The 72,089-nt window shown below is 37.8% G+C and overlaps 3 protein-coding genes and 1 pseudogene across 3 annotated transcripts in view; 2 read left to right on the forward strand and 2 right to left on the reverse strand.

Moving 5' to 3' along the window:
- Nucleotides 1-11,437: 11,437 nt before the first annotated feature.
- AKR7A2 (aldo-keto reductase family 7 member A2) lies at nt 11,438-26,426 on the reverse strand. The gene is made up of 7 exons (XM_053690294.1): nt 26,104-26,426; nt 22,333-22,520; nt 19,992-20,096; nt 18,373-18,469; nt 16,792-16,891; nt 12,603-12,732; nt 11,438-11,873 (listed from the first exon to the last, which is right to left on the reverse strand). The coding sequence occupies exons 1-7, from the start codon at nt 26,378-26,380 to the stop codon at nt 11,712-11,714; spliced, it is 1,059 nt and encodes a 352-aa protein (XP_053546269.1). The 5' UTR covers nt 26,381-26,426; the 3' UTR covers nt 11,438-11,711.
- Nucleotides 26,427-27,189: 763 nt separating this feature from the next.
- On the forward strand, nt 27,190-52,968 carry SLC66A1 (solute carrier family 66 member 1). Its single transcript, XM_053690295.1, has 8 exons — nt 27,190-27,782; nt 28,382-28,588; nt 43,932-44,061; nt 44,696-44,783; nt 46,119-46,264; nt 49,855-49,947; nt 50,851-51,036; nt 52,647-52,968. Exons 1-8 carry the CDS (start codon nt 27,763-27,765, stop codon nt 52,743-52,745), a joined length of 969 nt encoding a protein of 322 aa, XP_053546270.1. The 5' UTR covers nt 27,190-27,762; the 3' UTR covers nt 52,746-52,968.
- Nucleotides 50,376-50,475, reverse strand: LOC128639297 (uncharacterized; annotated as a pseudogene).
- Nucleotides 52,969-69,701: 16,733 nt separating the features above from the next.
- Nucleotides 69,702-72,089, forward strand: part of LOC128638786 (lysosomal amino acid transporter 1 homolog) — a 24,175-nt gene continuing 21,787 nt past the window's right edge. The window contains exon 1 of the mRNA XM_053690921.1: nt 69,702-69,863. Coding sequence (XP_053546896.1) covers nt 69,702-69,863 — 162 coding nt within the window. The remainder of the gene's footprint in view (nt 69,864-72,089) is intronic.

Consider the following 72,089-nt stretch of genomic DNA (forward strand, 5'->3'; position numbering starts at 1 on the left):
TCCTTCAAGAAAAACATGATTTTCATGCAGGACAATGCTCCATCACACGCGTCCAAGTACTCCACAGCGTGGCTCGCAAGAAAGGGTATAAAAGAAGAAAATCTAATGACATGGCCTCCTTGTTCACCTGATCTGAACCCCATTGAGAACCTGTGGTCCATCATCAAATGTGAGATTTACAAGGAGGGAAAACAGTACACCTCTCTGAACAGTGTCTGGGAGGCTGTGGTTGCTGCTGCACGCAATGTTGATGGTGAACAGATCAAAACACTGACAGAATCCATGGATGGCAGGCTTTTGAGTGTCCTTGCAAAGAAAGGTGGCTATATTGGTCACTGATTTGTTTTTGTTTTGTTTTTGAATGTCAGAAATGTATATTTGTGAATGTTGAGATGTTATATTGGTTTCACTAGTAAAAATAAATAATTGAAATGGGTATATATTTGTTTTTTGTTAAGTTGCCTAATAATTATGCACAGTAATAGTCACCTGCACACACAGATATCCCCCTAAAATAGCTATAACTAAAAACAAACTAAAAACTACTTCCAAAACTATTCAGCTTTGATATTAATGAGTTTTTTGGGTTCATTGAGAACATGGTTGTTGTTCAATAATAAAATTAATCCTCAAAAATACAACTTGCCTAATAATTCTGCACTCCCTGTATATTGCAAAAGAGTTAATATTTCAAATTGGAATGCACCTTTCTATCCCTTTAAGATGCCTGTGCAGTGGAATAAATTGCTAATTTGGCAGGGGGAAAAGATATTCGTTTATTTGGTACATATTTAATTTTAGGGAAAAAAAATTTTTAAATGTGGGGGAGCTTCTACTAAGTAAAAACCCTGTTCTAAATCATATCAACATTTATTTTGGTGCAGACCCAAGAAAAGCAATGATTTCAAATGTTCACTTAAACAGAAAAGATAGGGTAATTCAGTAATCTTTATATTAGTAAATCTATACGGCTACATCATGACGAGAGACTGACTACACGTATACTGCATACAGACCCCACCAGAGCGTGAGTGGGTAATGTCTGTGCGTTATAAATGGGGATCCGTGTCAGCCCTAGGCAACAATCATGTGAAATCAGCAGTAAATCTCAGAAAATAAAGCAGAATTCACAATTAAATCACTGATCATAGAATACTTGGGGCCAGTTCCATGGAACCAGAGACTGCAATTGCGAAATATGCAATTCCCATCAGGCCAGTGCTTCTAAAGGGACACTATACTATGAAATTGTTCCGTCATGTCTTTTTTTTTTTTTATTTGGAATTGCTGTTTTTGCTCATTAATACTATCACCTGTTCTTCTCAAGGTCATGCCCATAAAAACAGCCTGAGTCTGCAGATAAAGCAGACCTGCCAATGTTATGTTATTTCTGTCTAAATATTTAAAGGGGCACTGAACCCACATTTTTTTCTTTCGTGATTCAGATAGAGCATGACATTTTAAGCAACTTTCTAATTTACTCCTATTAAATTTTCTTTATTCTCTTGGTATCTTTTATTTGAAATGTAAGTTTAGATGCCGGCCCATATTTGGTGAACAACCTGGGTTCTTGCTGATTGGTGGATGAATTCAACCACCAATTAAAAAGTGCTGTCCAGGGTACTGAACCAAAAAATAAAGCCTTGATGCCTTCTTTTTCAAATAAAGATAGCAAGAGAACGAAGAAAAATTGATAATAGGAGTAAATTAGAAAGTTGCTTAAAATTGCATGCTCTTTCTGAACCACGAAAGAAAAAATTTGGGTTCAGTGTCCCTTTAAGATACAGAAATCTGTTTCTCTTCTACCCCCACTGGGATATTTAAGGACCGCAATAAGTATTTAAAAAAACAAAAACCTAAGTGCCCGCAATAAGTATAAAAAAAAAAAAACTAACCGCCTGTACGAAGTAAAAAGAAAAAACAAACTACCTAATAAAATGAACCCCTAAATCCACAAACCCCAACATCGAAAGCTACCTAATACATCTATTAACCCCTAAACCAACAACCCCCCAAAGGATTAAACCTAATTTACCTATTAACTCCTACACCGCCAACCCCCACAACGCAAAAACTAATTTAATTACTAAGCCCCCTAACCTAACACCTCCTAAATTAACCCCTTAATTACAATAAAAATAAATTACTACATTACAATAAAAAAATAACATTACATTAATCTAATTACAGAAAATAAAAAAACGCTAACATTGCAAAAATAATAAACACTATCCAAAATAAAAAAATTAAAACTAATCCCCATGAAAATACAAAATCCCCTCAAAATAAAAACACCCCCTAATCTAATGCTAAATTACCAATAGCCCTTCAAAGGGCTTTTTGAAGGGCATTGGCCTAAGTTTATTAGCTCTTTTACATTACAAATAAACCAAGTCCCCACCAACCAAACCCCCCAAAATACAAAATAAAAACTAATAAACCTAAACTACCCATTGCCCCTATAGGGGCATTTGTATGGGCATTGCCCTTAAATGGGCATTCAGCTCTTTTGACATTTGCCCAAACAAAACCTAATCTAAAAAAACTAAACCCCCCAAAATATTTAAAAAAAAATCTAACACTAAAGGCCCAAATAGTTACTCACAATTTCAGAAGTCCGACGGAGTAGGTCTTCCAGGAGGGTCCATCATCTTCAGCAGCAGTGAAGGCGATCCAGAGTGGTCTTCCCAAAAGTGGCGCTCCTCAGCGAAGGTGTGGAGGTTCCTCTTCATGCGATTATCCGCCTCACACTGAAGATTCAATTCAAGACCCCATATGTATTGGGGTACCTTGAATTCCTATTGGCTGAAATTTTTCAAAACAGCCAATAGGATTAGAGCTACTGAAATCCTATTGGCTGTTTTGAAAAATTCAGCAGCCAATAGAATGAGAGCTACTGACATCTTATTGGCTGATTTGAACAACCAATAGGATTTTAGTAGCTCTAATCCTATTGGCGGTTTTGAAAAATTCAGCCAATAGGAATGCAAGGTACCCCAAATTGATTGCGGTACCTTGCATTCAATATTCAGTATACCACGGACATCTGATAAAGAGAAGCCTCCATGTCGCCGATGACCACCGCTGAGGATCGCCACATCTGGGAAGACCGCTCCGAACCACGCCGCCTTTGCTGTGGGGCATTAGTGATTGTTTTTCTCCTATTAAGTGTAGTCAGTCCACGGGTCATCCATTACTTATGGAATATTTCTCTTCCTAACAGGAAACTGCAAGAGAATTACCCAGCAGAGCTTGCTATATAGCTCCTCCCCTCACCTATCATACTCAGTCATTCTCTTGCAGCCTAACTAAAAAGGAAGCTGTGAGAGATCTGTGGTGTTTTTTTAACTTAGTTTATTTCTACAATCAATAGTTTTTTATTTTTTTTAAATGGCACCGGAGTGTGCTGTTTATTCTCAGGCAGCATTAGAAGAAGAATCTGCCTGGGTTTCTTTCTATGGTCTTAGCAGACGTAACTAAGATCCACTGGCTGTTTCTCATCTGAGGGAAAGTGAGGTAACTTCAGAGAAGGGGAATAGCATGCAGGGCCCCCCTGCAACAAATGAGTTATGCGCAGTAATTTATTTTCTGAGGAATGGAATTGACTGAGAAAATACTGCTGATACCATTGTAAAGTAAGTTCAGCCTTAAATGCAGCAATAGCGACTGGTATCAGGCTGATGTGTGTGTGTGTGTGTGTGCACTGAATGTATTTTCTAAGGAATGGAATTGACTCTGAAAATACTGTAAATACTGAAATAATGTATGAGCCTTAACTGCAGTAAAAACGACTGGTAGCAGGCTTGTAAATAATAATACATAACTTTTAAATGTATGTTTAAAACGTTTTACTGGCTTGTTAATCGTTTTTGTGAGGTACTTGGTGATAAAACTTATTAGGGCATGATTTTTACCACATGGCCATTTTTGTTTTCTGCATAGAAACAGTTTCTGAGCTTCCCCACTGTTGTAATATGAGTGGGAGGGGCCTATTTTAGCGCTTTTTTACACAGTAAAAATTCAGTCACAATCTGTCTACTTCATCCTCCATGATCCAGATCGTCTCTACAGAGCTCAGGGGTCTTCAAAATCCATTTTGAGGGAGGTAATCAGTCACAGTAGTACTGTGACAGTGTATTTGACTGTGAAAAAAACGTTAATTATATAATTGTTATCCGTTTTTGGGTACTAAGGGGTTAATCATCCATTTGCTGGTGGGTGCAATCCTTTGCCAACTTAATACATTTACTGTGAAAATTTGGTTGCTATAACTATTTTTGATCATTGTTATTTCAACTGTGTCAGTTTTTCTGTGCTTCTTAAAGGCACAGTAACGTTTTTTATATTGCTTGTAAATTAATTTTGAAAAGTATTTCCAAGTTTGCTAGTCTCATTGCTAGTTTGTTTAAACATGTCTGACTCAGATGAATCTCTTTGTTCACTGTGTTTAAAGGCCAATGTGGAGCCCAATAGAAATTTGTGCACTCAATGTATAGATGTCACTTTAAATAAAAGTCAAACTTTATATGTTAAGAAATTATCACCAGACAACGAGGGGGAAGTTATGCCGACTAACTCTCCTCACGTGTCAGTACCTTCGCCTCCCGCTCAGGAGGTGCGTGATATTGTGGCGCCAAGTACATCAGGGCGGCCCATACAAATCACTTTGCAAGACATGGCTACTGTTATGACAGAAGTACTGTCTAAATTGCCAGAATTAAGAGGTAAGCGCGATCACTCTGGAGTTAGAACAGAGCGCGCTGATAATGGTAGAGCCATGTTTGATACTGCGTCACAATTTGCAGAACATGAGGACGGAGAGCTTCATTCTGTGGGTGACGGGTCTGATCCGGGTAAACTGGATTCAGAGATTTCAAATTTTAAATTTAAGCTTGAGAACCTCCACGTATTGCTAGGGGAGGTATTAGCGGCTCTGAATGATTGTAACACGGTTGCAATTCCAGAGAAAGTATGTAGGCTGGATAAATATTTTGCGGTACCGGTGTGTACTGACGTTTTTCCTATACCTAAAAGGCTTACAGAAATTGTTAACAAGGAGTGGGATAGACCCGGTGTGCCCTTTTCACCACCTCCTATATTTAGAAAAATGTTTCCAATAGATGCCACCACACGGGACTTATGGCAGACGGTCCCTAAGGTGGAGGGAGCAGTTTCTACTTTGGCTAAGCGCACCACTATCCCGGTGGAGGATAGCTGTGCTTTTTCAGATCCAATGGATAAAAAGTTAGAGGGTTACCTTAAGAAAATGTTTGTTCAACAAGGTTTTATATTACAACCCCTTGCATGCATCGCGCCTGTTACTGCTGCGGCGGCATTCTGGTTTGAGTCTCTGGAAGAGACCATTCGCACAGCTCAATTGGATGAAATTATGAACAAGCTTAAAACCCTTAAGCTAGCTAACTCATTTGTTTCTGATGCCGTCGTACACTTAACCAAACTTACGGCTAAGAACTCCGGATTCGCCATTCAAGCTCGCAGAGCGCTGTGGCTTAAATCCTGGTCAGCTGACATGACTTCTAAATCCAAATTGCTTAATATTCCTTTCAAAGGGCAGACCTTATTCGGGCCCGGCTTGAAAGAAATTATTGCTGACATTACGGGAGGTAAGGGCCATGCTCTACCTCAGGACAGTCTAATTTTCGTGCCTTTCGTAACTTCAAGGCAGGAGCAGCATCAACTTCCTCCGCTCCAAAACAGGAAGGAGCTGTTGCTCATTACAGGCAGGGCTGGAAAGTTAACCAGTCCTGGAACAGGGGCAAGCAGGCCAAGAAACCTGCTGCTGCCCCCAAGACAGCATGAAGAGAGGGCCCCCTATCCGGAAACGAATCTAGTGGGGGGCAGACTTTCTCTCTTCCCCCAGGCTTGGGCAAGAGATGTCCAGGATCCCTGGGCGTTGGAGATCATATCTCAGGGATATCTCCTGGACTTCAAAACTTCTCCTCCACAGGGGAGATTTCATCTTTCAAGGTTATCAGCAAACCAAACAAAGAAAGAGGCGTTTCTACGCTGTGTACAAGACCTCTTACTAATGGGGGTAATCCACCCAGTTCCGCGGACGGAACACGGGCAGGGATTCTATTCAAATCTATTTGTGGTTCCCAAAAAAGAGGGAACCTTCAGACCAATCTTGGACTTAAAAATCCTAAACAAATTTCTAAGAGTTCCATCATTCAAAATGGAAACTATTCGAACCATCCTTCCCATGATCCAAGAGGGTCAGTACATGACCACGGTGGACTTAAAGGATGCCTACCTTCACATACCGATTCACCAGGACCATTACCGGTATCTGAGATTTGCCTTCCTAGACAGGCATTACCAGTTTGTAGCTCTTCCCTTCGGATTAGCTACGGCCCCAAGAATCTTTACAAAAATTCTAGGATCACTTCTGGCGGTACTAAGACCGCGAGGCATAGCGGTGACTCCGTACCTAGACGACATTCTGATACAAGCGTCAAGTTTTCAAACTGCCAAGTCTCATACAGTGATAGTTCTGGCATTTCTGAGGTCGCATGGGTGGAAGGTGAACGTGGAAAAGAGTTCTCTATTACCACTTACAAGAGTTCCCTTTCTAGGGACTCTTATAGATTCTGTAGAGATGAAAATTTACCTGACAGAGGCCAGGTTATTAAAACTTCTAAATGCTTGCTGTGTCCTTCACTCCATTCCACACCCGTCAGTAGCTCAGTGCATGGAAGTAATCGGCTTAATGGTAGCGGCAATGGACATAGTACCATTTGCGCGCCTGCATCTCAGACCGCTGCAATTGTGCATGCTAAGTCAGTGGAACGGGGATTACTCAGATTTGTCCCCCCCTACTAAATCTGGATCAAAAGACCAGAGATTCTCTTCTATGGTGGCTCTCTCGGCCACATCTGTCCAAGGGGATGACCTTTCGCAGGCCAGATTGGACGATTGTAACAACAGACGCCAGCCTTCTAGGCTGGGGAGCAGTCTGGAATTCCCTGAAAGCTCAGGGATTATGGACTCAGGAGGAGAAACTCCTCCCAATAAATATTCTGGAGTTAAGAGCAATATTCAATGCTCTCCTAGCTTGGCCTCAGTTAGCAACTCTGAGGTTCATCAGATTTCAGTCGGACAACATCACGACTGTGGCTTACATCAACCATCAAGGGGGAACCAGAAGTTCCCTAGCGATGTTGGAAGTCTCAAAGATAATTCGCTGGGCAGAGTCTCACTCTTGCCACCTGTCAGCGATCTACATCCCAGGCGTGGAGAACTGGGAGGCGGATTTTCTAAGTCGCCAGACCTTTCATCCGGGAGAGTGGGAGCTCCATCCGGAGGTCTTTGCTCAACTGATTCGTCGTTGGGGCAAACCAGATCTGGATCTCATGGCGTCTCGTCAGAACGCCAAGCTTCCTTGTTACGGATCCAGGTCCAGGGACCCGGGAGCGGTGCTGATAGATGCTCTGACAGCCCCTTGGGTCTTCAACATGGCTTATGTGTTTCCACCATTCCCAATGCTTCCTCGTTTGATTGCCAAGATCAAACAGGAGAGAGCTTCGGTGATTCTGATAGCGCCTGCGTGGCCACGCAGGACCTGGTATGCAGACCTAGTGGACATGTCGTCCTGTCCACCGTGGTCTCTGCCTCTAAGACAGGACCTTCTAATTCAGGGTCCTTTCAAACATCCAAATCTAATTTCTCTGAGGCTGACTGCATGGAGATTGAACGCTTGATTCTATCAAAGCGTGGTTTCTCGGAGTCGGTTATTGATACCTTAATACAGGCTAGGAAGCCTGTTACCAGAAAAATTTACCATAAAATATGGCGTAAATATTTACGTTGGTGCGAATCCAAGAGTTACTCATGGAGTAAGGTTAGGATTCCTAGGATATTGTCCTTTCTACAAGAGGGTTTAGAAAAGGGCTTATCTACTAGTTCGTTAAAGGGACAGATTTCTGCTCTGTCTATTCTTCTACACAAACGTCTGGCTGAAGTTCCAGACGTTCAGGCTTTCTGTCAGGCTTTAACTAGGATTAAGCCTGTGTTTAAGTCTGTTGCTCCACCGTGGAGCTTAAACTTAGTTCTTAATGTTCTTCAAGGCGTTCCATTTGAACCCCTTCATTCCATTGATATCAAGTTGTTATCTTGGAAAGTTCTGTTTTTGATGGCTATTTCCTCGGCTCGAAGAGTCTCTGAGTTATCTGCCTTACATTGTGATTCTCCTTATCTGATTTTTCATTCAGACAAGGTAGTCCTGCGTACTAAACCTGGGTTCTTACCTAAGGTAGTTACTAACAGGAATATCAATCAAGAGATTGTTGTTCCATCTCTGTGTCCTAACCCTTCTTCAAAGAAGGAACGACTTTTGCATAATCTGGACGTAGTCCGTGCCCTGAAATTCTATTTGCAGGCAACTAAGGATTTTCGTCAAACTTCTTCCCTGTTTGTCGTTTACTCTGGACAGAGGAGAGGTCAAAAGGCTTCGGCTACCTCTCTCTCTTTTTTGCTTCGTAGCATAATACGCTTAGCCTATGAGACTGCTGGACAGCAGCCTCCTGAAAGGATTACAGCTCATTCTACTAGAGCTGTGGCTTCCACCTGGGCCTTTAAAAATGAGGCCTCTGTTGAACAGATTTGCAAGGCTGCGACTTGGTCTTCGCTTCACACTTTTTCAAAATTTTACAAATTTGACACTTTTGCTTCGTCGGAGGCTATTTTTGGAGAAAGGTACTTCAGGCAGTGGTTCCTTCTGTTTAATGTTCCTGCCTTGTCCCTCCCTTCATCCGTGTACTTTAGCTTTGGTATTGGTATTCCATAAGTAATGGATGACCCGTGGACTGACTACACTTAACAGGAGAAAACATAATTTATGCTTACCTGAAATTCCTTTCTCCTGTAGTGTAGTCAGTCCACGGCCCGCCCTGTTTTTACGGCAGGTCTAAATTTTAATTAAACTCCAGTCACCACTGTACCCTATGGTTCCTCCTTTCTCGTCTGCTTTGGTCGAATGACTGAGTATGATAGGTGAGGGGAGGAGCTATATAGCAAGCTCTGCTGGGTAATTCTCTTGCAGTTTCCTGTTAGGAAGAGAAATATTCCATAAGTAATGGATGACCCGTGGACTGACTACACTACAGGAGAAAGGAATTTATCAGGTAAGCATAAATTATGTTTTTTGGGGTGGGGGTTTGTTTTTTTAGATTAGGGGCTTTTTTGGGCAATTTTCAAAAGAGCTGAATGACCTTTTAAGGGCAGTGATAAAGAGCTGAATGCCCTTTCAAGGGCAATGCCCATACAAATGCCCCTTTAGGGGCAATGGGTAGTTTAGGTTCTTTAGTGTTAGTTTTTTATTTTTATTTTCGGGGGTTTGGTGGGTGGGGGGTTTTACTGTTAACGGGGGACTTTGTTTATTTTTAATGTAAAAGAGCTGTTAAAACATACAAAACATGCCCTACAAAAAGCCCTTTTAAGGGCTAGTGGTAGTTTAGTATTAGATTAGGGTGTGTGTTTATTTTGGGGGGATTTTTTATTTTTATAGGGGTATTAGTTTAGGTTTAATTTTATTGTTTTTGATAGCTTTGTTTAGTATTTTTATTTTTTGTAGCTTGGGGGGTTGTATTTTCAAAACATAGACTGCCCTCTGGGCAGGCTTATCAACTAGTACAGTATAATTACATTTTTACTTTAGTGTGCTATTTATCCTGTTTACATTGCTTTTCTACAGAGAATATTTGTATTCATAATTTCAGTCTTGGTGGTAGTTTCTACAAGCAAAAGCGGCCATTTCAGAGGACAAAATAAAGGTTAAGTAGCGGTTTACAAACATATACCTCCAGCTGGTAAAATGGAACATTTTAAAGTACAAATGTCCCTTATAACTCTTAGGGCAAGATTACAAATGGAGCACTAATTAAAGCTTTCGCTCTAACAGTAAGCTTTTTGTGCGTTGGGTTGCATTCGTATTACAAATTGAAACTAAAAATGTTTTCTTTGTGCGCTACTTTATAACCTATTCCCCCCATAGAAGTTAATGGAGCAAAAAAAAGTGGGTGGGAAAAAAACCCTACTGGTGTGCAAATACACTCACATATTTTCAAGTGCACTAATCCTACATGAAAATATGAATATTTCACATTCCAATGTTCTTCACAATATTTTTTGTAATTTTTATTAGAAGTTATGAGTGAAACTGTACTCTAATGTATTTTTGATGTTTTTGTTTCGTGAAACAGTTAACCACAGCTCTTGAGGTTACGCTAACCTGACATGCGTTAACTTAAATTGCTGTCAAGCTATTGCGTTTACTTTATACTGTTAATACGAGTAAAATGCCTGACTTAAAAGGGACAGTCAAGTCCAAAATAAACTTTCATAATTCAGATTGGGCATGTAATTTAAACAACTTTCCAATTTACTTTTATCACTAATTTTGCTTTGTTCTCTTCGTATTCTTAGTTGAAAGCTAAACCTAGGTAGGCTCATATGTCAATTTCTTAGACCTTGAAGATCGTCTCTAATCTGAATGCATTTTGACAGTTTTTCCACCACTAGAGGGTGTTAGTTCATGTGTGTCATATAGATAACAACATTGAGCACGTGGTGTTACCTAGGAGTCAGCACTGATTGGCTAAAATGCAAGTTTGTCAAAAGAACTAAAATAAGGGGGCAGTTTGCAGAGGCTTAGATACATGGTAATCACAGAGGTAAAAAGTATATTAATATAACAGTGTTGGTTATGCAAAACTGGGGAATGGGTAATAAAAGGATTATCTATCTTTTTAAACAACAAAAATTCTGATGTTGACTGTCCCTTTAAGCAAACAGCTGCAATAAACCCCCTTTTCACTTGCCACAACTGTTTATGCGCCACTTATAATCTAGCCCTTAGTTGGTACAGCAACAACTGGCCTGTGTGAGGAAATTAAAACTGGCATAAGTGCGAAGTGCATACAAGGTGTCCACAATAGGTAAATAAGCCTTACATCTTTAGTTACTGCTAAGTAATTTCTGACACCTTCACAGAGCTGCAAAGCAGGTAACAGTGTCTCATGAGCAGCTGCAAGTGCTACTAACTGCTAGTGTGAGCAGCTATACCACATGACTAGGATCAGCCAACAGCCTATGCGCGTTTCACTCCACACACAGGCATGACCGATTAGGACTTCTGGCAATTTTCATAGAATAAGATAATTATATATTTTATTTAAAAAGTTGTGAATTCCTTTTTTGGAGGAAAGTAATATATATTATTTTGATTTCAGTCTATTATACTTTTACATCATGTCCAAAAAAAATACAGTAGAAAAGTGTGTTGGGGGATACTAAAAAACAAATATCCAACTCAATTAAACTAGAAAAAGCAAAGGTGAAAATGAATCTCGCCATCAGCGTTTGGACTTTTCATTGTGACGTGGGCAATTTTAGCTGCTTAAAAAACAAACAAGACCACTTGATTCATAAGTGCTTTATTTTTCTACAATTTAATTTCACCTGAACTACATTAGTATGTTCAACCTTACAGATGCCTATCTGGCAGACAACTGCTGATTCCTCTAGCATGGCGAATGGATACTGTCACACAGTGCAGACCAGACTTGTTTTATACTTTATATCCTGTCCGGGTTCTCTCGAACATAAAGGTACAATTTGAGTGTGCAAACTTTTACAAATCACTTGTAATTAAGCAAATTAATGATTCATCTGTGGTTCCACCTTTCATACTCTTAACGAAAGTAGTTAGGGCAGTCATGAGCAACAAGTTTCCAGGCCTCATCAAAAGCTGTGACCACTTGGGGCAAGAGGGGACCTTCCTCGGTGCAAGCCAGGTTCTCACGAAGTTGCTCTACGCTAGACATGCCTAAAATTACTCCATCTCCACGGCTGCCCTGTGATGAGGTAGAAGGCAATGTGATGTCATTAGAACAAACTATAAAACCCACATTTAAAAACAAAACAGATAAAATGAATTGGAGAAACTATTAATGGGACAAAAAAGACAAAATTAAACTTTTCAATATACCTCCAATATCAAAATATGCGCATACTTTTATACTGTATGCACACTTTATGAGGCTCCGACTGCTACTGAGCATGTGCAAAAGTGCACAGTATATGCAGTTTGTGATTGGCTGATAGCTGTCACATGAAAATATTCTACTGCTCATTTCAAATTCAAAGTCCTATTCCTTTGTTTTTTTATTGTGTATTTGTCAATTTTCAATTTTAATGTATTTAGTGACCTTTTAATAGCTCAGGAACTGCAATGCTTGCCAATAAAAAAGCTTATATTAGTTAATCAAATAGGATCACCAAATAAATATCGCCTTGTGTTTTTTATTAACACCTGTCCCCTTGTATATAAATTGGAGTTTGGACAAAGTTCCCTGTAAGCTGATCCACCCTTTAACCTAGAAATACAGAAGTACTCTCTGAACCTTATAAGCAAACAGTGGTGGCCAATGAAAAAATAGAAAATCACACAACAATCTTGATTTACTGGTAGGTAAAATATAAACTTTGGGCTAATATGAAATAAAATATTTTTTGGGAGAACAAAGTCTAGAGAGATGCACAGATTTGCACTGTATCTATGAGAAGGCAGAGAGTGACAGTACCTGCAGCTGAGAGTGATGATACATCCAGCGGATAGCAGCTGACGTCAGGCTTGGTTTCTCTGCCCCATAAGCCTCATCCAATGCCCTTTGTACCACATCAATTGCCTGGAAATGGTACTTCTTCCAGTATCTACAAAATAAAATAAGTAATATTATGTTTCCAATCCACAAACAACAACATGAACAGCGGATGTTCAATAATAAACATTTTTCTGATGCGGACTTGGGGTTTCTTCACAATTGACCTCCGTAATCTGACCCTATGGGAGATGTGGTGGGCTACAAACCTCCAATTATAAAAGCCACTATCCACACACTATAAATGTCTCTTGAGCGACTCATTCACCTTTAAAACTAAGCATCTTGAAGCGTGGGAAGTGGAGACGACAGTACAGAGACGCACATCTGACCGAGTCTGCACTACATAGTGACAATGTATAATCTATACTATAAACTGTTGACCAGATGGCACTAAGTTACAAACAAGTTACAGAGAATTTATCTTGCATACCCCCCCTTTGTGCTGGAGGGGATGTGGAGAGATGAGAACCCCCGCCCCTTTCATGTTTGGTGGTCATGTCCTGCCCTTAATTCCAATTGGACTAAAGCTTGACAACTCTGTGCAAGCCTAGACCCTCCTGATGTATCGCACCCAAGCACAGCACTTTTACACTTAGGCATTAGAAAGCTCCCTAAACACAAACAGTATTTACTAGTGTACATTTTTCGATTTCTGTCAAACTTCTGATTGCTAGAAAGTAAACCCGGTTAGATGGCAAGGAGTAGTGGATTGTATTAATTATATTAAAACCATGAAAGAGCAGATCTTTAGGTCCAAGTAATTGATTGACATCTTTTGCTTGGTCTAGGAATCCCTTACTTTTCATAGAGTGCACAAAAAAGTAGAGCCAGCCAGAGGCGTAACTAGAAACCACAGGGCCCAGGTGCAAGAATTTAAGAATCCAGGCAGGGGGCCGTGTTGCCAAGAATTCTGTCCGCCACATGTGAGCTGCGGCGGACGGGGGCGCATATGTATGCCACTGTCGCTTGATAAATCGTGCCCTTTAAAGGGACAGTATACACCAAATTGTATATAGCTGCATGTAATAGACACTACTATAAAGAATAATAAGCACAGATACTGATATAAAAATCCAGTATAAAACGTTTAAAAACTTACCTAGAAGCTTACAGTTTAGCTCTGTTAAAAATGTTAGCAGGAAAACCCAATGAAAGTAAATGTATAGCAAAAAAAAAAACACACACCCCACTCCCACTGCATATGAAAAGACCCTTTACACAAACAGAAGCAAGCTGGAGTAGGAATACATCATTATACTTTAAAACTTTGGGGCTTGGATAGGAGTCTGAAAATCAGCGCAATGTTATTTATAAGAAAAACTATACTTTTTTTTTTTTTTAACTGTATAGGCTAAATAAATGGATCATCTACAAAACATTTATGCAAAGAGAAATCTAGTGTATAATGTCTCTTTAAGGTTAAAAAGGTCAGACTAAGTGCTATTGCATTGCCTTTTTTTTATAATACATTTTTATTTGAAATATACATATCAATAAACAAAAGCTTTTACAGGGTAGACATTAGAGGCACCATAATATTTGCCATGAAGTATAGAATGTCCATATTCTTATATTGTCCGTACAGTTTTATGGCAATGATTCTGAAGTGTTCAATCCCGACTACCCGTAATGAGTAGGTCAGGAAAAGTCTCTACAATAGTACCATAGATTTGCATTGAACAAAAACGAATGATAATAAAACATAAATGAACAAACAAACAACAAATTAACAAGGTTAATGAGAGTGAATACACCAAACATAGTAATAGTGTGTAAGGCTTTATCTGTATTGAATGAGTTAAACCCCAGGCCCCCAAACAGTATTTATATGCTTAGATTAAGTTTAAAGGCGTGACCCTGATTATACAATTGAAACTATGACTTTATGAAAGGGTTTGAGACTCCCACAAAAACATTATTTCGTGGTAAACATTTAGAGTGTTAGATAATAGATAGTGGTATCTCTCTAATTTAAGGTTTTTGTGTATTTCTTGTTTCCATATTTGGATGGTGGGGATAGTGTCCTTTTTCCACATGCGTGGAATCAATTGATTTGCACTATTGATCATGAGCTGGCATAGTTTCTTATGGGCTTTGAACTGGAGCTTTGGATAGAGGTGGAATAAAAATATAAGTGGGTCCAGAGGCATGGGGGTTCCTATTGTTTGTTATATATACTGTGATACTGCCTCCCAAAAGGGTTGTAATTTAGGACAGGACCACCAAACGTGGTATAATGTTCCTTCTTGTGTATATGATCTCCAGCAACGGTTGGATGAGTTCGGGAATATGGATTTCAATCTTTGTGGTCGTTAGATACCATCTGGTCATCAATTTGATATTAGTTTCTAAAAGTTTGGATTAATGGGCTGATTTGTGTACATTTACAAAAATCGTATTCCAGTCTTTAAATCGGTATTAAAACGGGTAGATCTTTATCCCAAGACTTAGTGAAGGAGGGGAGGCTGTCAGCTTTGGGTTTATTTATTAATTTGTATGTCAGTGAGACTATGTGGTGAATTGGGGAGGCTGAACTGCATAGTTTTTCAAATGGGGTCAGAGTTCTGGTAAATCTCGTTTTTGGGGAGGAATGTATAAAATGGTTGAGCTGATGGTAACCAAACCATTTAGTAAAGAATCCGTCTCCTAAGTGTTCAATACTCTGTTTAGGCAGTAGATTATTGTCCTCCAGTAGCATATAGGTCGGAAGTAAAAGGTGTATATCTTTTGGACCTAGTGGTATAGTATTGATGCCGGGCTGAAATTTTTTATTATGGAGGATTGGAGTTAAAGGGGAAGGCACTGAGGAAATGTCAGTTTTTTTAAAGCAATTCTTTCCAAACTTTGAGGGTTTCTATAATGATGGGGTTATTGTTATGTATGAGGGTATCATGAGGACCTTCTAGCCAGCATAGGGAGCAGAGTTGGGGAAAATCACATAAATCATGCTCTAGTTGAACCCATTGTTTATGGTGGTGTTCATTGATGTAGTTGTGCTGTGAATACTTTTAAGGTTTTTCCCTGATTTGTTCAGTTTCCTAGTAGACATTTTTGTTGTCTTCTTTTTTATTTTTCTCTCTGGCAGCAGCTCTCAATGATGGTGTATAGAGGATTTAAGAGAAGTAATGTTTTTCTGCCGGGTTAAGGGCTTTGGCAGGAGCAGCTCAAAAACAGTGGTAAGTGAGAGCTTCTGTACTAAGAAAGTCCTTTAAAAGGAGCTCTGAGTGTGTTTAAAAATGCAGCTATGCATCTGCTATGAAACTGTGCTCCACTACTGTATAATGCCAGCATAAGATTTGCTTGTAGATTGTATAGGTAATCGTATTATTTTATGCTGGGTGATTGAGAGGTGGTGTAGTGTGTGATTTCACTTACTTCATCGCTTCATACTTCAATCTCGCCCACGTGGTAGGCCCAAGTATCTAGCCACATTTCTTGGTAGAAACTGCTGATAATAAAGTCCAAAGTTGGGCTTCCTTTGCTTGTGTAGCTCCCAGAATGAAATCCGGAGGTAGAAGGATGGTTTGAGCAATTTTTGCAGTGTTGCGATGTAGGCCGCAATTGAAGCCGGGGACTAGATTTTTTAGCCGGTCTGGCCGAACCGGAATGGTGTGCAAAGTTGTTTTTCAAGCTCCGGTTTCAGCTCACATCAACATGGGTCCTCTGTAGTGGATGTTTGTGCCTATTTAGGATCAATTTGGGTTCATTTTGAGGCACAATTCCTCCTTTTTTAGGGCATCCAGCAGGAGCCCACTCAAAGTGCAGCCATTCACTTTGATTGCTGGCTCCGCCCCCCATTGCATTGCCTTTTTATCATGCATTTATTGATTATGCAAATCTACTGTATTTACTTGTCCTTTAACTGAGTAGACAACCTGATTATATGATAACAGCGATAACAGCATATAATAGTCATTTTACTGCTCCTTTTGTATTGGTTACCTTAATCACAAGGAATGTTTTGAAAGCTGGTTTTCAATAGTGGAATTAAAATTAGTTTGTATTTTCTGTAAGAGTTAACTCGATGCTTAGCTTCATTCTATTGTTAAATATTACAAAATAAAGAAAAACTTAAGATAAAAAAAAGAACAAAAACACTTTTACTCACCTATTCCTGTATGCTTCAGCCCAATTGTTCCCAAAGAATCTACCAGGGTTTTGTTTTTTATCCTTATCTTCATACTGATATTTACCAGTGAGAAGCCCCCCTGTACAAGATTAAGGTACATCCATTACACTGAGCAGTTACTGGGCATTGTATATAAAATTGTAACTGGGAAATTAAAAGGTAATAATTCCTTTTATACATTTGTAATACACTGTACTATGGGCAAAAATGAAAAAAAAAATGCTCTTCATTGAAACTGATTTAAACTTCTGCTATTACATAAATAAACGTGGGTGTGTTTCCCAAATAGTATAACATGAAAAATAACTCTTAAAGGGACACTGAACCCAATTTTTTTTTCATGATTCAGATAGAGCATGCAATTTTAAGCAACTTTCTAATTTACTCATATGATCAATTTTTCTTCGTTCTCTTGCTATCTTTATTTGAAAAATAAGACATCTAAGCTTTTTTATTAGTTCAGAACTCTGGACAGCACTTTTTTTTATTGGTGGATGAATTTATTCACAAATCAGCAAGCACAACCCAGGTTGTTCACCAAAAATGGGTGGGCATCTAAACTTACATTCTTGCATTTCAAATAAAGATACCAAGAGAATGAAGAGAATTTGATAATAGGAGTAAATTAGAAAGTTGCTTAAAATGTCATGCTCAATCTAAATCACGAAAGAAAAAAATTGGGTTCAGTTTCCCTTTAAATGCATTTTTATAAATTAATAGTATATATTAGTGATTAACCAACACATTGCAAAACATCTACATACAAAATAATAATTTTCAAGCATTTAACTGTTTGTTAGTACAATCTTTAAGGTTTTACAAATTATGCACAGCTCAGGGATACAATCCCATAGAAAAGGCTGGTCCTCAATTTGAAGTAATCATTGGGCTTGTAAAGCTGAACACCTCAAGTCTAAAGAATTGTCTATTCGTCTTCAAGAAGATAAAATAAACAATGTTTGGTTCTAACTCTTAAAGGGACACTTGTGTGAAAATCAAACGTTCATGATTCAGAAAGAGAATACAGCTTTAAGAGACTTTCCAATCAATTTACTTTCATTGTTAAATTTTGCGGTCTTTTTATATACAGCTTCTACTGAGCATGTGCACAAATTTACAATGTATATGTATACTAGTCTGTGATTGGTTGATGGCTGTCACATGAAATAGGGGGCTAGCAAATGGAGATAAAATACATGTCAGGAAAATATCTGCTTTTTTGAAATTCAGAGTTAGTGTTATTGCATTATCTTTTATTGTGTACTTGTTAATTATGCAACTTATGCAATTATTCTACTGGATTTAATGGTAATTTGACTGCTTGGAACACCCCAGCAGCCCAGTATTTTATGGTAAAATTAATAATGTTCAGCTGAGCAAAACGTTACCACGATACAAATGAAACAGCAGCAAATTAATCTGTTAAAATATATTTACATTAACACCTATACTTCCATTGCAACCATGTGTTATTTCAGGACTACTCATTATTTGTCATTACTTGTTAGAAAAATAAAAAAATAAATTCATATATTTACAGTAAAGTAACTGACCACGCACCGGCTAGTGGGTTATAGGCGTAGAACCGCATCCCCAGCTGTCTCAGGCACGGCAGTAGCTCAGTCTCAACTTGTCGAGTTGTGGCATTGTACATACCCTGCGAAATGTAAAGACATAACAATAGCAAAACATGCCCAGATTTATCTGCTACGTGTAATAGTAGCAAAAAGACAACTCGCTAAAACGGACGTTATACTTAAAGGTATATGAACCCCAAATTTATTCTTTCATGATTTAAAGATACCAAGAGAACGAAGAAAATTTGATAATAGGAATAAATTTAGTTTAGTTTCCCTTTAGAAATGTTCTACTGTGCATGTGTCATTATTTTTATTTATTTTATGTCTGAAAAATATTTCAAGTCAAAGCTGTTTAAATTGAAACTAATACTTTAGTATAAGTTTTGTACTTAAAGTGAAAGTAAATCCTAGCGTTTTACAAACGCTAGGATTTACTATTGAAACAAATAAAGGGGATTTTCATTCATGATGTATAAGATACTTCATGTAGAAAGCTCCTTTATTTGATTCAATCGATCGCCGTGTTTACCTTGTACAGCAGCCCACAGCAAAAAAAAAAATTGGCTAAGAGGTGACGTTTTCACCTCTTAGCTATTAGCCGTGTGCGGTAAATCCGGCTCCCATGGGCGCCAAACAGGATTTACCGCACGGCTATTGGCTAAGAGGTGAAAACGTCACCTCTTAGCCAAATTTTTTTTTTGCTGTGGGCTGCTGTACAAGGTAAACACAGCGATCGATTGAATCAAATAAAGGAGCTTTCTACATAAATGAATCTTATACATCATGAATGAAAGTCCCCTTTATTTGTTTCAATAGTAAATCCTAGCGTTTGTAAAACGCTAGGATTTACTTTCACTTTAATACTCACTGGCTGAACAAAAGGCCAATTGCTTCAGCGTTACTGTGTAGAGGGGAGTGTCACTTCAAGCGACAAGAAAAGTGATACATTCAGAAAAATAACAATCCTTTTTCAAAACAAAAACAAAACAATGTTTATGTAAATGATGATGCACAAAAACAAATTAGCTATCACGTCCCTTTAAATGTCCCTAGATACTGCCAGCTGTCTCCCGGGTGCAGAACTAGCATTGGGTACCATAGCAGCGAGTCTATACAAAGGCATGTGCAGAATCTGTAGAATCCTTATGCAGGGGAGCCTTTTACTAGTGCAAGTCTATCTAACCTTCTAATCATTATACAGAACAGCATGTATATTATTATTATGGCTTATTACCGAGTTAACTTTACGGAGGCCCAAAAAAATGTTGTATCAGGGTTCTCTTAGCAGTAGATATGCAGCTTTGTCTACTAATCAGTGAGGTAAGTTACAGTATGTGGTTCTCAGATGTTCTGTCATTTGATTTCTACACTACACAAACCACACGTTTCCTCATTATTGCACTTATCTTTAGATTTCTTTGTTTAAATAACTGAGCATCTAATCTTATCTTATTTGGCTGTAGATATTTTGTGCATGGAATTCCCAAAACAGATGCTTTTATGTTCTGCACTGCCAAATTGTACCCTTATCTGTATTGCTATACCTACAACTGTGTTGTTCCCCATGGGATAAAACAACTGACATGACACATAAATTACCTGGTATACTGTAGGCAGCACCCAGTTTCTGTGTTTACAGATATAATAAACTTCCATCACCTCCCATGCTGCATAATTAGATAGACCCAGCTCCTTAAACTTGCCCTAGAAAACAAAATCACAAGATTATGTCACAAGACAGGTACAATTTGTTTATACACAATAAGCAAGCAATACATCCAATACAAAGGCTTTCAAATTGAGACAAAAACAAAAAAGAAAAAAAGATCCTATTTAAAAGGTACATGAAAGTTAAAAATAAACTTTTATGATTCAGATACAGTATGCAATTTTAAAGGGACATGTAACCCATATGCTAAATGAAATGACTCAAAAGTGATGCAGCATATCCGTAAAAGTCAGAATAGAAAAAAAAACTACCGGATCATCTTTATTTAAAAAAGGAAGATATTTCACATCAATATTTCTTCATCTAGCAAGAGTATGTTCCGTGTGAGCAGTTATCTCCAGCTGCTCTAGTTTACTGCCATCTGTATAGTGAGAAAAAAAACAGCCAATCAGCTTTTTACTCCCATGGGCATAATCAGTGCTGTATTTTACAGTACTGTAATCTTCCTTAATCTGAGGAGGGAAATAAAGTGAGTGTCTGCACATACCAGATGTACACTGCGTTGCAAGTCTCAGGACAAGCATCCTGATTGGTTGTTTAAAGTCCATTCCCTGAGGAAATTTTGAGGTAAAATCTTCTATTTTTACATAATGATGTTCATGTAATATTTAGTGAATTTCCCCACATATGCTGCATCACTTTCAAGTGATTTAACATATAGGTAACATGCCCTTCTAAGAGATTTTTCAATTGACTTATTTAATCAAATTTACAGTTTTCTTTGTCTCCTTTGTTAGAAAGCATACCTAGGTAGTGTCAGCAATAATAATGCACTACAAGAGGGAGCTAGCTGGCTATTGGCGGCTACACATGTATGCCTCCTGTCATTGGTCCACCAGATGGGTTCAGGTATCTTCCAATATGTGCATTGCTGCCTGTAGCTGACTTAATGTGTGTGATCCCTGTGCATAATAAAATGTTCTAACACATTTAGATGAATATTAATATTATACACACACACACACAATAGGAAATGAAGAGGATATACAGAGTTAAAGGGACAGTAAACACCAGAATTATTGTTGTTTTAAAAGATAGATAATCCCTTTATTACCCATTCCCCAGTTTTGCATAACCAGCAGTTATAATAATACACATTTTACCTCTGTAATTACCTTGTATCTAAGTCTCTGCAGAATGCCCCCTTATTTCAGTTCTTTTGACAGACTTGCATTTTAGCCAATCAGTGCTCACTCCTCTGTAAATTCACATGCATGAGCTCAATGTTATCTATATGAAACACATGAACTAATGCCCTCTAGTGGTAAAAAAAAATTGTCAAATGCAGAGGCTGCCTTCAAGGTCTAAGAAATTAGCATTTGAACCTCCCTAGGTTTAGCTTTCAACTAAGAATACCAAGAGAACATAGCAAAATTGGTGATAAAAGTAAATTGAAAAGTTGTTTAAAATTACATGCCCTATTTGAAACAAAGTTTTTTTTGGACTTGATTGTCCCTTTTGTGTATATATAATATTAATTAATATTAAGTAATAGAAATTATTCCACCAGTATTACATTTGGTAAAAAGTGCACAGTCTGACAATCAGTGATACTGACCGCATATATGCGCATTAGAAGTGGTTGGCAAAGTTAGCGGTGTGCGGTATACAAAGTTGAAAAAAAACACTGTAGAGGAATTGTATGGGGATAGAAACTGAAGCTCTGACATGTGCGGCCAGGAATGCCATGACGCGGCATACATGCGCATTAAGGTAAAACTTTGTGAAACAACTAATACCACATCACAGGAAGTGACGTGGTTTGTTAATTTCACGGGTTCGCTATTGTCTCAGAACACTGACTTTTCATATTAGCTGGGGCAGTGAACACATTAAATGGATGGTAAACACAGATAAAAGACACAGTATCTCAAATTTATACAGAATCTCAATACGCTTTATTTCCAACCAAAACTTACCTGGCTGGCTATGTCTATACCCTTTCCCAGCCCTGTCTCCTGAAATTTTTTTTTTATGAAGACTGGCAGGCAGGTCGTACTGTCTATAACAAACGTACCACCGGCGTTGTCTTTCTGTAGCAGCACACGCTCATGCTACGGCTATTCCTGCAGTATCGGATGTCATTACAAAAGAATTTAGTTATCGCAGTGATATCTGATATTGTCTTTCATAAGCAGCAGCGTGGTGTTTTGATATATAAACAAGACTGAAATTGGCAAGGCCTTTTCTAGTATCTGCACATTTGTTCACCTCTTTATAAAGCTCTTGGCAGGCGGCAAGCGTCTCTTCCACAGGGGTCTGGTGATCAGGGGCATGCAGGTAGAACAGGTGCACACTGGACTTCTGTAGACGCTGCAGCGAGGTCTCCAATTGCTGACGCAAACTCTCTGGCTTGAGGCTCCTCCCCTCCCAAGGATTTGCTTTAGTAGCCAGTTTAACTGTTAAATAAACAAACCACTCAAAGTGAGAACAGCTCTTCTGACTGGACAGCACAAACTGATGCAGCTATATAGTAAGTCAGCTATAATATAATCCAATAGCAAATACTACAGCAGGGAAATTACAAATGATATCCCTTACTTGTGTATGCCTCTTGTCATTGGCTCAACGGATGTGTTCAGCTAGCTCCCATTTGTCAAAGAATACTAAGGGAATAAAGCAAATTTGATAACAGAAGTAAATTGGAAAGTTGTTTTTAAAGGGAAAGTAAACACCAAAATTGTTATTGTTTAAAAGATAGATAACGCCTTTACTATCCATTCCCCAGCTTTGTATAATTGTTATATTAAAGGGACACTGAACCCACATTTTTCTTTTGTGATTCAGATAGAGCATGCAATTTTAAGTAACTTTCTAATTTACTCCTATTATCCTAAAATCACTTGCTATCTTTATTTGAAAAAAAAAGACATCTAAGCTATTTTTGGTTCAGTACCCTGGACAGCAATTGTTTATTGGTGGGTGAATTTATCCACCAATCAGCAAGAACAACCCAGGTTGTTCACCAAAAATGGGCCGGCATCTAAACTTACATTCTTTCTTTTCAAATAAAGATACCAAGAGAATGAAGAAAATTTGATAATAGAAGTAAATTAGAAAGTTGCTTAAAATTGCTGCTCTGTCTGAATCACGAAAGAAAAAAATTGGGTTCAGTGTCCATTTAAACTTCTAAATTTCTGTCTGTTTCTAAGCCACTACAGACAGCCCCTTATCACATGCTTTTTTATTAGCTTTTCACAACAGGAGACTGCTAGTTTATGTGGGCCATATAGATAACATTGTGCTCACTCCTGTGGGTTGTGGATGACACTGCACTAATTGGCTAAAATGCAAGCCAATAGATAATAAATAAAAAGTCATGTGATCAGGGGGCTGTCATAAGAGGCTTAGATACAAGGTAATTACAGAGGTAAAAAGTATATTAATATAACAGTGTTAGTTATGCAAAACTGGGGAATGGGTAATAAAGGGTTTATCTATCTTTTTAAACAATAAAACATTTGGAGTTGACTGTCCCTTTAAAGGAACATTAAACCCCACATTTTTCTTGCATTATTTGGATAGAGAATACAATTTAAAAACGTTTCCAATTTACTTCTATTATCAAATTTGCTTTGTTCTCACGCTATTCTTTGTTGAAGAGATGCCTAGGTAGGTAGCGTGCACGTCTGCAGCACTACATGACAGGAAATAGTGCTGCCATCTAGTGCTCTTGTTAATAGATAACAATGTTGCCATATAGTGTTGCAGACACGTGCACACTCCTGAGCTAACATCTTTGCTTTTCAATAGAGGATAACAAGAAAATAAAGAAAATATAATAATAGAAGTAAATTAGAAAGTTGTTTAAAATTGTACGAATCATGACAGAAAAATTTTGGGATTCACTTCTCTTTAAAGGGATATGAAACACAAATTTTCTTATGTGATTGAGACAGAGCATACGATTAACCCTTTCATGACAGGGTCAATTTGTCTACATCGGAACAAAAAAAGGAAAAGGAAGATTTGATAAGAGAAGTAAATTAGAAAGTGGTTTCAAATTGCATGCCCTCTCTCAATCATGAAAGACAATTTTTTCTGTTTCATGTACTTTTACATTTGTCTGTTTTTTGGGGTGTGGGGGTAAAGAGTTGTGAGTAAATATCATGTATTCACTAAAAGGAAATAAGCCATTTAGTGTGCACAGTAGAACATTTCAAATGTAACAAGAAGTATTTTGTTCATACACTTTTGTTTGCAAAAAAAAATGCTTGAACAAAGCCTACACTTTCTATAACTTTTCTAGTGCATATGCAGGTAAGCAAGCACGCTCTAGTAAAGGGGTGGAGAAATCTGTTTAAAATTTAGGAGCCAGTCACACTTTTAGGAGCCAGACAGTGGTATTTGTATATAGATATATGGGGGGGGGGGGGGGGAGTTAGGAGCCAGGGGTAAAATTCTAGGAGCCATTGGCTCCCAGGTTTGTCAAGCCCTGCTCTAGTACGTGGCTTACCTGTGTATTCTAAGTACCTTTAGGTTCTCACTCATTTGTCATATTTTAAGAATAATAAATTACTCTGCAAATTCTGTAATCTTGTGAATCATATACTTGCTTTTCAATCTTATTTTAATTCACTGTAGCCAGTCACATGATTCAGTGTACAAATGCGCTAAAGAATTTTATGTCATCCATAGGAGCAGAAGCTGAAAATATGAAGTAAAAGCGGTTAAATATGAATTCTAATGAATATACCAGAATTAGTTGTGCACTTCATGCAAATACTCAATGAGCATAAACAGGAAGTACCTATTAGCCAAAGTGGATAAGTAAGAAGTGCACAACCGCTACAACTCTATTAGTGGCAATTTAAAATATATATATATATATATATATATATATATATATATTTTACTTCACATTTTTTCACGGAAAAAAAAATCACCAAGTTTAGATGCAACTCTTTCATAACAGGAAATTTTAAGAAGCCAGTGTCCCTTTAAGGGTAACACAAATAAATTAGACAAAAAGTGACCAACAATTGCTATTCTTAAAGGGATTTGTTAATATTTTAAAATAAAAGTATGAGCAAAATATTATAACGTATAAAGTATAATTACACAAAGGTCCCTTCGTAATTGGGGGTTTAGCACAAACTGATGCACCAAGTCACAGGTATTTGGCAGTTACAAAACAGTACACTACTCCTTATTTGTTTCCTTGGCAGAAGTAGCAACATATAGCAGCTCCAGATCAGGTATTAACTCTTTTGCAGTTTTATATATAGTTACGGATAAGCAACAGAATTATAAAATGTTCTAATAAACTATAACTTTTGTACTACAATGTCCCTTTAAGGACATATGGCGCAGCATCTGCCATGTTCTATGTAAAGCAGTGGGGCTGGCAGATATAATTATACAGCGTTGGGCAGTAGTTTTAGGGGGCTGGATGAATTGAGTGGCCTGGGGGGCTCCTATGGCCGTTTATGGGTTCAGGATCCAGGTGAGGGTTTACCAATGTGACTTTAATTGCATTACTTATGTTATACTGAACAGTTCCAGCCTGAAGGTTAAGGGATAGTAAACCCCAAAATTTTATTTTATGATTCAGATAGAACATACAATTCTAAGCAACTTTCCAATTGAATTCTATTATCACATTTTCTTCATTCTCTTGTTATCTATTGCTGAAGGGACAGCATTGCCCCACTGACAGGAAGCTGAACACATCTATTTAGCCAATCACAAGAGACCAAATGTGTGCAGGAACCAGTTAGCAGCAGCTCCCACTAGTGTATGATATGTACGTATGCATTTTTTATCAAAGGATACTAAGAGAACTAAGTACATTTGAAAATAGAAGTGAATTTAAAAGTGTTTTAAAATGACCTGCTCTATATGAATCATGCAAGTTTAATTTTTGACTTTCCTATACCTTTAGGACTTTTTAAATTTGAAGCCCCGCCCACAACCCCAAGCCTGTTGCTGATTGGTCAGTATTATACGGCCGTATTCAAGCAGAAGCTGATTCTTCTTTACCTTCAGCCCCGAGGCCTAGGGTACCCAGCACCCGTTCGGTCTCGCCGTCTGCATACATAAAGGCAGTGTCCAGTTCATCATGCCCGCGCTGGATGAACTCGCGCACTGCCGCCCCACTTGCCTGCGCGTCCATGCGGCGCCCGAACTCCATAGTACCTAAGACTGTACGTGGGAGCCGGGGGCCAGGCGGGGGCGGTGCGGTTGGAGGTGAACGAGACATGAAGCGAATGACAGTAGGAACTTTGGGGACAATCTTGCAAAAGAAGGAACGGGACATTCACATCAATAAAATACAGAGCGCGCAAGCGCAAAGGAAGCGATTCAAAGAGGCGCAGGCGCAGTAGAGCAATTCAGAAGATTGGCGCATGCGTATTATATAAACTCATGTGCGCTGAGTAATCAGCTGGTGAAAACTCATTATCCAGACCCTGGGCAAAGTCCAAAGTACAGTGATTTAGCGTGCATGAGACATAAACATCCAGCAGTTAATGTAATACATAGAATATCCCTATATAACACTATATGACAATATTACCGAACATATAACTATATTGTTTGTATAATAGATACATAAATACCATTGTGTTCTACTTGTGAGTTAATTATACTTTTAAAGTGTGTGCAAGTGCCCTATATATGATTTACTGGGTCTAGTAACTTTCACCTATACATTTTATATTTTATTCCTAAATGAGCATATTAAACTGGTAAACAGCTAATAATAAACTGATTTGCTACATTCATTGGAGAATATTTTGGTAACTAAAACTTTGCATTTTGTAGCAATTTGAATACATTACATATAGAGCTTTCAAAGCATTTACCTGGTATTAGTCTGATGGTTTTACTAAGCTCTTTGTAACTAGTTCAGCTTTGCATGTGTAACACTATAAATATATTATGTACATATGACTAGTTCCCTTGGTGATTTGTACAAGCCCTTAGCAATCAGTGCACTCAGACAGCCCCAGTAGCGAGAGAATTACAGCCGCCTTTGGGATGGAATTGTTGTGTCAGCAGCACCTGCTTGTTGTTACAATGTATCACCAGCAGTCACATGACCACTATGGGCAGGAGCCGCATGACCTGGGTCACGTGATGAATTAATTGGGTCTGCAAGTGCGGAAGAAGCAAGTTCACAGTCACAAACGGGATATGAAGGAACCAGTGATTAGCAGGGCTGAAGGAGCTAGACTAGGGCTTCATCATACATTGTGAGGGGGGCATAGGAAGCCGAAACACTCTGTACAGATATGATGAAGGGGCATCCAGAACACACTGTATACATAGGGTAATGGGGCATCCAGAACACACTGTATACATAGGGTAAAGGGGCATCTAGGTACATATGTAGTGTTCTGTCACTGACAACAATGTTTTTGTCTATACACACAACCTTGGATTGACTATAGTATTTTTATCTACACATTTAGTAATTTATTCACATTTTATATGTATGTTTTTTTATACAGCACAGACATAATTTTAAGTTAGAGGAATAGGATGGGAATTAACTTGTTTTAGTTGGTATTTTAGATAAAGGGATATTTTCCAAAACTGATGTTTAAATAGGGAAATATATATATATAGCTAATTTAAGCTGTGGACTCGCCACGGAACCGAAAGTTGAACCGAGCAGATGGTGAAACTATTTAGTTTATGACATCCAATAACTACAGGTAAGTGATGGGAAATGGGGGTTAAAGAGACATAATAGAGCATGGGAAATGGGCATAAATAAATAAGAACATTTTATTTATGCACATATGTTTAATGTGTTTTACTCCAGCAAAGGGATTAAAATATGGTTTATGTCTCCCAGGAGATGCACTGCTGAGCCAATCCTGAGCAATTGTTGGAGGATATGCACATATGCTGCGCCTGATTAGCCCACCAGCTGTGTGCTGCTTTTAATGGCTCCTGGGCTGATTTGTACTAATATTTTAGCACATTTGCAAGGGTTAAAACCCCAGAGACAAGCATCTGTGAACTAATAAAATGTAATATGCATTAGATCATGTTATTGTTGCACTATACGTTTGTCCGTTAAAACTGCACATAGCCATCCTCGTGGCTCAGCTTACATTGGTTGAACAGCTTCATCAAAAATGAAAAAAAATATATGTTTTTGGAAGGGGGTGGGCTGCAGCTGCATGACAGATAACAGTTTATTATGAAAGTTAAAAATACCTTTGGCAGCATTTAAAAACCCCACATACAATGTTGAGTCTCACACTGAGGTTCAGGGCTAGAAAACTAATTATCAATGTATTTTCAGAGCTTTACAGAACACAAGTATGGATGGAGAGAAAAGTCATTGGCGGTTTGGATCCTTGTCCCTACCATCAAACTTCTCAGATTGTCCCCCCAACAGCTCTCAGTGGATCTGGAATGTATTTAGCGAATGTGCAAATGAAGGGCGAGATGTGGCCAGCGTGGTTTTAGGACTGGTTTCCATCCTTTGCTTCGTAGCCTCTTCCTTCCCGTAAGTATATTTTGGGTTGTAATTATACCACAAATCTCTACACTTGTTGAATTTACAAAGTAAGTAACAAGCATAAAGCAATCATTTTGTTTAGCTGTTACATTAAAGGGATAGTCAATTTAAAATTAAACTTTCATGATTCAGATGGAGCAGACACTTTCTAATTTACTCCTATTATCAATTTTTATTTGTTCTCTTGCTATCTTTATTTGAAAAAGCAAGAATGTAAGCATAGGAGCTTACCCTTTTTTGGTTTAAATGTAGCCACCAATCAGCAAGTGCTACCTAGGTGTTGAACCAAAAGTGGGCTGGCTCCTAAACTTGCATTCAAATAAAGATACCAAGAGAACGAAGAACAATTGATAATAGGAGTAAATTAGAAAGTTGCTTAAAACTGCTGCTCTAGCTGAATCATGGAAGTTTAATGTTGACTAATCTATCTCTTTTATATAAATAAGTATCTGCTTGAAGTCAGTGCTGACATTTTAAAGTAGTGTGTAATGTTGCCTATAATCTACATATCAAGGGTGGACGTTGGTACTGGGAATTATTTTTTGTTACTTATTGATGTTTTCCTTGTTAAAATTCCCACCCCATCTTCTTGATCCGAGTAGAACTAAGTGCTTTTAAAGGGACATGAAACTCAAAATTTATCTTTCATGATTGAGATGGCTTATACAATTTTTCAACCACTTTCCAATTTACTTCTATTTTCACATTTTCTTGTTACCCTCCTGCTTTTCAGCAAAGGATACATTAGGAGTGTCTAGCACTATATGGCAACAGTGTTATACATCAGCAAGAACACTAGATGGCAGCACTATTTCCTGCCATAAAATGAGAACAAAGCAAATTTGTTATTAGAAGTAAATTGGAAACTTTTTATTAAGTTGTATTCTCTATCTGAATCATGTCTCTTTAAATGTGTGGCTAGTGCCAGTTTTTGAGGTTTTGGGGCTGTACAGTATCGACAGTGGGTGCTTAGTGCCCCTGTAGAACGCCTCTAATTGGAGGAATACATTTTATTTGGGAATCATCATTATTAATGTAGGGCTGTTTTGTTGTTGAGTGCCGATTATTTGTTTTTTGTAAAATTAAGTGGTATCTTAATTTACAGAACATGAGGGCTGAACTCATTGATTAATGTTCCAAGTATTGTGTGTTCTTTGTGCTTTAAAGTGAATGTAAACTCACTGGTTGTGCTTTACACCATATTATTGATCTCTCCAAATCATGGGGACTTTAATTCATCGTTTTTTTTTTTATTCAAACTTTGTAATGCACAAATCAATTTTTTTCTTATATTTTGGTCTGTGATTCCACCGCCCGTCATTTTGGTCCCTCTTTCCTTGAATGATTGACAAGAGCTATTGCCAATCCATTGTTCCCTCCCGGGGCGTCCAGCCACTTTCTTGCTACATCATCAGCTTCTTCTGCGCATGCGTTAGGCAATACTATCCACCTTCTAAAGAGATGCGTGTCCACGCTCAGAGTATATGCAAGGGTAACGCATGCGCAGAGTAATTTAATAGTGTATAGAACGCATGCACATATGTCAAGGATCAGATTGCAACGCATGCGTGTAGTAAGAGCCTTATCTGGTGCGCGCATTAGACATACGTGTAGAACGGGTGGGACCGCTCTATACGTCACAATGCTCCGAAACAGGAAGTTGCAAGTAGGAGTAGTCCTGCTGCGAATGTATTGAATGTTGGTAATATAAATCTAAATAAACTATATATATATTTTTTTTAAATAAAAACTTAGCGGTTTAACTAGTTACTATTTCAGGCAGATAAAATTGACATTCACTTTAAGTAAATAGCTGCATATTTTCTTTTGTGTCTTAATGGGGTACAAGTTTCCCCCCCCCCCCCCCCACTATAAAAAGGACTTGGCCTGTAAGAAAACTACTTCCTTGGTCATTTAAAAAAGAACCAAAAGCACACTGTCTGTCACTTTCCACTGCTCTTAATCCCCTAAGGACCCCCTGATTACCTGTAAGCAAGTCTACAGACAATCCGTAGGGTTGTACCCGCTGATTGTACCAGGTTTGCAAATTTTGCTTACTAAATTTTATAGTTTTCAAAGTGTATAAATCATTTTATTTTGTATGCATATATTTTGCAATGTAGTTACTTTTATGCGCTGTATGAATAATGTCTATGATATAGGGTTGTAGCCTTTATTACCCATTCCCCAGTTTTGCATAAGCAAAACAGTTATAATACACTTTTTACCTCTGTGATTACCTTGTATCTAAGCCTCTGCAGACTGCCCCTTATCTCAGTACTTTTGAAAGACTTGCATTTTAGCCAATCAGTGCTGACTCATAAATAACTCCACAGGAGTGAGCACAATGTTATATATGTATATATGGTACACATGAACTTTCACTGACTAACTGTAAAAAAAAAACTATTAAAATGCACTGAGGTAAGAATTGACCTTCACGGTCTTAGAAATTAGCAAATGAGCCAACCTAGGTTTAGCTTTCTAAAAAAAATACCAATAGAACAAAGCAAATTTGATGATAAAAGTAAATTGGAAAGTTGTTTTAAAATTGCATGCCCTTGCTGTCTGACTTATGAGAGTCTGGGAGGGTTGAGCTCTTTCCGAGTTTCCCCGGACCTTCCACCCTTCTTCCCTGATCCCCTTCCCTAGGATATGGGTTAGGGGTTATAACCCCGCCCTCTTCACTGTATACTCACGGGGGGCTCCCTTCGACTACAGTATTGCTGACTACCCTGTCTGGTATAGTTGACAGATCCTTTCCGCTCTGACCTGTCGCGATAATCCTCTAGAGGACTACCGAGACCTTGACCTCGCTACTGGTAGGGGCCCCTCTGGTGCCTCTGTAGCAGTGACGTGCAGTGAGGTCACAGGCTGGTGAGACACTAGATATGATACGCCGGAGAAACACATATACAGAGGGCCGCAAGTACCCCCAACAGGGCAGGTTTAAATGATAGCTGAACCAGTACACAGGTGACATAATCAGGTGATGGGTGAGAGCAAGTTAGTAACCTCTGAGTTACTGATCAGCTGATTACTTCACCTGTGCACTGATTCAGCTATAATGAAAACCTGGCCTGTTGGGGGTACTTGAGGACCATTGTTGAGAAACACTACACTAAAGCACCAGCTCATCGGAAATTTGATTACCTGGAGAATAAAGCACACATACTCTGCTCACTGACACCCACACACACTCTGCTCACATACACACTCACACAATTCTAGTAGACATTTTCTCTGTCGGAGTCCTGACATATATTTCCCCCCCCCCCCCCCCGAGCATGAGGGAGCACTGGCCCACTGGTTAGTGAAGATATGCGCCTTATGCCCTGTCTGACTCATATTTACAGCCATCTTAGTATTGAGACATGTGGAACAAACTCCGAAGTTAGTTCATTGCACAACCTTCTCGCCTCACTTAAAGGGAATTAATTAATGGGTTTTCTTGTTCCTCCTTTCCCTTATCCTGCTTCCCTTCCCTTTTAGGAACTATATTTGTAAGCATACTTATGCAGAAAGTTGAAATGCGGATATGTTTGCACCTATTCCCGACCAAACTCTAACCATCAGGTCGGGCTTGGTGCTGTGCATTGTGTTAATCAGAATTTTCGCAAAATAAAATTAAAAAAATAAATAAAAAATAAAAATTGCATGCCCTATCTGAATCATGAAAGTTTAATTTTGACTTGACTATCCGTTAAAGGGGGGATATAGCACACTGCACAGGGTTTTGTGGATATAACAGATTTACTGATACTGACTTGCAGTTAAACACCAATATATTTTGTGTGGTACTCACAGCAGTTACACTATTCTTATATACAATTTGATTGTCAAAATCAAATAGTCTATGGGAAATCAGAGAGACCACTTTTGTTGTACATTTTTGTTGGGGGGGGAGCTGCCCCAGAGCGCCTTCCTTGTCTTCATTTATAGCAGTGCTTCTGAATTAATTGTCATATTACATATAAAGATGTACAACAATCATAGTCTTAATAATCGTATATCTCTATAACCTGATCAAGTTATTTCTCTGATCCATATAATTATGAAGACATTCTATTTTTGAGCAGTTTTTAACCTACTAACAATTTGAGCTGTAGTTTTTACTTCCTCGTGGAGAATTCTGCTGAACCACACTTTCAGAAATTGAGCACTAAAATTATTTGCACAACCAACATTGTTATATTAATATACTTTCTAAGACACTACAGACAGCCATGCTTTTTTATTAGCTTTTTACAACAGGAGACTGCTAGTTCATGTGTGTCATATAGATAACATTGTGCTTACGCCCGGGGAGTTATTTAACAGTCAGCACAACACAGCACTACACAGCACTAATTGGCTAAAACGCAAGTCAATAGATAAAAAATAAATAGTCATGTGATCAGGGGGCTGTCAGAAAAGGCTTAGATAGAAGGTAATTACAGAGGTAATAAGTGTATTAATATAATTGTGTTGGTTATGCAAAACTGGGGAATGGGTTATAAAGGGATTATCTATCTTTTTAAACAACAAAAATTCTATTGTAGACTGTCCCTTTAAGTGTGTGCAATGAATATATATTCCCAGACTAACTATAAAATATTTTGGAGTGTAAAATTCTTACTTTGAAGTAGAAGGGTTTCAGGAACATTAACCCCTTGTAATTCTAATATTTACTGGTATGTTCATTTTTTGCAAGGCTGCAAAGTTTGAACATTTTTTTAATACATTGACACCTTGTTTGTGACAGTTTTGCAATTGCGAAACTCAACCACCACTTGCCTTATGCAGAGGAGCCAATACAGACGTGTTATTGGAATAGGAGCGATGTTAGCAGAACTCACGTTGCTTTTGTTTATTATCTTATCACATTTGCTGAGAATAATTAGAGGCATATATGATGCAGGGTTAGCCTTGTACAGTGTGCAACGGTTTATATGTCGTCTGATGAAGGGGAGCTGTCCCCGAAACGTCACGTACATAAAAGTTTCTATTGCTTATCCTTAAGCCCAGCGAGTGCTGTCTTCTATTACCTGTATGTGTGTGTGTGTGTATGTATATACAATGGCTGTGTATGTATATACAATGGCTTGCACTCATTGGTCTTTTGAAAAAAAAACGCCTTTTAATGTAACGTGTGCCTTTATATATATATATATATATATATATATATATATATATATATATATATATATATATATATATATATATATATATATATATATATATATATATATATATATATATATATATAGAAGAACAAGGAAACTCCTCGGCACACCAGGGATAGGTAAAAAGCCAGTCTTTATTTAGTGAAAAATAAAAGCAAGATCCTCATACAGCAACATGGTAAAAACAAAACATGAACTGGAACAGGGGGAACAACACCTCCTGTGACATCATACGCGTTTCATGCCTCTGGGGCACTTGTTCACTGATAGAGAACAGGTGGTGTAGGTGCTCTTAATATACAGATTTCTGTCCAATGACATAATATCAATTAAAACACAACTCATTAACCCCTGAAGTTCCTATCACAAACAAAAAGTTCTAACCTATATAGCCTCTCTATGTGGAACCTATTACAAAAATGTGAGCATATATGTATACATTGCAATATATATTTAATTCACAGTGTCACAATTTAATATAAACCATATATACTATTGTTTTTCTTTACATAAAGTAATAATAAAATATTAATACTGTAAAACAAGAAATGTGATAAACTCAAATTAAAGTATAGGTATATATCTAAACTGGACATCAAGACCTAATCCTCATTGTAATGTAAATCATATTTAGAGACAAAAGGGTTCATAATACATTAATTAAATAGTATTATGCATATAAGAACACTCCTTTTCCCTTAACAATACATTATAGTCGATTGGTCAACGTTGAATAAACATATTTACATCCATTCTGGAATTCAAACCTGTAGGTACCCTAGTTTTTAAATGCAGAATCCAAAAAACCTCTCTTTCATCAAGTTTCTTTTCCCTATCTCCACCCCGGGGATGTCTTGGTATAAAGTCTATGCCCTGTACTTTCAACAAAGATTTATCAGAATTGTGAAAATTTCTAAAATGTTTGGCAATGGGCGTCCTTGAGTCAGGGTCCTCTATGGACCTAAGATGTTCCATGACCCGGTCCTTCAAGGACCGTTTAGTACGTCCCACATATTGAATATTACATCCCTGACAAGTCAATAGATAAATTACGTGTGTACTATTGCAGTTTATGAAATATCTTATGTCACTTGTCTTGCCTAGTGCTTCTGATCTGCAGGTGTTACCCTGAACTATGTGCGAGCATGTTTTGCATCGTGAGGCATTACATTTGTAACACCCCTTACGTTTTTGTAACCATGTATCATTTACAACTCTGGGTAGCATAGAGGGCGATAATATGTTTCTCAGAGTCTTTGCTTTACGTGACACAAATTTGCAACCTCCCTCCAGAACTCTATTTAATTTTTCGTCACTCTCCAGGATTGGAAGACTCTTTTTAATTATTTTACAAATCTTTCCATACTCCATACTGTATGGTGTAGTAAAAATGGGTACGGAGGTAAAAGATTTCTCATTACTCTCCCTTATGCCCCTTCTATCTTTTTTATAAGTTAGAAGTTCTGACCTGGGGACCTGATCTATTTCAATTTTTGCTTGAGTCAAAATATTTTTTGGATAGCCTCGTGATTTTAGTCGCTTCACGGTGTCTGCAGCATGCTCTTCATATGTTTTCGGATCAGTACAGTTCCGTTTCACCCGAATGAGTTGGCTTTTGGGGATGGAGGCAAGGAGATGTGATGGATGGCAAGAGTCATATTTGAGGATACTGTTACCCGACGTGGGCTTACGGTATAGTTCAACCTGAATTTCTTCATCTATTGGTCTAATGGTCACATCCAAAAAATTTAAAGAATCTGCACTGGATTCTATTGTAAAAATGAGATTTAACCTATTACTTGACACATATTGATGAAAAGAGTGAATAGACTCATTATCTCCATCCCAGATAAATACCAGGTCGTCTATGTAGCGACCATAGTAAATAATGGATTGCCTAAAAGGGTTTGTATCTCCAAAGATGTGGAAGAGCTCCCACCAACCTAAAAATAGGTTGGCGTAAGATGGCGCAAACTTGGCGCCCATGGCCGTTCCACATCTTTGGAGATAGAAACGTCCTTCGAAAAGAAAAAAGTTGTGAGTCAGCAAGTATTCCGTGGCTTGCAACAAAAAGGATATCGTGGCCTCATCATAATTAGATCTATATCTTAGAAAAAACTCTAATGCCTCCAAACCTTTATCATGAGGTATTGACGTATATAATGAAGAAACGTCCATGGACATAAGAGTATAGCTGGATTTCCATGAAATCTCTTGTATTTGTCGAATGAAAGATGTGGTATCTTGAATATAGCTTGGTAGTGCTAAAACTAGAGGCTGCAAATATATGTCCACTAATTCAGATAGTGGTTCGTTAAGGGACCCTATCCCCGCTACAATGGGGCGCCCTGGGGGATTTAGGGGATCTTTATGTATTTTGGGGAAATAGTGAAATACGGCAGTTACCGGCCACTCCGGAATCAGATATTCTGACATATTGGCCGAAATAATACCATTGTCCATGCCGTATCTCACTATTTCCCTCAATAAACTCTTGTATGCTGCCGTAGGATTGGTGGCCAAAGTACAATATGTATTGCGATCTGATAATTGACGGGAGGCTTCCAGGACATAATCTTGCCTATTTAGGACTACTAGGTTTCCACCCTTATCGGACTCTCGAAATACAAGATTTTTATTTGAAGTTAATTGTTTCAATGCTTTATTGTCGGATACAGTGAAATTTTTATTGGAATGTTTGGTACTGTCTGTAGTGGTGGAGGGAGGATTTTTTAAATCACTGTCAAGTTTAATGAGTTGGTTTTCAATGGTTTGTTGAAAAATATCCAACGAATTACCTCTCGTTTGTACTGGATAAAAGGTACTTTTATTTTTTAATCTAGATATATTTATATCTTGTACAGATGGACCATGTCTAGTACCATCAGTATCTAACAATTGTAAATCTTCCATGTCCTGTATACAGCATTTGTCTTGAAATGTCAAACCACTCCCAGAGTCGTTGATAGGTTGTTTATGAGAAACATTGTTTTCCCCGTCCGATAATAACTCTGTCTCAGACTCATCTTTTAGAAAGTGTTTTTTAAGGGTGAGCAACCTCACAAATTTGTTTAAGTCTAAAATGGTCTGAAACAGATTGAAATGACAGGACGGAGAAAAACTAAGTCCTCGTGACAATACCTTCTCTTCTTCATGACTAAGATTATAGTTAGATAAATTAATCACTTCTTTTGCAGATATCTGTGTGTTTGTTTCCTCCTTACTCTCTGTGGGTATCGTTTTGTTTTTTCTGTGTCTACGACGGTATCTGTTTTGGCCCCCTCTACGTGTTCTTTTGGATGTAACGGTTTTAGAATTGAGTGAGGTGGGCCTAATCCGTTTTTTGACAATGCTAATTGGGGAACAATAGGTGTATTGAGTACTGATAACTGTTCTGAAGCATCATGTGTGTATCCTGCAGAATCACTGTCTGATGTATCGTAGTCATACTCTGTATCACTAAAAGTTACCTTTTTATTCTGTTTGGATTTTTTATATCTGAGTTTTCTACTCTTATTGTTGCTAACAGAGACTGATCCTTTTTGGGACCATGAGTAAACATTTTCAGTATCGTAGTCCATTTTATCTCTGTTAATTTTTTGTGCCTTAAATTCCCATAATTCTCTCCGAAATTTCTGCATATTTTCTTTAAATTGGGTATCATAAAGACCAAATTCAGGGTCTGTTTGTACCTGTTTTAGTTCAATTTGTAAGTCTTGCATTTGTTTAATCAGTGTTAGCCTCTGTTGTTTTTTATAATTAATCAAAATTGTAATTAGTGTTTGTGAACATGTGGAAAGAGCTGTATTCCATTCCTCTATGAACTTAGAGCATGTAACATGGAATGATGGAAATTTTTTAATTCTAAGTCCCCTAGGGATATGTTCTCTCTGTTGGTAGATAAGGAAGGTCTTAATGTCCAGTTCTAGTCTAATATCTGTCTTTCTTAAACTATCCATTTGTACAAATAAGCTCTCTAGATCATGTTGAACATCATCTAACCAAGACTGTAATGTGTCTGCTGAAGGATCTAATGTTTGTGTAAGATCCTCAAAAACAAAACCTTGTGCTTCTTGTGTTTCCATGATATATTGATAGGTATAGACAAAAATAACACTTAAAATAGATATATAGCGTCTATATTAAACCACAATAGTCACCACAATAGTATTGTGAAATATTTATAGAAGCAAAAATTCATATCTGTTGTACTGTGGCTGGAAGTACAATGGTTGTTCAGTAAATTTTTTGCTGATATATATATATATATAGAGTGCCCAGTCAAAAACAAGCATCAAAAATGACAGATAATATAAGTAGGCACCTAATATATCATACTTGTGGATTAGTCAAATATTATGTCATGTATCCAATTTATACCACAATAGTTAATAAATCAAATAACCATAAAATACTAGCAGATGCATATATTGAAATCAATCTGCTTAAGAAGGATGATTAACCCTATATGTTAATTGAGGTCCATCCGTCGTAGAACACTTAGTAAGGAGATTAATTAATAAACACCAACGAAACATGAGCCTAAATATACTTTCTGTTAGATAAATGACGATATCCAAATATTCAAATATTATCGCCAAGGAATTTAGTGGGTAAAAAACACAGAATATCGTAAACAAACTCTCAAATGGTTACCAATGATTCATGTGTGCTGTCAACCATGTATGTAGTTAAGATTTAAGACTTTTTGTTGCAAGCCACGGAATACTTGCTGACTCACAACTTTTTTCTTTTCGAAGGACGTTTCTATCTCCAAAGATGTGGAACGGCCATGGGCGCCAAGTTTGCGCCATCTTACGCCAACCTATTTTTAGGTTGGTGGGAGCTCTTCCACATCTTTGGAGATACAAACCCTTTTAGGCAATCCATTATTTACTATGGTCGCTACATAGACGACCTGGTATTTATCTGGGATGGAGATAATGAGTCTATTCACTCTTTTCATCAATATGTGTCAAGTAATAGGTTAAATCTCATTTTTACAATAGAATCCAGTGCAGATTCTTTAAATTTTTTGGATGTGACCATTAGACCAATAGATGAAGAAATTCAGGTTGAACTATACCGTAAGCCCACGTCGGGTAACAGTATCCTCAAATATGACTCTTGCCATCCATCACATCTCCTTGCCTCCATCCCCAAAAGCCAACTCATTCGGGTGAAACGGAACTGTACTGATCCGAAAACCTATGAAGAGCATGCTGCAGACACCGTGAAGCGACTAAAATCACGAGGCTATCCAAAAAATATTTTGACTCAAGCAAAAATTGAAATAGATCAGGTCCCCAGGTCAGAACTTCTGACTTATAAAAAAGATAGAAGGGGCATAAGGGAGAGTAATGAGAAATCTTTTACCTCCGTACCCATTTTTACTACACCATACAGTATGGAGTATGGAAAGATTTGTAAAATAATTAAAAAGAGTCTTCCAATCCTGGAGAGTGACGAAAAATTAAATAGAGTTCTGGAGGGAGGTTGCAAATTTGTGTCACGTAAAGCAAAGACTCTGAGAAACATATTATCGCCCTCTATGCTACCCAGAGTTGTAAATGATACATGGTTACAAAAACGTAAGGGGTGTTACAAATGTAATGCCTCACGATGCAAAACATGCTCGCACATAGTTCAGGGTAACACCTGCAGATCAGAAGCACTAGGCAAGACAAGTGACATAAGATATTTCATAAACTGCAATAGTACACACGTAATTTATCTATTGACTTGTCAGGGATGTAATATTCAATATGTGGGACGTACTAAACGGTCCTTGAAGGACCGGGTCATGGAACATCTTAGGTCCATAGAGGACCCTGACTCAAGGACGCCCATTGCCAAACATTTTAGAAATTTTCACAATTCTGATAAATCTTTGTTGAAAGTACAGGGCATAGACTTTATACCAAGACATCCCCGGGGTGGAGATAGGGAAAAGAAACTTGATGAAAGAGAGGTTTTTTGGATTCTGCATTTAAAAACTAGGGTACCTACGGGTTTGAATTCCAGAATGGATGTAAATATGTTTATTCAACGTTGACCAATCGACTATAATGTATTGTTAAGGGAAAAGGAGTGTTCTTATATGCATAATACTATTTAATTAATGTATTATGAACCCTTTTGTCTCTAAATATGATTTACATTACAATGAGGATTAGGTCTTGATGTCCAGTTTAGATATATACCTATACTTTAATTTGAGTTTATCACATTTCTTGTTTTACAGTATTAATATTTTATTATTACTTTATGTAAAGAAAAACAATAGTATATATGGTTTATATTAAATTGTGACACTGTGAATTAAATATATATTGCAATGTATACATATATGCTCACATTTTTGTAATAGGTTCCACATAGAGAGGCTATATAGGTTAGAACTTTTTGTTTGTGATAGGAACTTCAGGGGTTAATGAGTTGTGTTTTAATTGATATTATGTCATTGGACAGAAATCTGTATATTAAGAGCACCTACACCACCTGTTCTCTATCAGTGAACAAGTGCCCCAGAGGCATGAAACGCGTATGATGTCACAGGAGGTGTTGTTCCCCCTGTTCCAGTTCATGTTTTGTTTTTACCATGTTGCTGTATGAGGATCTTGCTTTTATTTTTCACTAAATAAAGACTGGCTTTTTACCTATCCCTGGTGTGCCGAGGAGTTTCCTTGTTCTTCTCTATGTGCAGCGTCTGGACAGAGACGTAATCCCTACGTGCACCCGCAGTGGCCGAGGAGCAGGACACGTGGTAACGCAGAAGAACGCCGTGAGAAAGAGTTGTAAGTTTGTACGTTTCTGGGTCCTATATTTATGGGCTGTCTCCTAGATTTTGAACAGATTTGTCAGCTTTAAAGGGACAGTCTAGTATAAATTAAACTTTCATTATTCAGATAGGACTTTTACTTGTAATCAACTTTGCAATTTACTTTTATCATCAAATTTGCTTTTTTCTCTTGGTATTCTTAGTTTACACTAAACATAGGTAGGCTCATATGCTGATTTCTAAGCCTTTGATGGCTGCCTCTAATTACATGCTTTTTAAATCTCTTTTCAACACAAAGAGACAGAAAGTACACGTGGGCTATGTAGATAACACTGTGTTCAGGCACAGGGAGTTATTTAAGATTTAGCACAAAACAATGCTAAATTTAAGACAATAGATAATAAACAGTCACAGTCATGTGATCAGGGGGCTGGAAGAAGGTTCCTAGATACAAGGTAATCACAAAGGTAAAAAGTATATTAATATAACTGTGTTGGTTATGCAAAACTGGGGAATGGGTAATAAAGGGATTATCTATCTTTTTAAACAATAACAATTCTATGGTAGACTGTCCCTTTAAAGGACCATTAAACTTGAGATTTTAACAACGCATAAAATGTTTCTTAATTGCAAGTGAAACATTATTGCAATATGCATTAATTATTTATTGTGAAGCCTTGTGTTGTAAAATACATCTAAAATTTGTATTTGTTTCACTTTAAGGCAATTTATGTGAGCTTTTGTTTACTTTTCCCTCCCTCCCTAAGCTTCTATGGTGTCACATGATTTTAAAAAGTGGATTATCAGTTTTGCATCAACAATCATGATAGGCAAAGCATTCTTTGCAATAATAACTAAGTTGAATCAGCGCTAAGCCAAAGGGAATACAAGAGTGCGGGCTACCCCAGTGTGTACAAGTGCAGAGTTTGTGCTGTATCTAAATTATTAATTTGTGATTGGTTAGCAGGGGTTATTTTGTTCTGGGGGACAGGGAAATCCGTAAAAAAGAAAAAACGTAAAACAATATACTAATTTGACAAAACAAAGCTGCAATTTTAATTGCAAAATGATTCTTATATATGAAGGTTTATAATTATGTAGTTTACAATGTGTGTTTAGTGTCCATTTAAGAATAATAAAAAAAATTTCTTTTAAGACCAATAAAACTATACTAGGTTTAAAAGTTAAAAAGAGATTAGATAAAATTGGCGGCACTGACCCACAATGTTACTAAATTTAAGACTGACTGGGGTTTGTCACCTTGTTTGCATACTGTTACTATCTGTTTGTTTGTGTTTAATTTGAACCAGTAATGCAGAGCGCATATTCGCAGGGCAGATAAATAACCCAGATATGTGACAATGTACAGTCAGATCCGGGAGTGTCTGCATTCCTAAATATAGATTGCATTATATGATCATTACATGACTTGATGCATCATATAATAATTATCATTGTTTACTGTCATTTTTGTTTTTTATTTGATTGTAAGTTTGTAAACGACCAACTCTACCGTCAGGAATGAAAAAGGTGTAACAAAGTGAGAACCTAGAATTAAGTGACCCATTTATATGAATAACAGAGATTACATTGTTCTTATGCACATCCCAGGTATTTATTTGTATCTACTGAGTGCATCGTTACAAAGTCTGCTGTAAAGTATTTCACCTTCAGTGCAGTTTTACGTTACAATCCTCTATAGTTAAGTTTTTGTTTCACATTTTGAGATGGACAGTGCTGCACTATGTTCCTTCATTTTGAAGCCTAAATTATCTGATACAGCATTCTTCCTATATTCTAACAAGATCCAGTTTTTACAGAAACTCATATTTTATTATTATTTATTTATAAAGCGCCAACAGATTCCGCAGCGCTGCCCATGGGTACAAGGATAAAAGTACAATGGAGAAACAATACAATAAAATAATTTTTTTTACAGACAAATATAGGGGGAATTGAGGGCCATTTGTTAATGAGTCGGGTGATGGGCTTCCCTGAACAAAAAGGTCTTTAGAGAATGTTTAAAGAAGGAGAGGAAGTGCGTTCCAGAGTGTTGGTGCTGCATAAGAGAAGTCCTGTAGTCTAGCATGAGAGGAGGTGATGGTAGAGGATGCAAGGAGCAGGTCATTGTTGGATCTTAGGGGGCGGGTTGGGGTATATTTGTTGATGAGTGAGGACAGGTAGGGTGGGGCAGCATTTGTGAGGGCTTTGTAGGTCAGGGTTAGAATTTTGAATTTAATTCTGCTGTGAATGGGGAGCCAGTGAAGGGACTCACAGAGAGGTGCAGCAGAAACGGAGCTTCGAGAGAGGTGGATTAGCCTTGCAGATGTATTTAGAATGGATTGACACAATGATATCTGATTATACCTACAAGCTCAACCCATTTTATTAGGTTGTGGCTTCAAAACACAAAATCTGCTAATTCATATACACAAATAAGCCTTAAAAAAGCAGATCTCATACATTTTATACTCTACAGCTGGTAAAAATAAGTAATTGGAAAAACATTTTATAGTATACTGTTCCTTTAAGTATTCCCTATTAACCCAATTTGCTTTGCACAAGATTCCTCTCCTCACGTTTCCATCTACACAACTTCTCCCTAGTATGTCCATGAGAGTTTAAGCTCACAGGCCTGCATGTCCTATAGAACACATTACATCATCTCTTGACAAATGTAATAAAAAGCTAGGATGCAGTGACATGGTTTTATATCGGTTGTACAGTCTGAGAAATATTCGCAACACGTGCTGTGACAGTGTAGGGCTGGGGCCACCACTTGCAGCTGTAGTGTAGGGATCACATTTTATGGAACTGCATAGGATGCAATCCAAAATCTTCCAACATGTCTGTGTTTTAACCTCCAGGAGCCCCTGAAGACTCTTTCTGTGTCCCGTCAATCCTGCTTTCCTCCCCCACTAGAGCTTCTATGTACTACCCCTAACCTGTTTGCTTGTGTGGCATTCTGGGACTTGTAGTTCCTAGAAATGCAGCCCAGAAAAGGTCCATCTGCACCAGGCTAAATTTTAGTAGCAACTGGCACACTGAATGCTGTCTTGAGGGCTCCAAACCAGTGCACCAGGGCCTAATTTAAAGGCTACCAGGTTTGTCAAACTGTGCTCTAAATAAAAGTTGTATTCATCACTAGTTTTGTAATTCATGGGCAAAGTCCCCTTCATGTGTTTGTAGCTGTGATGTGTAAATGTTGTGTTACCACTTTATTATCCAGAGTGCTACAGAATATGTTGGTGGTTTATACATGGATAATGGAAAACAAGGCTGGTTATTTAACATTATATATGTTTGTTTTTTTTATGTGTAATAAATAAGTGATTTTCTGTTTTCTTTATTTGATATCCACTCACTCCCTTATCTCTCCTCTCAGACAGTACTATAGGTCCTGTAAGACTGGAAATATGGACAAGGCACTTTCCATCTGGTTCCTGATGGGATGGCTGGGCGGAGATTCTTGTAACTTTGTGGGAGCCTTCCTATCGCACCAGCTTCCCTTACAGGTATAGCTCCCCACAAACGCCTGCAGTGTGACAAGTTAGCAGGCATTTGTTAATAATTAAGAGGCCAATTTATCAAATGTCTGTCGGACCTAATCCTACAGTGTGGATCAGGTCTGACAGACATCGCTGAATGCGGAGAGCAGTACGCTCTCCGTATTCAGCATTGCACCAGCAGCTCACAAAAGCTGCTGGTGCAACGCCGCCCCCTGCAGACTCGCGGCTAATCGGCCGCCCACAAGGGGGGTGTCAATCTACCCGATCGTACTCGATCGGGTTGTATTATGGCGATTCCTGTCCGCCTGCTCAGAGCAGGCGGACAGGGTTAAGGGGCAGCTGTCTTTAGACCGCTGCTTCATAACTGCTGTTTCTGGCGAGTCTGAAGACTCGCCAGAAACACGGCCCTTTAAGCTCCATTCGGAGCTTGATAAATGGGCCCCTATGGCTAAGCACTGGACGAAATGCGTCAAACTTTCTCTGCATGCTATTTTATCAATATTAATTCATGATATCTATATATATATATATATATATATATATATATATATATATATATATATATATATATATATATATATATATATTTTTTTTTTTATTATTATTAACTTTTGCGTCTCATGTGGGCTGTCTCTTCCAGACGTACACTGCTGTCTATTACGTGCTGGCGGATCTACTGATGCTTTTCCTGTACGTGTATTATAAGTTTAGGAACCAGGGTCCAAATTGTAAGTATGCACATCAAACATTACTGTTCTGTAAAATGCATCAACATGCGTGATGTTAGCTGTTCGTTTTTGCACTGGAAGTATTGTATTGTATTTTGTTTATTTGATAATTAATGAAAACAAAAATGCACAACGAAACATTGATATAGGCATAAGAGTCCTGTGAAGTGGAATAGCCTAACTTGCACAAGGTAAGGAGAAATCCAGAATCCAGTTCTCCAGACATTTCTGAAAACTAAGGGATTGTTCTGATTTTTAATCGAAGCCCCTCCCGAAAAAATAAAAATAAATTCCAGCGGCACAAAATATATATTATAATATACATTTATTTAATGTATTATTCCTTTAACCCCTTCCCGCCCTTAGGACGTTCTATGCTGTCCTAACTGCATTTGGATTTCACTTTTTAACTTATCAGTTTACATCGGAAAGTTGTTTATAATTATACATGCCCTTTCTGAATCATGAAAGTATAATTTTGACTAGACTTTACCAAGTTTCCAGAGGTAGGAAATAGATGTTCCCAGCAGACCGGAAAAGACTCTGGAGTATTGTATTTATAAATATTTATCTTGTGGAAAACAGCAGCTAAATGACTGATAAAGAAGCAGACGATTATTCTGATTTCTCTCTCCACTTATTAATATTTTAATTTAAGAAAAATACAGTAATTTCCTTACACAGCTGTTTTAATCAATCAGTCTATGTACTTTATAAGCTGTATCTGGGGAGGGAGCTGAAAGTACCCAGTTATTATATTGTAGCACCCCCCATTCTCACAGTAATTTTCAAGGCTGTGACTTGTCTACAGAAGTAAATAGTGTGTGTGTGTGTGTGTGGGGGGGGGGGGGGTTAAATAAGAATAAGTTAAGCTTTAAATGAAGTTAGAGACACTGAAACCAAATTTATTTCTTTTGGGATTCAGATAGAGCATGTAATTTTTAAGCAACTTTCTAATTTACTCCTATTATCAATTTTTCTACGTTCTCTTGCTATCTTTATTTGAAAAAGAAGGCATCTAAGCTTTTTTTTTTTTTGGTTCAGAACTCTGGAACCAAATTTATCCACCAATCGGCAAGGACAACCCAGGTTGTTCACCAAAAATGGGCTGGCATCTAAAATACATTCTTGCATTTCAAATAAAGCTACCAAGAGAATAAAGAAAATTTGATAATAGGAGTAAATTAGAAAGTTGCTTAAAATTTCATGCTCTATCTGAATCACAAAAGAAAAAAAATTGGGTTCAGTGTCCCTTTAATGATTTAGTTCTGTTACTATAGTTGCATCCGAAGTCAAATGTAATATTTAACTTTTCTCGATTTTTCCCTCTTCCAGTGTCCACCCCAATAAACGCTGTGTGTGGCTTTGTGGTCTTTGGTTCCGTAGCAGTGATTTCTTCTCTCCAGAAGCCCGAGCACGATCTATCATACTCTGCTGTTGGCAGACGGCACCTGCTTGCAGTTAACGAGTCAGGAGAGGAGGTGAGGAACACCTGTTTGGCATGAATGTTATCCATTTACAAAACACTAGAGGGCAGCACTATTTCCTGCTATGTAGTGCCCCAGATGCCTACCTAGGTATCTCTTCCACACAGAATATCATTGGAATGAAGCAAATTTGATAATAGAAGTAAAGTGGAAACTATTTTAAATTTATATGCTCTGTCTGAATCACAAAATATTTTTTGGGGGTTTCATTTACCTTTTTTTTTTTTAAAAGATACTTTTGTTGACAAATACATTTTTATGTAGAATTCTTTTTATAATGAGCTTTATTTTAGTTCTCAGTATCTATAGAAGAAAAAGATGACCACTGTAGGGGTGAACAAATGATCTGCACAGACTTGTTAACCCTTTGGCTGCTAAGCCATATCCCACCTGGGTGCTAATATATAAAATGTTTTTTGTTTTTACAGACCCCCAATACTTACACTGTTGGAAAGGTTAAGCGATTACCTTTCCAACAATGGCTCTTGGGGGTCTGTAGCTACTTAGATGCCTGAGATACAGGCTTCTAAGCAGCATACCCCCCTCCTCCTATACTTAACATTGTTAAGTATAAATAAAGTTGCGCTATGATGTCATCACGTAATTGCACATGATGTCACCGCGCATCACGTGATGCCCCGGCGATGCCTGTCACTCTACAGGCACGATCGCCGGGGTAGGAGCAGTAAGGAGCCCCCAGATCTCCCTCAAGGTGGGAGAGTGCTCATGACGGCTCTGAGCCATCATTAGCACCAGAGTGAGAAAGGGTTAATGGCAAATATATATCTCTCATGCATATACAGCAAAGAAACATTTGGACGACAAATAAAGAACCAAAAGTCCCATAGAGTCTGCTCGTATTTCCTACAGCCTTGATTCTTAGGGTAGCCTCATGCAAATCCCAGGCATACTTCAGTTCCAGTATTTGTCCTTTCATTTCTATCAAATGTCTATTCCATGAATCAACCATCATTTCTGCTTCTGAAAAATGACTCCTTAAATCGCAAACCTTTCCAACTTAAAGGGTCAGTCTAGTTGAAAATAAACTTTCATGATTCAGATAGGGCATGTCATTTTAAGCAACCCTCTAATTTACTGATATCATCAATTTTGCTTTGTTCTCTTGTTATTAGTTGAAAGCTAAACCTAGGTAAGCTCATATGCTTATTTCTTAGCCCTTGAAGGCCGCCTCTTATCTGAATGCATTGTGACTTTTCACAACTAGAGGGCGTTGGTTCAATGCCATATAGATAACATAATGCCCCTGGAGTTCCCTAGGAGTATGCACTGATTGGTTAAATTCAAGTCTGTCAAAGATCTGAAATAAGGGGGCAGTCTGCAGAGGCTTAGATACAAGTTAATTACAGAGAGAAAAGTGTATTTATATAACTGTTGGTTATGCCAAACTGGGGAATGGTAAATAAAGGGATTATCTATCTTTTATACCATAAAAATTCTAGTGTAGATTGTCCCTTTTAAGATAATCCCCTATCTTTCTAGGTCATTTTGAAAGGATATTGGATCAGTTATCATAACTATGAATGTGAGGTGCTGTATGTTATTTATATTTTGCACAGTGCTGATTTGATTAAATGAAAATGTATATCCTTTGTTGAAGGAGCACCAATGCACTATGGTAGCTATATGAGGCGAGGCAATGACAAGAGGCCTATATGTGCAGCCACCAATCAACAGCTAGTTCCCACTAGTGCGTTGTTGCTCCCGAGTCTACCTAGGTATGCTTTTCAATAAAGGGTACCAAGAGAACAAATCAAATTTGTGTGAGCTGTATGAAGTCCTAGATGCGACTTACATTACTACCACCTAGTGGACACTACTCTGTATTGTCAATATGTAACCACAAAAACTAACTTCAAGGGACATTAAACAATATAAATTGTTTAATTGCATGTAGTAAAACAACGTTGCAATATTTCATTATTTTGTTTTCCTTTACTGTAATTTAATTATAAATATATTGTGGGCTTCACAATTCATGTTGAGCATTGAAGTATAGACACAATTATATTGCACACAGTCATTGGTTGCACACTCTAGAAAGCCATTTATAACCATTCCTAATTTGCCTTAGCAGAACAGATGACCTAAGTTATAACATGGCAGAGCTAACGGTTTTGTGGACATTAGCTTTACCCTTTTATATATGTGTACATATGTATGTTTATATGTCTGTAAATAAATGTATATACAGCGTGACATTGGGGCGTTACAGTATCATATCGGCCAAGTCTAAATGTTTTTAAAACAAATTAACATCATTTTTACTGCAGTTATTTTTCAGTAGCCAAATTTCACCCCCCCCCCCCCCCATTTGTTTAATTTGGAAGAGCCAATCTGGGCGTCATTCCGCAGACAACATGGCTATAGCTATGGTCTTACATTTAGCATTAAGAAAAAACCAACAGTTCTTAGTCTCTACATAGATACAAGATGGAGGCAGCTTGGTTATATATTCTTACATATATAATACATTGTTTTGCAGTTGTTTTCTGATAGCTAATTAGTGACATATGTAGCAGAGTTAGCCATGGGAATTAGAAATTGCTAATTTTTCAGAGCTGACTTTCGTGAAAAAGGGGCAAAATAAATCATATATTGCAAAGTAGTTCTGCATAATGAAACCAGACATTTCAAGGTGATAACTGCCTCTCTTTTGAGACCATTTATTCCATTCTTTTGGTATGCTTAGGTTTCCTTCAATAATTATCTTTTTCTATGTTTTTATTTTTTTAAATTAAAGTGCTGGCAAATTCCGTAACACTGGGTACAAGTAACAAAATTAGATTAATACAAAAGTAGGAGGGCCCAGCACCAAAGAGCTCACAGTCTACTCTATAGCAGCAATAACATATGTACTAATATACTATGTATTTATCAATTAATATCAGTAGTTAAAGGGTTATTACTCACTCTAATTTGAGAGCTAGGAAGCCACAGAGAACTGCTGAGATTGAGTCAGCAGCAGTTTCAGTTCTAGACCAGAAGTTCTCTGACTCCCTAGCATTATTTTAGCTATGTGCTTAACCCATTTGCAGGGGTTAAACACAGTTGCAGGGTCACTTGTACTAAAATGATACTCACAAATTAGAGCAAGTCTTTCATTATAATGATCCTTTGAAATAAGGATTTGGTTTTTTCAGTCTTCATATATCTCTGTCTTCTAAGACAAATATCCCAGAACAGAATGAGGAGTCACATTTTAACACTTTGACACTTTTTATACTAAATTTGACAATCTCATTGGAGTACATGTAGTAGAGCGCCCTCTGCTGGAAAAGGGGAGTCAGAATAAGCAGAGACCATCTGTGTTGTATGAGGATTTCTTATTACAGTTCTGTACATCATACCTCTGTTAATGAGTGTTTGTTTGTTTTTTCCCTCTGGCTGTGCAGTAAAGAGCTATTATAGTTGTGTACCAGTCTCTCAGCACTATACTTTTTCTAATGTCTCAGGCATATTCTGTGTATACTGTATGTATTTAATGTGCTCTATAACCGCAAGTACAGGCAAATACAACACTTGCCTGAGGATATAATGTGGGTACTGATCTATGTTTCTTTTAGCCATTTACCACTCAAGACATAATCGGATTTGTAATCGGTTCCATTTCGTCGGTAATGTATCTATGTTCCAGGATTCCTCAAATCATAACCAATGTAAGTAGCTTAGCGTCCATGTTTGTGTGTCCATGTTTGTTTGTATGTGTTTATTGAGTTAACTTATTTCCACTACTGTGGCCAATTAGCAACAGGTCTAAATGAGCTCCTGTACTTATCAAGTAATCCGTGTACAGCATGTTGCAGGGTCAGTATTCTGTTATGGATCATGTAGTATGTGTTCTTTCTACTTCTTGAAGAGGGGATTAAGTGCTTAATTACAGAAAAAGCAGGCACATCAGTGAATGTACCCTGTAAAGTTTTTTATTTTTTATTTTTTTGTAAGATATTTATCAGTACTCAAAAAAACAAACAAAAAACCCCAGTGAACTACTATATAAATATCACAAACGCAATACAGGAAAGAATATTGTTTTAAATTATATACTGTTGAGATATCGATGCATTTTCATAGCAAACACGTCACAAAAAATATGGAACTAATTTGTGTCTCCTCCTTGCCCAAGGGCCGTGTTAATCTTCTCTGTATTGTTCCAATTTTAGTATATGTGCTGGCAAAGCTAGCACAATAAAGTTTTGTATGTTTAACTGTAATTAAACTTTTTATGGGGATTTAGGGTTTAAAATCTAACGAAAGATGGATAAGTGTGAGTAAACCATATTGAGACGAGATGCACCACATCCCTTATGGATCAAACCAAGGCAGACCATGAGAGATGCATTTTGTAGCCTTTACTGTAAGCATTGTACAAATTGTCACAAAGGTGAGCAGGTCAGGTGTTGCTGTGTGTGCATAGCTATTGGTCGGTGTAGTTGTGTCTGCACAGGTCCAGTGTTGCTGTTGTATGTATCAGTGCAGGTGTCGTCTTCGTTAGTGAACACGTGGATTCATTATTATCATTTTTACATTATTATGTTAAAGATTTTTTTTTTTCTCTCCAGTTCAAGAGAAGATCAACAGAAGGCCTGGCGCTGTCGCTGTTTTGCCTCGTTATTCTCGGTAACCTGATGTACGGGCTTAGCATTCTCCTGAAGGCACCAGACAACGGGCAGTCAGAGAGCAATTATTTGTTGCATCACCTGCCCTGGCTCGTCGGCAGTCTGGGTGTGATGAGTCTGGATGTTATTGTATCCTTCACTCTGTGCTGCAGTGATTTTAGATAGGAACCTCATTTATTACTTTGGCGCATTTTGTCACAGGGGTGACATGATATAAATTTAAAAGGATATGAAACCCAATATTTCTATTTCATGGTTTAGATGGAGCATACAATTTTTAAACAACTTTCAAATTTACTTCTATTATCTAATTTGCTTTGTGTTTTGGTATCCTTTGTTGAAAACCCAGTAGGCTCAGGAGCTGGAAGCTAGCAGCTGATTGGTGGCTGCACACATATGCCTCTTGTGATTGGTTTACCATTGTGTTTAGCTAGCTCCCAGAAGGGCATTGCTGCTTCTTCAATAAAGGATACCAAGAAATTTAAAGCAAGATTGATAACAGAAGTGAATTGGAAACCTATTTAAAAATGTATGTTCTATCTATATCATAAAACTAAAACAAATGGGTTTCATGTCCCTCTAAATGGATTCATTTAACTCTCTCTCTACCTTCATATTAATAGGCACATTGTGTTTGTGCAAATTAAATTTCAAAGTGCTCTACTGGGCACTGATGTTGTATGTTAGATTTGTTTGTTTAAAATACATTTTTAGGTAACCAATTTTCATCCAATTGGGCAGCTTATCTGAATTTGTAAGACCAGAAAAGCAGAGTAGTTTAAAGGGACAGCCAAGTCCAATTTTTTTTTTCATGTTTCAAATGGGGCATGTCATTTTAAACAACTTTCCAATTTAATTTTATCACCAATTTTGCTTTGTTCTCTTGGTATTCTTAGTTGAAAGCTAAACCTATGAGTTTCATATGCTAATTTCTTAGACCTTGAAGGCCGCCTCTAATCTAAATGCATTTTGATAGTTTTTTACCACTAGAGGGCATTAGTTCACGTCTTTCATATAGATAACATTGAGCTCATGCACATGAATTTACCATGGAGACAGCTCTGATTGGCTAAAATGCAAGTCTGAAATAATGGGGCAGTCTGCTGAGGCTTAGATACAAGGCAATTACAGAGGTAAAACGTGTATTATTATAACTCTGTTGGTTATGCAAAACTGGGGAATGGGTAATTAAGGGATTATCTATCTTTTAAAACAACAACAATTCTGGTGTTGACTGTCCCTTTAATCATGTTATATAACATGGTCATCTATTCAGAATATTTCTAGGTCTCTGTTGCATAAGGTTTTTCTTGATACTCCACATAAAGGTAAAATGCAGCTGATTCTGTATACATAGAGCATAAAGCAATAGGCTAGATTAGTTTTGCAGTTTTATATGTGAGTTCACTCCTAGCTGATTAAAATAAAAGTAATTAAATTTTGTTCTACTATTAAAAGTGAAACATTTAACTCTGTATTTAGAGGCCCACACTATTTTTTTTTATTTTAAAAGGAAGGATTCTCTTAAAGGAATGTGAAAGTTTATAATTCAGACAGAGCATACAAGTAAAAAAAACAAAACATTTTTGTTCTGTTATCAAATTACCCATGTGCACACTTCCCTTTAATTGCAAGGGCGGGCACCGTGTACATTAATATGTGCTATAAATGTCATTTTATTAATGTATATTTAGTGTTTGTATTCCCCGTTTCAAGTTGCCTCCTTTACTCGATCATAGATCATTTTTCAGTTTATTCTCTACCATAAGAAAAGTTCCAGCTCTTTGGACGAGACTACACCGATTCTTGGTCAGCAGAGGAGCCCCATCTATACCTGAAAGTTATTTTATTAACAAAAAAGGGACCTAAATATGGACACGTGCCAAGTTGCACCCAGCCACAGCATTACACAGATAACCCTACACCCTCTCCTCTATCTTATTCAGCTCTCGGCTGCAGCACTTTTTTTAAAAATAATTTTTGTTTTATATAAAGCCAGAGATGCTATATTTTTTATCCCCATCACTGTGAGATCAACACATTTTTACCCAGAAAAATCACTGTATATTTGTAGGCTATTTTATATACTTTATATATTTTTTTTATTTGGTGTGGGGGTGTAGGTTGTTTTTATTTTTTAAATATATGCAAATACTTAATATTAGATATTGAAACAAATACATGGCCTTTACCTGGATCAAATAAAGGGATAAAAATATTATATATGTTTACATATTCTATTGTAGCAGAATTACAAAAGCACATACTGTAGCGGTCAGTCTGCACCAGACTTATCATAGATTTGCACAACATATATGTAGAAGGGACGCTGCTTACTTTAAAACATATGGTGTTTTATAGAACCACAAATCGGATGAACAGATTCCAATATTGCTGGGGCTGCTGTTCTATGTGTTACACCGCGTGGACCAGGTGTTTTTGTTTATTTTAAGGAATTGAACTGCATTAAACCTGAAAGAACATTGGATTGCCTCTGTCTGATTTCATCTGCTCGTATTGAGTTTCCACTCGTAAACGTAGACATGAAAATCTCTTTGAAGTCCAGTCCTGCTGCCTGTATCTGTGTCTGTATTTGCTGGGGACACACAAGGGCTTTAAGGAAACTGGTGTCTGTGAAACTTTTGTTGATATTTTTACTGTACAAACATGGAACAGGTCTGTATATAGTAATGTGTTCTACATTAGCTATAAACTATCCTTTTACTTACAGGATGAAGTACTGCAAAAGGTATCACAAAACTTTAAAAAATAATTTGTATGTACAAAAACAGATGGCAAACCTATTCCTGAGTATGCAAATGTGCACATACTGTAGGGCACTCTATAGCACTGGTTTTCAAACCTGGTCTACCCAACAGGCCAGGTTTTCTGTATTACCTTGGATGAGAGCAGGTAAAATAACAATGTTTACTAATCGGCTGAGTTCACCTGTGCTTTAGTTCAGATATCCACAAAATGTGTCCTGTTAGAGTGTCCTGACTGAGGACAGGTTTGAAAACCAATGCTCTATAGTCTCCCTAAGTAACCAGATCTAGACTCCTTGGTGAGATGTAATAGAGCTGTATTTTCTCAACCTTATTAGCAGAAGTACCCTTGTAGGTCTAAGCAAATCCCCTAAATATCTCTATCTTCAGAAATTAATTCTACTCTAATAAAATAAAGCTATATAATGGATATTTAGGGGTCAATTTACTAAGTACTGGGCAGACATGATACGCTGTAGCAAATCATGTCTGCCCAGCATCACTAAATGCCGGCATTTAACATTGCACATGCATTTCACAAGAAATGTGCAGCCAATTTGCCCCCTGAACAATTTGCGGCCGCTAGCAGGGGTGTCAATCATCCTGATTGTATCTGATCAGGATGATTGCTGTCTGCCACTTCTGAGATGGCGGATGATTTAAGGAGCAGCGGTCTTATGACTGCTGCTTCTTAACTTTAGTTTCCGTATCGCTGGAAACTACGGGTGGAGAATGCAGCATCCCCTGCTTATTAAATCTCCCCCCTTAGTGTTAAAATACATAGCATTACTGACGGCCTTAGATTTTTTAACCACTGCTTTTCCATGACTAGCGCTGCTGATTGGATCAGCATAATTTTATGCTTGGGACCAGCAGTGCTCTGCCAGTCCAGAGCGGGGACTTTAAATATGTGATTAACCCATATGAGGGAAATACATAGAACATGTAGTTTTAACTCTAGTGATGTTGTAATGCTAACAGATTAGAGCATGTACTTTTAACACTATGATGGCCATTTAATGACTACCAGCAGCATACAGGTATATGTTCATTAAGGGTTTTTCAGGCCATCATAGCGCGGGTCTTGCTGACAGCGGCAAGATCATGCTATTATCACCTTCTTTCTTTCAGCGGCAAGACCATGCTATCAAAAAAATTCAAGCCCCATAGAAAGACAAGCGACATGCAGTGTACATTGCTGGTCCTTAAGGGGTTAAGTCAATGCATGTTTTAGAGAAGAATCCTGATTAGAGTAAAGGTTGTAAGGGATAAATTATGTTATACATGTAAGAGAGGCAGGAGTGTATTGGTTATCAACATATTTATTGTATAATTTAATATACTCCCTTTTTTATTTTATTTTTAGCTAGGTGACAGCACACTGGTGTTAATCACTACTGCCATGTATCCCCACCAAAGATTTAAGAATCTGTGTGCTAGATCGATTAAACTGCACCTCACTGATGAGCCCCAGAGATGCCAAAACGTACGTCTGTGGTTTTGTTGCTTTCTCATAATCAAAATAGTTGGTAAAACAGCACACTATATAGGGCACAGAACCCGGGGTCAGCCACCTCCAAACCATATACCAGCTGAAATATAAAATCTGGTACATGGATACATTTCTTGGCAACTTTGCCAAGACGCCTTCTCCAGCTATGGCAGCTAGACAAAGGGACAGGAAGCCTAAAAGCCTGCAGGATACAGCTGTTTACACTCAATCAGCTCTATCAAACATAGTAATGCCTGAAGCATTTAATATTCAGAATTTGGTTTCCAGCATTTCAGAGGCCCTCTCTCCTAAATTTGATGCCCTGAAGCTAGAAATTAAACAAGACATCTCCTCATTAGCGCAAGAAATTAGGCGATTTTCAAGTAGGATGCAGGAAGTAGAGCAAAGAGTGTCTGATCTAGAAGATCTTACAATATCACATAGCTCTAAACTTGAGAGTACTAGCAGCAATGTTCAAAAAAATCTTCTCAAAACTGGAAGACCTAGAAAAACCGCAGTAGAAGGAATAATATCAGAATAATAGGTCTCCCAGAAGAAAAACAATATGAAGATCTAGGTTCTTTTAGTTCAGACACACTAACTGTAGCTCTTAAAATCCATTCGACACATCATCAAATTCTTGTAGAAAGAGCACACAGGCTGGGCTACCTCACATAGCTAAGAAAAATACTAATAGGCCTAGACCTGTGATCGCAAAATTATTAAATTATCAAGATAAAATCACCCCTTCTACAATACTTTCGAAAAAGCCAACCACTTATTAATGGTACCAAGATTCTCATTTTCCAAGATTTTTCAGCTGATACAGCATCTAAAAGAAGAGCCCTGGCCCCTATTTGTACTAAATTAATAAAACAGGGCATTGACGCACCAAAAATTACCCAGCCAAACTCAAAGTTACAGTGAATGAGGCAGTACATTTCTTTGTGGAAGCTCAATTAGCTGAAAATTCTTCACAGCGCTGGATTTACCAGCATCCAGTTGGTTAGCATCTATACAGTAAAGATAGGTTCGGTAACTGGTAAGACCCCTCTGCCCGGGATTATAGGGGTGTATGGGCTGTGTATGTGTTCCCTTCCCCCCCCCCCTTTTTTTTTTCTCTCTTTGGTGGTTCTCCTCCTTCCTTGCTCCATATAACCCATTTTGTTAAAAAAAAAATAGAAAAATTTAAGATAATTTCATGGAATGTAGGAGGGATCTCGACCCCTATTAAACGAAAAGCCATATTGACTCAACTAAGGAAACTCCAAACGGATATAGGATTTATTCAAGAAACCCACTTAAATTCAGAGGAATCCTGCAAATTTAAAGCTTCATGGGTCAGAGATATATTTTTCTCACCAAGTGTTGGTTTAAAAAAATGGGAGTGGCCATTTTAATAGGGAAAAAGATCCAGCTGGAAGTTGTGCACTGTGAGCCTGATCCGGGAGGGAGATCTGTCTTGTTGAAAGTAAGAATTGCTCAAAAAATGTACACAATGTGTAATATATATGGTCCTAATACTTTTGATTTAGAATTTTGGAATAACATTCAATCTAAACTTCTCCTTTATAGTGAAGGCCATTAAATTTTTGGAAGGGACTTTAACATGGCACCGCAGGCGTGTCCACTAGACAGACTTCGGAAAAATACGAAACAGAAAAAGGACAATTTAGAATTTAAAATGTTTTATAAAATAAAACAAAATCTAGCAATACGCGATATTTGGAGAAGCCAGAATCCTGATATCCAGGACTTAACATGTCTTTCAAAAGCACATAAAACCCTTTCCCGAATCGATCTATTCTTGATAGATGAGCGTCTAGGATCCTTAACGGTTAAAGCAGGAATCATGGACCCATAACTCTTGAAGTTCAGCTTAAACAATTAAAACCTAATTCATCATGATTCTTTTTTCCGTATTTTCTATCTTCAGATTTAAAGTTCAAAACCTGGCTTAGGTCCAAATATGAGGATTTTGTTCATTTTAATTCTAACTATATAGACCGTCCTGAAATATTTTGGGAAACTGCAAAGGCAGTTCTCAGAGGAGAAATCCTGGCGTATAACGCAATTCTATCTAAAAAAAAATAAGGCTAAGGGAAAAGAAATGCGAAAGCTTTGTCCAATTCATATAACAAATTATTGTTGGATAATAATCCTTTGAATTGGGCTAAATATGTGCAAGCCAAAGACGCTAGGGACACATTTATAATGGCTCAGGAAGCGCAAAAAGAACTAAAGATCCAAGCCAAAATGTATAGGTATGGGAACAAATCTGGAAGGATGCTGGCTAGACTGAGAAAAAAAACGAGAAAAAACAAACATATATTGAAGAACTTTTCTACAAGGGTAAGCGAATATTGAACTCGGACGATGTCTCAGGGGCAATGATGAATATTTCCAAGAATTATATACCTGTAAAGGATACGATACAGAGAAGTCCACAGAGTTCTGGAGTAAAATCATAAGTCCTATCTTAACAGACGAATCAATTGAGAGTCTCAATTCTCCTATTTCTAAAGAAGAAGTTGAGAAAGTGATCCTAAAGTTATCTACCAACAAAGCGGCAGGACCAGATGGACTACCTAAACGAATTCTACAAGATTCTATCTGCAGAAATCTCTCCCGATCTGACCAACTTGTACAACGATACTTATATCAATGGTAATTCAGCTGCACCTTAATTTTCTTCCTCTTTCACGACCTCTAGTACTTAAAGGAGGGAAAGATACAGTGAAAAAATAATCGTATTGGCCAATAGCCCTATTAAATTCAGATTATATTATCTTAACTTCTATTTTAGCATCTAGGTTACAATTAATTCTTCCAAAAATAATTCATACAGACCAAGCTGGCTTTTTAAATAAACTGAATTCAACGGCCTAAAATTAGAGAGGTATTAGTTACACTGGAATATCTTGAAAAAGTGTGGGGAGAGGGGAAATACCTGATATGGCTATTTTATCTATAGATGCAGAAAAGCCTTTGACTCCGTTACCTTTAAACATCTAAATATATCTTTGAGGAAATTTGGGATCAAGGGCAAATTCCTGAATTCATAGAGAATCTATATAAGCAATCTTATACAAGACTGATAGTTAATGGCGTTGTCTCCTCTCCAATTAAATTGGAGAGAGGCACACGCCAGGGTTGTCCTCTCTCCCCACTTCTTTTCGACATCGCCATAGAGCCCCTAGCAATTATGCTAAGACAAAGTATGGAAGGTATAAAGATTCTAAATTATGAGATGAAAATTGGACTTTATGCGGATGATGTCCTACTGTACTTGTCAAATACCAAAACTAATATTCCCAAACTCTTGCAGATAATTGACAATTTCGGCACCTTTTCAGGTTATAAAGTAAACTTAACTAAATCAGAAATCTTATGGATTCGGAGGAACATCGACTCATGTTCAGATAACCCATTTAAAATAGTATTAGAATCATTTAAATATTTAGGAATAAATATTCCGATTAAATCGGGGGGATCTGTATAAACTTGAATATTCCTCCAATAATAAAGCAAATTAGGGAAAAACTTAGAATCTGGCAAAATTTACCTTTATCAATTTCGGGCTGAGTAGCGCTATTCAAAATGGTCCTCCTTCCAAAGTTGTTATATGTACTTCAAAATGTTCCCCTAATCTTGCTAGAAAAAGATGTTCGCTTAATCAATAGCTCAATTGGACAATTCCTTTGGCAGGGGAAAAAAGCCTGGATCTCTCTCACTAAACTTTCTTTGCCAACTGAGTCTGGAGGCCTGGCGCTGCCAGATATAAGAGCATATAATCTTAGCTTCCTGGCATGTATAGTAAGTGATTGGATCTTTTCTAAAAACGATGTTTTAAATAATCAACTTGAAATAAAGGTATGTAATCCATATCTTCTGGTAGCACTGCTTCACTCCTCCCCCAAAGAGTTACCATCAGAAATTAAGGGACTTAAAACAATTTCTAACCCTATTAAGGCATGGTGGAAAATATCAAAATCTCTCAGTAAATACTAGGATATCGAACTATCTCCCCCTAATAGGAAATCCGAGATTCCAACCTGGGTTAAATTCGGAGGTTTTTGGAAGATGGCATAAGACTGGCCTAAATAAGTTATCTTATCTGATAGATAAGGACAGAAAGAGTGTCAAGACATTTGAGGGGTTGAAAGCAGAGTTTAATTTAACCAATAAGATTTTTTCGCATATCTGCAGACAAGGCATTTTCTCTCAGAATTAACTAAAGCGGCAGGTTGGTGTTGGGCATTAGGTAAGTTAGAAAATTGGCTTACACTTACAAGAATGGATCGGACTTCTATCTCTCCATGTTATCACTTACTTGGTATTAATAGAGGAATCCCTATTTTGGCAAAGTTAGCTTTAACATGGTAGCTTTATTGTAGCTTTACAATATTCTATAGATAAAGTAGCAAAGACCACACTCTCTGCTACTAGGCGGGAAGCACATATTAAACTTCTTCAAAGAGCGTATTTCACCCCGAAAAAGGGTCACAGGGTTCATAACTTGGACTTCAATAGATGTCCTAAATGTTCACTTCCAGCAGCTGACCTTGAACACATGTTCTGGCATTGCCCAAAAATAGAAATGTCTGGCGGTAAATTAGAATTTTGGCTGTGAAGGGTGTTGAAAATCCCTCCCGTTGACCTTATCCTTATATCAGATTATATTATGTCTAGGAAACTTAAATGAACGACAAACAAACGAGAAATTGGTTTCCATATCTATTTTGGCTACCAGATATCTAATATGTAAAAAATGGAAAATGTGATCAGGGCCTAGTATCTCTGAATTAAGAACTGCTTAAAAAACAAATGTATATTGGAACAAAAGGATACAGACATAGATAATGAAGCAGATATTAAGAACTTTTTTAATAAATGGGCAGTATATATTAAAACACTTCCCGAGACCGAAATAGAGTATATGATCTTACCATTTCAAAATTCAGAAATAGTCCTATTGGAATTTGGTAATTGGAGTAAGGGGAGGAGAAGGAAATTACTAGGGTTTGGGGAGTTTTTTGTTTTGTTTTTTTTCCCCGGCTGTGTCTGTAGGTGTTTACTTTGTTTTTTTGGGGCGGGGGTCACGACAAATGAAGGGGGAAAAAAAGGGAAAAACTCCAACACAAGGTGTTTCCATAATATGTATATTTATGGTCAGGGCTTCAAAGATAGTAAATTTCCTTTTTTAGGAGGACTTTTTGTTCGGTATCATGTAATTTGTTTTATTTCTATAAAACTGTCTGAATATTGGAAGACATTAATCTTTCTTTTTGATGTTTGTCCACAGTATTGTATAACATTGTCTTTTGTTGGTCAATAAATAATAATTAAAAAAAAAAATTGTATGGTCTATATGAATCATGACAGAAACATTTTGGGATTCATTTCTCTTTAAAGGGATATGAAACACAAATTTTCTTTTGTGATTGAGACAGAGCATACGATTAACCCTTTCATGACAATCGCGAGATTTCAGTTATGGGATTGGGTCAGGGGGGCGTCCCTATGATGCTAGGCATGCCCTCCAGACCGCGATCGCATCCAGGAAGCACTGTTGGCTTCAGGACAGCCAAAAGGCTAGGACGTTCTATATTCCGTCCTAACGCCGCTAGAGCCCCAGCACAGTTAGGACGTAATAGAATGCCATAACAGCCTTAAAAATTTAAAGGGGACAGTCAAGTCCAAAAAAACTTTCTTGATTCAAATAGGGCATGCCATTTTAAACAACTTTCCAATTTATTCTTATCACCAATTTTGCTTTGTTCTGTTGGCATTCTTAGTTGAAAGCTAAACCTAGGAGGTTCATATACTAATTTGCATTTTGATAGTTTTTCACCACTAGAGGGCATTAGTTCACGTGTTTTCATATAGATAACATTAAGCTCATGCACGTGAATTTACCATGGAGTCAGCCTGATTGGCTAAAATGTAAGTCTGTCAAAGAACTGAAATAAGGGGGCAGTCTGCTGAGGCTTAGATACAAGGTAATTACAGAGGTAAAACATGTATTATTATAACTGTGTTGGTTGTGCAAAACTGGGGAATTGGTAATTAAGGGATTATCTATCTTTTAAAACAACAAAAATTCTGGGTGTTGACTGTCCCTTAAAAAAAAAAAGTTTCCAGTTTACTTCTATTACCAAATATGCTTCATATTCATTGTATAGTGCTCCAAAAGCGTGCACACTCCGTGCTTACGCCCCTGCTTTCCAACAAAAGATACCAAGAGAAAAAGGAAGATTTGATAAGAGAAGTAAATTAGAAAGCGGTTTCAAATTGCATGCCCTCTCTCAATCATGAAAGACAAATTTTTCTGTTTCATGTATTTTTAAATTTATCTGTTTTTTGGGGTGTGGGGGTAAAGAGTTGTGAGTAAAAATCATGTATTCACTAAAAGGAAATAAGCCATTTAGTGTGCACAGTAGAACATTTCAAATTTAACAAGAAGCATTTTGTTCATACACTTTTGTTTGCAAAAAATGCTTGAACATTCGCATATGCGAATTTCTAAGCCTTTGACGGCTGCTTCTTATCACATGCTTTTTAAATCTCTTTTCAACACAAAGAGACAGGAAGTACACGTGGGCCATATAGATAACACTGTGTTCAGGCACAGGGGGTTATTTAAGATTTAGCACAAAACAATGCTAAATTTAAGACAATAGATAATAAACAGTCACAGTCATGTGATCAGGGGGCTGGAAGAAGGTTCCTAGATACAAGGTAATCACAGAGGTAAAAAGTATATTAATATAACTGTGATGGTTATGCAAAACTGGGGAATGGGTAATAAAGGGATTATCTATCTTTTAAAACAATAACAATTATATGGTAGACTGTTCCTTTAAAGGGATTTGTTAATATTTTAAAATAAAAGTATGAGCAAAATATTCTAACGTATAAAGTATAATATACACAAAGGTCCCTTCATAATTGGGTGTTTAGCACTCACAAAGAGGTTAAACACAAACTCATGTACCCAAGTCACAGGTATTTGGCAGTTACAAAACAGTACACTGCTCCTTATTTGTTATCTTGACAGAAGTAGCAACATATGGCAGCTCCAGATTGAACTCTTTTGCAGTTTTATATATAGTTACTGAAGAGCAACAGAAAGTATAAATTGTTCTAATGATAACTTGTGTATTACAATGTCCCTTTAATGACATACAGGAGTGCAGAATTATTAGGCAAGTTGTATTTTTGAGGATTAATTTTATTATTGAACAACCAACCATGTTCTCAATGAACCCAAAAAACTCATTAATATCAAAGCTGAATATTTTTGGAAGTAGTTTTTAGTTTGTTTTTAGTTATAGCTATTTTAGGGGGATATCTGTGTGTGCAGGTGACTATTACTGTGCATAATTATTAGGCAACTTAACAAAAAACAAATATATACCCATTTCAATTATTTATTTTTACCAGTGAAACCAATATAACATCTCAACATTCACAAATATACATTTCTGACATTCAAAAACAAAACAAAAACAATCAGTGACCAATATAGCCACCTTTCTTTGCAAGGACACTCAAAAGCCTGCCATCCATGGATTCTGTCAGTGTTTTGATCTGTTCACCATCACCATTGCGTGCAGCAGCAAACCACAGCCTCCCAGACACTGTTCAGAGAGGTGTACTGTTTTCCCCTCCTTGTAAATCTCACATTTGATGATGGACCACAGGTTCTCAATGGGGTTCAGATCAGGTGAACAAGGAGGCCATGTCATTAGATTTTCTTCTTTTATACCCTTTCCTTGCCAGCCACGCTGTGGAGTACTTGGACGCGTGTGATGGAGCATTGTCCTGCATGAAAATCATGTTTTTCTTGAAGGATGCAGACTTCTTCCTGTTACCCACTGCTTGAAGAAGGTGTCTTCCAGAAACTGGCAGTAGGACTGGGAGTTGAGCTTGACTCCATCCTCAACCCGAAAAGGCCCCACAAGCTCATCTTTGATGATACCAGCCCAAACCAGTACTCCACCTCCACCTTGCTGGCGTCTGAGTCGGACTGGAGCTCTCTGCCCTTTACCAATCCAGCCACGGGCCCATCCATCTGGCCCATCAAGACTCACTCTCATTTCATCAGTCCATAAAACCTTAGAAAAATCAGTCTTGAGATATTTCTTGGCCCAGTCTTGACGTTTCAGCTTGTGTGTCTGTTCAGTGGTGGTCGTCTTTCAGCCTTTCTTACCTTGGCCATGTCTCTGAGTATTGCACACCTTGTGCTTTTGGGCACTCCAGTGATGTTGCAGCTCTGAAATATGCCAAACTGGTGGTGTTAGGGGTAATATGAATCTGATGGCAGCCATCTTGTTCTTCGCAGCCATCTTGTTCCTCGCAGCCATTTTGTAATGAATAGACTTTATTATACTGGGGTATTATGCAGTGAGAATTATATGCATGTTATGATAATTTCCTTAGCTGTTCGGCCTTGCCAATGTACCCTGGCTCGACGCCCAGAAATAAGATAGAATAAGATAATGTAAACAAGAGAGTTCAGAAACCTTGTTGTCTCCGCAGATGGTAGTTTGTTATGACTCTGTCAGTATTGTTATGAGAAACTCATGTTCCAGTTTTTCCTTGTACTTTGCTCTGTATAATTGTGTAAGATGACGCGGGTCCTAACGTGTCATCCCCTTAACCCTGTATGTCACTATAAGAAAGGCTTGCACTGTGCAATAAACAGAATTGGCTTTCGATCATAATGCTGCGTGGTCTGAGTCATTCTAAGGGGCCCTTATCAGATAATCTACATATGCCTCAGGTGGTACACTAGGCCCCAGGCTTTGGCCTGCGCTGACACCCCCCGTGGGATTATACACCTTACAGGTGGCAAGTGGCTTCTTGGCAGCTGCACGCTTGACTTTTCTCAGTTCATGGGCAGTTATTTTGCGCCTTGGTTTTTCCACACGCTTCTTGCGACCTGTTGACTATTTTGAATGAAACGCTTGATTGTTCGATGATCACGCTTCAGAAGCTTTGCAATTTTAAGAGTGCTGCATCCCTCTGCAAGATATCTCACTATTTTTGACTTTTCTGAGCCTGTCAAGTCCTTCTTTTGACCCATTTTGCAAAGGAAAGGAAAGTTGCCTAATAATTATGCACACCTGATATAGGGTGTTGATGTCATTAGACCACACCCCTTCTCATTACAGAGATGCACATCACCTAATATGCTTAATTGGTAGTAGGCTTTCGAGCCTATACAGCTTGGAGTAAGACAACATGCATAAAGAGGATGATGTGGTCAAAATACTCATTTGCCTAATAATTCTGCACTCCTGTATGGCGCAACATCTTCCTGTCCCTAATAATGTTCTATGTAAGCAGTGGGGCTGGCAGATATAATTATACAGTGTTGGGTAGTAGTTTTAGGGGGCTGGATGAATTAAGTGGCCTGGGGGGGCTCCTATGGTTCTTATGGCTGTTTATGGGTTCAGGATCCAGGTGAGGGTTTACCAATGTGACTTTAATTGCATTACTTATGTTATACTAAACAGTCCCAGCTGAAGGTTAAGGGATTGTAAACCCCAAAATTTTATTTATGATTCAGATAGAACATACAATTTTAAGCAACTTTCCAATTGAATTCTATTATCACATTTTCTTCATGCTCGTTATCCATTGCTGAAGAGACAACATTTGCCTTACTGACAGGAAGTTGAAAATATCTATTTAGCCAATCACAAGAGACAAATGTGTGCAGGCACCAATTAGCAGCAGCTCCCACTAGTGTATGATAAGTACATTTGAAAATAGAAGTGCATTTAAAAGTGTCTTAAAATGACTTGCTCTATCTAAATCATGCAAGTTTATTTTGACTTTCCTATCCCTTTAGGCCTTTTTTAATTTGAAGCTCCGCCCACAACCCCATGCCTGTTGCTGATTGGTCAGTATTATACGGCTGTATTCAAGCAGAAGCTGATTCTTCTTTACCTGCAGCCCCGAGGCCTAGGCTACCCAGCACCCGTTCGGTCTCGCCGTCTGCATACATGAAGGCAGTGTCCAGTTCATCATGCCCGCGCTGCATGAACTCGTGCACTGCCCACCCCACTTGCCTGCGCGTCCATGCGGCGCCCGAACTCCATAGTACCTAAGACTGTACGTGGGAGCCGGGGGCGGTGCGGTTGGAGGTGAACGAGACATGAAACGAATGACAGTAGGAACTTTGGGGACAATCTGGCAAAAGAAGCAATGGAAACATTCACATCAACAAACTACAGAGCGCGCAAGCGCAAAGAAAACAATTTCAAAGAGACGCTGTAGGGCAGTTCAGAAGATTGGCGCATGCGTATTATATAAACTTAAAGGGACATGCCACCCACATTTTTTCATTTATGATTTAGAAAAGAGAATGCAATGTTAAACATCTTTCTAATTTACTTATATTATCTAATTTGTTTTATTCTCTTGCTATGCTTTGATGAAAAAGCATATCTAGATATGTTCACTAGCTGCTGATTGGTTGCTGCACATAGATGCCTCGCGTGATTGGCTCACCATGTGCATTGCTTTTTCTTCAAATAAGGATATTTAAAAAATGAAGCAAAATAAATAATGGAAGTAAATTGTAATGTTTAAATTTCTATTTCTATCTGAATCATGAAAGAAAGATTTTGGGTTTAGTGGCCCTTTAACTCATGTGCACTGAGTAATCAGCTGGTACAAACTCATTATCCCGACCCTGGGGAAAGTCCAAAGTACAGTGATTTAGCGTGCATGAGACATAAACATCCAGCAGTTAATGTAATACATAGAATATCCCTATATAACACTATATGATAATATTACCGAACATATAACTATATTGTTTGTATAATAGATACATAAATACCATTGTGTTCTACTTGTGAGTTACTTATACTTTTAAAGTGTGTGCAAGTGCCCTATATATGATTTACTGGGTCTAGTAACTTTCACCCTATACATTTTATATTTTATTCCCTAAATGAGCATATTAAACTGGTAAACAGCTAATAATAAACTGATTTGCTACATTCATTGGATAATATTTTGGTAACTAAACTTTTGCATTTTGTAGCAATTTGAATACTGTACATTACATATAGAGCTTTCAAAGCATTTACCTGGTATTAGTCTGATGGTTTTACTAAACTCTTTGTAACTAGATCAGCTTTGCATTTGTAACACTACAGGGAGTGCAGAATTATTAGGCAAGTTGTATTTTCGAGGATTAATTTTATTATTGAACAACAACCATGTTCTCAATGAACCCAAAAAACTCATTAATATCAAAGTTGAATAGTTTTGGAAGTAGTTTTTAGTTTGTTTTTAGTTTTAGCTATTTTAGGGTGATATCTGTGTGTGCAGGTGACTATTACTGTGCATAATTATTAGGCAAATTAACAAAAAACAAATATATACCCATTTCAATTATTTATTTTTACCAGTGAAACCAATATAACATCTCAACATTCACAACTATACATTTCTGACATTCAAAAACAAAACAAAAGCAAATCATGTGACCAATATAGCCACCTTTCTTTGCAAGGACACTCAAAAGCCTGCCATCCATGGATTCTGTCAGTGTTTTGATCTGTTCACCATCAACATTGCGTGCAGCAGCAACCACAGCCTCCCAGACACTGTTCAGAGAGGTGTACTGTTTTCACCTCCTTGTAAATCTCACATTTGATGATGGACACAGGTTCTCAATGGGGTTCAGATCAGGTGAACAAGGAGGCCATGTCATTAGATTTTCTTCTTTTATACCCTTTCTTGCCAGCCACGCTGTGGAGTACTTGGACGCGTGTGATGGAGCATTGTCCTGCATGAAAATCAAGTTTTTCTTGAAGGATGCAGACTTTTTCCTGTACCACTGCTTGAAGAAGGTGTCTTCCAGAAACTGGCAGTAGGACATGGGAGTTGAGCTTGACTCCATCCTCAACCCGAAAAGGCCCCACAAGCTCATCTTTGATGATACAGCCCCAAACCAGTACTCCACCTCCACCTTGCTGGCGTCTGAGTCGGACTGGAGCTCTCTGCCCTTTACCAATCCAGCCACGGGCCCATCCATCTGGCCCATCAAGACTCACTCTCATTTCATCAGTCCATAAAACCTTAGAAAATCAGTCTTTGAGATATTTCTTGGCCCAGTCTTGACGTTTCAGCTTGTGTGTCTTGTTCAGTGGTGGTCGTCTTTCAGCCTTTCTTACCTTGGCCATGTCTCTGAGTATTGCACACCTTGTGCTTTTGGGCACTTCCAGTGATGTTGCATCTCTGAAATATGGCCAAACTGGTGGCAAGTGGCATCTTGGCAGCTGCACGCTTGACTTTTCTCAGTTCATGGCAGTTATTTTGCGCCTTGGTTTTTCCACACGCTTCTTGCGACCCTGTTGACAATTTTGAATGAAACGCTTGATTGTTCGATTATCACGCTTCAGAAGCTTTGCAATTTTAAGAGTGCTGCATCCCTCTGCAAGATATCTCACTATTTTTGACTTTTCTGAGCCTGTCAAGTCCTTCTTTTGACCCATTTTGCCAAAGGAAAGGAAGTTGCCTAATAATTATGCACACCTGATATAGGGTGTTGATGTCATTAGACCACACCCCTTCTCATTACAGAGATGCACATCACCTAATATGCTTAATTGGTATTAGGCTTTCAAGCCTATACAGCTTGGAGTAAGACAACATGCATAAAGAGGATGATGTGGTAAAAATACTAATTTGCCTAATAATTCTGCACTCCCTGTATAAATATATTATGTACAAATGACTAATTCCCTCAAAGTAGTTTAGCTGCAGACTGAGCTCCACTCTAGAAATTAGGAAACATGTGACTTCCACTGACTCTAGACAGGAAACATGTGACCTACCACTCAAAACCTTTTTTTTATTTTAATCAACTTTAATGTAACAGACAACCTATACAGGGCCGTCTTTAATATTGACTGGACCCTGGGCGAAAATTTTCTTGGGCCCCCCCCATGCAATTTCGCTCTCCACCCCAACATCCCAAAAAACAACTAAATCTATTTTTTATTTTTTTTTATTATTAGCCCAGCAGTGGATTATCCACTGCTGAGCTAATCATTTAAAAAATTAAATAAATTTGCAATATGTGAAACTGGACCTAAGCATGTACTAATAAGTAAATAAATATATAAATTCCTCCACTGTGGATTCATTTTAATATTCTTTTGAATGTGATTCTGGTGTGAGGTTAGTGGTTAAAGAGATTTAGGGCAGCCAACAGGAGCAAAGCAAGGTAAAGCAGTGAGGAGGAGCATGGAGGTGCAGTATAAGTTTACTGACTGGAACAGCAGAACTACTATGGGAAGCTATAAAATCTGAGACAGAGAGAAAACAAAAACTATAAAAATAAACCTTACATTAATGTTTGAAGTATCAGCATGACCCTATACATCAGCCACAGCAGCACATGTCACTTCTTTGCTAGGAACAAGTTCCCTCTCACCTTGCACTAGACAATGCTGCATGGGGAGGGGTCTGTGTGCACTCACTTATTCATCCCACTAACCCCTTTCTACAAAGCACTGTTCCCCTAACAAACATCAGTTAGTTGATCTTAGGGCCACAGCAGAAAGAGCAGGGCTAAGGGGACCAGCAGACTGGATGCTGTCTGTCCAAGGCTGCATGGATACAGTGTGAGATGAGTCACACAGCCTCAAGACTGAAGAGAGCAGTGTATGCAGCTGCACAGATGCTCAAATCCTCACGTGCTTGCCGCTCCAGCTTTCTGCTGCATGCACCTACAGTCAGTCCTACCCAGAAACAATCCCCACAACCAGAGCAGTTACCTGGTAACAGTGGTAACTCCAGTAGGACCTTTTATGATGCAGTGGGAATGGCTGGATGTCGAGTTAGGGCTTTGCATTCAGTGCTGCACAGTGCACATCTAAAACAGCACATGGCAATAGCTTGGCATGACACTGGCACGGTCTGGCACAGTTTTAAAATATATATATATATATAAGCAGAGTACTTTTGACTGTGACAGTATTAGGACAGAATGTGTGTGTTCCCCATGTCAAATCAGCAGTCTGGTATGAACCATAAAAAAAAAAAAAAAATTTTTTTGACTCTTGGGCCCCTCCAACAGAAAACTGGGCCCCAGGGCAGCTGCCCCTTTTGCCCTGTGTTAAAGACGGTCCTGAACCTATAGACAATCATTCTGAAAACGAAACATTTTGCAGCTTTCTTGTTCTTCTTAATGTGCACTCACAGTGGTTTATGCTGATTGTCATTTATAAGGTAACCACTGTGAGTGCACATTAAGAAGAACAAGAAAGCTGCAAAATGTTTCGTTTTCAGAATGGTTGTCTATTACATTAAAGTTGATTAAAAAAAAAAAGCTTTGAGTGGAGGTCACATGTTTCCTGTCTAGAGTGGAGCTCCAGTCTGCAGCTAGACCCTTCTCAATTCCCTTGGTGGTTTGCACAAGCCCTTAGCAATCAGTGCACTCAGGCAGCACCAGTAGTGTGAGAAACCAGCTTGTTGAAAAACAATGTATCACCAGCAGTCACATGGCCACTGTGGGCTGCAAGCCACATGACCTGGGTCACGTGATGAAGTGGATTGGGTCTGCAAAACGGAAAAAAGCAAGTCACAACATTCGCAAACGGGATATGAGGGAACCAGCGAATAGCAGGGCTGAGGGAGCTAGAATTAGGGCTTCATTATACACGGTGAGGGGGGCACCATTAGGGCATAGGAAGCCTAAATACTCTGTACAGATATGATGAAGGGGCATCCAGAACACACTGTATACATAGGGTAAAGGGGCATCTAGGTCTAGGATATATATAGGGTAAAGGGGCATCTAGGATACACTGTATACATAGCGTAAAGGGGCATCTATGATACACTGTATACATAGGGTAATGGGGCATCCAGAACACACTGTATACATAGGATAAAGGGGCATCTAGGACATATGTAGTGTTCTGTCACTGACAACAATGTTTTTGTATATACACACAAACTTGGATTGACTATAGTATTTTTATCTACGCATTTTAGTAATTTGTTCACATTTTATATGTATGTGTTTTTATACAGCCACAGACATAATTTTAAGTTAGAGGAATAGGATGGGAATTAACTTTTTTAGTAAGTATTTTAGATAAAGGGATATTTTCCAAAACTGATGTTTATATAGGGATAAAGGGATATATAGCTGATAAGGGAGATTTAAGTTGTGAACTCACCACAGAACCGAAAGGGAAAACCGAGCAGATGGTGAAACTATTTAGTTTATGACATCCAATAACTACAGGTAAGTAATGGGAAATGGGGGTTAAAGAGACATAATAGAGCATGGGAAATGGGCATAAATAAATAAGAACATTTTATTTATGCACATATGTTTAATGTGTTTTACAGCAAAGGGATTAAAATATGGTTTATGTCTCCCTGGAGATGCACAGCCAATCCTGAGCAAATATTAGAAGATATTCACAAATGCTGCACCTGATTAGCCCACCAGCTGTGTGCTGCTTTAAATGTCTCCTGAGCTGATTTGTACTAATATTTTAAGCACATTTGCAAGGGTTAAAAACCCACAGACAAGCATCTGTGAACTAATAAAATGTAATATGCATTAGATCATGTTATTGTTGCATTATACGTTTGTCTCTTTAAACTGCACAATAGCCATTCCTGTGGCACAGCTTACATTGGTTGAACAGCTTCATCAATAATGAAAACAAAATATGTTTTGAAAGGGGGTGGGCTGTATAAAAACCCAGTGCGCTACTACCTAGCTCAAACTATTAAATCTAAGACATTAAATCAAATAGCATATATTCAGAAAGGCTATTCTACTATAAATACTTAGCAGTTTTCTGGCTAAAATGTTCGTATATGTATCCTATTCTGCTTGATACAATGTTAAGTCTAATTTGATCGTGGGAGTTCCTTAAATCCCTTCTAGCCAGCGTGTTATAAAGTGCAGCTTCTCAGCACAGTCCCATCACTGACTCGTTCACAAAACAGCGGAAAAACTTAAAGATAGAGAAGCGCAGCACGCTCTAAGTGTAATCCGTCTGACAATGTCTCCTGATGTCCCCTTCCCCCGAGTATTACTCACAAGATGAATCTGGAAAGAGTGCGCATCGGTTGTACACAACCATGCAGTTTGTCTCCACCGTCCGTCAGCTCCGCCTCCTTCTGTGACGTCTGGATTTACTGTCCAACCAAAAGTCTCACTTTTCTTTCAAACCGGAATCCGCAATTCAATAATGAATGAGAGGGATCATACTACTGTGTTTCTGTTAACACGTTTATTGCCAATGTAAAATAAAATTTGAACAAATACAATTATGGTCTCTCAGCTCACCACATAGGTCCCACAAATCGTGAGCCCCGGTAGTCTCCCTGAGACCTGGTTAAAATATAGAACTTTTCCCGACGTACGTTCGTTTCTGTTCCAGAAACTTTTTCAAGAGTGTTTTCTATCACCGGATATGTTCCTTATATACCCCATTATGTTCACAGATGATTAATGAGCGTGGGTTCAATTAACCCTTTATACACTTGACATAAGTATATATACAAGAATTCATTATATATGTATACTATAAAAATTTTGTTTTCAATATATGATGCCAATATATCATTACCATTATTAGATTATAAATACTTTAAAAAGCCTATTAAAAAATACATTAATATAAAAATAAAGAAATTGGCAGCTGTAGCCAGGTTTGAATCACAACCTTTAGATTGGAAGGCAGTTGATCTAGCCACTGGGCTACAGCAACCCCACAATAAATACTATATTATAAAATATGAATGCTATTAAAAAAATATTTTTTAAAAAATAACCATGTGATATCAATTCCATATGCTAAAATTGTATAGTTTCTGTACTTCCACAGCCTAATATATCATAAATATTAATATATTCCTTA

Source organism: Bombina bombina, chromosome 8, assembly GCF_027579735.1.
Source record: "Bombina bombina isolate aBomBom1 chromosome 8, aBomBom1.pri, whole genome shotgun sequence".
Classification (NCBI taxonomy): Eukaryota; Metazoa; Chordata; class Amphibia; order Anura; family Bombinatoridae; genus Bombina; species Bombina bombina.

What these genes read in the sequence shown, in the direction of transcription:
- AKR7A2 (XM_053690294.1), bottom strand. Translation starts at nt 26,380, where the DNA reads ATGTCCCGTTCCTTCTTTTGCAAGATTGTCCCCAAAGTTCCTACTGTC. An exon ending in CCTAGGCCTCGGGGCTGAAG is followed by an intron (nt 22,521 to 26,103) that starts GTAAAGAAGAAT and finishes TTTATTTAACAG; the next exon opens with TTAAACTGGCTACTAAAGCA. An exon ending in CGCCTATAACCCACTAGCCG is followed by an intron (nt 16,892 to 18,372) that starts GTGCGTGGTCAG and finishes AATCTTGTACAG; the next exon opens with GGGGGCTTCTCACTGGTAAA.
- SLC66A1 (XM_053690295.1), top strand. Translation starts at nt 27,763, where the DNA reads ATGACATCCAATAACTACAG. An exon ending in TTCCTCAAATCATAACCAAT is followed by an intron (nt 49,948 to 50,850) that starts GTAAGTAGCTTA and finishes TTTTCTCTCCAG; the next exon opens with TTCAAGAGAAGATCAACAGA. An exon ending in TGATGAGTCTGGATGTTATT is followed by an intron (nt 51,037 to 52,646) that starts GTATCCTTCACT and finishes ACTCGATCATAG; the next exon opens with ATCATTTTTCAGTTTATTCT.